Consider the following 67,195-nt stretch of genomic DNA (forward strand, 5'->3'; position numbering starts at 1 on the left):
CTACCTTCCCGTCGCCGTTCACTCCGATAGTGGACAATCCGGACTTTGGCCCCGGCATGGAGCCTGGCGCATTTGCGCGCTGGCGCGCAGCCCGTTGCTCGGCATTGTTCCACATGTATGGCCCGGAAGGGGCCACCCCCTTCCAAGACCTCCGGCGGGAATATGCGCTGCCCGAAACGGAACGCTTGCGGTACATGCAGGTGCGCCATTGGGCGCTCCACCCACAGGTGCGGGACTCGGCCGATCGGACTCTCACGTCCTACGAACACTGGTTGGTGTCACGATCCTCGGATGCCAAGCTCATCTCGGACCTGTATAAATTCCTGCAACCCCCCTCGACACACATCTATAATCCTGGTCGTGAACGCTGGGAACGAGAACTTGGTAGACAACTGGGACACACTGACTGGGAACGCATCTCATACCGAGCACGACACTCCGCATACCACACAGGGCTCACCGAAACTTTCACGAAACTTTCCACTTACTGGTACTACACTCCCGCCCGACTCCACGAGATGAACCGTAATATCCCTCAGACTTGTTGGAGAGATTGTGGTCAGATCGGGACACTCACACATGTACTCTGGGAATGCCCCTTATTGAGCCCCTACTGGGAGGAGGTGTTAGAGGAGGTTGACCGATGTTTTGAGATTGAGCTTCCCCGATTCCCCGCTTATGTCCTGTTGGGTCTGCCTAACGACCTGATGTACCCGTTGAAATCTAAAAAGGGTAGGCAAATTGCGATTGCATTGGGCTCGGCAGTCCAGAATATTCTTATTCATTGGCGCACTACCACCCTTCCTACTGTAGTTGGCTGGTTACACAGGTTGTGGCATGTCTTGGGGATGGAGAAGATGTCCCTGGTGGCAACCGGGGAGATTGACACCTTTGAAGAGTTATGGCTCCCCTTTCATACTCTGCTGCAGTCGGAATTCAGAGAGATCACTTGCCCAAGGTACCTCAGACTGCTGCGTCTGACGTCCCCGTCAACCCCGACCACCTGATCTGCCACTGACTGTGGAAAGGCTGGGGGCTCGGACACTCTTTTACTTTACTGATACAGGACACGTTCAGCACAGTACGGGGGGTGGAGGGTGGGGGTTGGACTGGGGGGGGGGGGGGAGTTGGGTGTGGGGAGTTGAGTTTTGGCTATGTCTCAAACGATGGTGCACCTGTCATACCACCTAAAGTATCGTTGCCCCCCTTTTTTTGTTGTAGCCACAAGCCGCATTTCTATCCCTTATTGCTCGCACCATTCTTGTTGAGACACCTGTCTTGGTTGATTTGTTTGGTATTGTATTTACCCTTTTCGAAACTGCAATAAAATACTTTAAACCTAAGATAGGGGGAACCCCGAAGTTATTGTGGAGTTGAAGACATTCATGAGTATCTTAGTCCAAAACTCCAGGGGGGTCCTATAAAGGTCTGCGGGCACACCATCTGGCCCCGGGGCCTTATTTTTCGCCATCTCTACAATGGCCTTTTGTACCTCCATCTCCTCGAATCGCAAAAGGGATTCTACACCATTTTCTATAGGGTCCATCATTAATGTGTACTCTTCTGAACTGTTATATATTTTACTAAAGTGAGCGACCCATGTCTCATCGGCGATCACAGAGTCCATCACCAAATTATTTGTACCAGAAAAGTAAGGGTGGTTTATTACAGCCCAAAATTTGGAACTATCTTTCAACACATCTGTTGACATAAGATTATCCCAAGCCTCCTCCTTTATACATTTCTTACGGTTAGCCATAGCAAGTTTATAATATTTTCTAAGTGCGGCCACCTTTTCCTTGTTTCTTGGTTTTTGTTTTAAAGCATACAATAGTTCTTTATGGGCTTTTGAGCATGACTCGTCAAACCACCTGGGCTGATCTGGCCAATCTTTCTTCTTGTTACATTTCAGGTCAAGTCTCACTTGGGTGTAAATAGTGGTAAAAGAATTTATGACCTCTTTCCCATCTGCCGAATTATCTAGGCATATAGCCATGTCCTCTTTTACTTTATGCTCTAGGTCCTTAATAAAAGTATCTGGTATCACCTTGGTCCAATTTAGCCTCCTCCCCTGGTCTTTGGGAATGAATTTGTCAGGATTACAATCTTCGTTTGCCTTCTGGTTGTCTGTGTACTCCCCCCTATATATAGACATAATTAAGGGATTATGGCCACTGAAGGTCGAAATTGTGACCTCTATGGAGGAGCATACCTGTACCACACAAGGGGAAACGAAAATGTAATCGATTACAGTTTCTGCTTCTCTGCCTACAAAGTTCGGGCCCCTTTCCTTCCCTCCACTTCCCACAGCTTCATAAAGATTAGTATTTGCAAGAAGATCTTCTAGCAACTCACCTTGGGGCGAGTGCTCGAAGTGTGTGGGGATTGAGCCAGGTGGGTCTATGTTATGTTTAGCCAGACAATTCCAAACGCAGGGGTGGATATTAAAATCTCCCATTAAGATTATATCGAATATAGCAGTTTGTGTAGACTTGTAATATTCTAAGTAAGAAGCCAGTGTATTTAGGTGCAAATTTTGTGTGTCCTACTCTGGCGCATTGTAAAAATTCAAAATTAAAATTTTAGGGTATTTGGGGTGACTCCATTCTAATCCTTGTATGGTTGCTGACAGAAACCCCAAGTTTCTAAATGAGCCTGGAAGTCTGAGTGAAGTTAGAACGCATAGACCCCCTTTGGGTCTTCCTCCCTGTCCTGGGGTGGCCTTGACATGAAAGCTACAGTAACCATCTAGATGAAAAAGATCACTTGTGTCCCAAGTCTCTTGTAGAGCAATAATCTCGGAGTCATCGTTTTTCATCAGAAAATGAATTTTTCGGACTGTACCAAAAATGATTGAAAATGTCAAATGGATCGTGCCTCATGTTGAAGAACCACTTTTTAACCCCTCAGAGTGACCAAAATTGCCATTTTTACAGAGTTTTGCTTACTCAAAAGCTACAATTTTGACCAATTTCAGGCACATAAATGACTTTAAACACACTTATTTTAGTTGAAAAAGTCTTAATTCACATCCAACAGTCGTTTGGGGCGTTTCCCTGCAACCATGACGTGAGATTTTTTGTTATTTACCTTTAGGTCCAGGGAGGACATAAATACCCCAAAATCGTTCAAGAGTCTCTGCAGCCCTATCCCAGTGCGGGCAAGCAGTACCGCGTCGTCCGCGTAGAGGAGTACAGGCACCTTATACTCCCCCACACGTGAGACGTCAGAAGTGGACCCTTTTAAGGTTGATTCGAGGGAGTTTATATATAGGGTGAATAGGAGGGGTGCCAAAATGCACCCCTGCCTTACTCCTTGTTTAGATTTAAATGAACTCGTTGTTCTACCCTCACTATTGGTTCTAATAGTGGCCCGCAGATCTTGATGCAGAGCCGCTAGGTAGTTTACCAGTGGAGGATCAATCCCTATGTTAATCAAAATTGCCCAAAGTTTACCCCGATTGACTAAATCAAAGGCCGATGATAGGTCCATAAAGGCCATATATAACAGACCCTCCTTGGCAAAGGTGTATTTACTAATTAGCATGTGAAGGTTAAGGCATTGGTCGAGGGTACCCCTTTTGGCCCTGAATCCGTATTGCAATTCGGAAAGGATCCTCCTCTCTTCCCGGTGTTCGCCTAATCTCTGCAGAATGACTCTGCCGTAAAAATCTTGGGCAGAGTCAATCAGCGAGATCGGCCTATAACAGGCAGGGTCAGATCTTAAACCTTTTTTAAAAACGGGTATTATAGATGATGTAGCCCAAGATAGGGGGAACCCCGAAGTTATTGTGGAGTTGAAGACATTCATGAGTATCTTAGTCCAAAACTCCAGGGGGGTCCTATAAAGGTCTGCGGGCACACCATCTGGCCCCGGGGCCTTATTTTTCGCCATCTCTACAATGGCCTTTTGTACCTCCATCTCCTCGAATCGCAAAAGGGATTCTACACCATTTTCTATAGGGTCCATCATTAATGTGTACTCTTCTGAACTGTTATATATTTTACTAAAGTGAGCGACCCATGTCTCATCGGCGATCACAGAGTCCATCACCAAATTATTTGTACCAGAAAAGTAAGGGTGGTTTATTACAGCCCAAAATTTTGAACTATCTTTCAACACATCTGTTGACATAAGATTATCCCAAGCCTCCTCCTTTATACATTTCTTACGGTTAGCCATAGCAAGTTTATAATATTTTCTAAGTGCGGCCACCTTTTCCTTGTTTCTTGGTTTTTGTTTTAAAGCATACAATAGTTCTTTATGGGCTTTTGAGCATGACTCGTCAAACCACCTGGGCTGATCTGGCCAATCTTTCTTCTTGTTACATTTCAGGTCAAGTCTCACTTGGGTGTAAATAGTGGTAAAAGAATTTATGACCTCTTTCCCATCTGCCGAATTATCTAGGCATATAGCCATGTCCTCTTTTACTTTATGCTCTAGGTCCTTAATAAAAGTATCTGGTATCACCTTGGTCCAATTTAGCCTCCTCCCCTGGTCTTTGGGAATGAATTTGTCAGGATTACAATCTTCGTTTGCCTTCTGGTTGTCTGTGTACTCCCCCTATATATAGACATAATTAAGGGATTATGGCCACTGAAGGTCGAAATTGTGACCTCTATGGAGGAGCATACCTGTACCACACAAGGGGAAACGAAAATGTAATCGATTACAGTTTCTGCTTCTCTGCCTACAAAGTTCGGGCCCCTTTCCTTCCCTCCACTTCCCACAGCTTCATAAAGATTAGTATTTGCAAGAAGATCTTCTAGCAACTCACCTTGGGGCGAGTGCTCGAAGTGTGTGGGGATTGAGCCAGGTGGGTCTATGTTATGTTTAGCCAGACAATTCCAAACGCAGGGGTGGATATTAAAATCTCCCATTAAGATTATATCGAATATAGCAGTTTGTGTAGACTTGTAATATTCTAAGTAAGAAGCCAGTGTATTTAGGTGCAAATTTTGTGTGTCCTACTCTGGCGCATTGTAAAAATTCAAAATTAAAATTTTAGGGTATTTGGGGTGACTCCATTCTAATCCTTGTATGGTTGCTGACAGAAACCCCAAGTTTCTAAATGAGCCTGGAAGTCTGAGTGAAGTTAGAACGCATAGACCCCCTTTGGGTCTTCCTCCCTGTCCTGGGGTGGCCTTGACATGAAAGCTACAGTAACCATCTAGATGAAAAAGATCACTTGTGTCCCAAGTCTCTTGTAGAGCAATAATCTCATGTTGTACCACTAACTGTATCCATATGTGATCTTTTAATTTTTTACCAAGCCCCGCCACATTCCAACTGAAATCATTGTGTAAATGTTAGCATTTTTAGTGCATGGGATGTCCTGAGCAAACAATTTTAAGTATTTATGTGCCATATAGCCGTGTTTTTATTGTTACTATTTATTGGCTATTTTTTCCTAAAAACACTTTCTGAACATTGCATTTATTAATACATAACGAGGTTTATCCACTAGGAACTGGGGGAAATGTGAAAAATTCATGCAAAAATAAGATAATTTGAGGGATAAATTTTATAGTCAGAGTAACATCGGTAACTAAATTGTAGTGCGTGAGGTTGCTGGAGCGAAGTTTTACGATTGCATTTTATTGTTTTATTTATTATATATATTCATGTATCAAGTTGACTGAATTAAGCAAATTGTTATATGTATTATATGGATGTTTTGTACTTTTGATGCTTATGAAACTTAGGAAAGAATCTTGACTGGACTGAATTGGTGGATTAATCAATAAACCTGTGGCTATGTTATTCCATACAATATTTACAGAAATGTGATGTTTAAAGATAAAGCGGTTCCTGGCCTGAGTGGCCTAACTGCGTGGGTTCATGCAGAGGCCTGGTCCATGAAGCAAGCCTTGGAGGCCCAAACCAATGCAAGGAACAGAAGCCCCTAGGAAAAAAGCTCCTGGAAAAAGGATAGAGGAATACCTCCCTTTCTGCCTCGAATAAAGGTGTGAAGGAGATCTTGAAAAGTTCACACCACCCAACAATTATTGCCCCCTTCACTCCCAACACCCACGGGTGGTAGAGAGCAGGGGCAAAGTGATGCTGCTCAGTAGGGGGTGGGGAGCAATGGTCTACCTAGGGATTGGCCTAAGAGACAGGCAGTGTTTAAAATTGGATCACCCTCAGGACAGGGGAACCAAAAGTGTACCTGGTACACCAGATGATCAGGAGCTGTACCCTTTGCCCTGTCCTGCAGGATGGTTTTGTGTCCCGCCAAACTAGCCCAGAAAGGAGGGCAGAGGCCAGACCGCCACTGGCATGGGCGGCAATACAGGGAAGTTACGGATACATGGCGTTGGAACAGACAAACATACCAGTTCCCAAACAATTGCCTGAGAGGCCAACTTAAACTCAGCAGGGCTTGGGATGCCAGCTGGCGGCAGAGGAGACTGGGGTGAAGGCAGACTCAGCAATTGCAGCTCAGGCTTGCTACAATCCGGTCACCATGGTCCTGTTTTTTTAAGAGAAAAACTCAGAAGGCATGCTCCTGAGAGGACTCTTCCGTCCAGTTCGAACCGAAATCTGGTGGTGCCCTCGCATAAAGTCTCCTCCTGGTGGCACGAGCTTTCTGCCACTCTGAATTAGAAAGTGCTTGCTTTGTAAATTAAAAGTACTTTTTCTCTTCTGTGTTTCTGGAAGTCTTTAAGAACATGGCTTTTTAATAAATAGTGTGTGTGGTCTCTTGTACCGTGTTACTTAGCACCAAGACGCCGCAGGGTATTTTTTTTAGCACTTTGCAAAAATTCAAATCCAATCAAACCATGGACTATCAAGTTATTCAAGGGGGGAAGAGGTTTATCACGAAAATACCTAAAGGCGGCTTCAAGCAAAGCAGAATTTGGAGAGGCAAAAAGCTAAGATGGGTGGAATAGTAAAACTTGTACCAAACGTTCAATTTATGATACATAAAGTTTGATAACTGCCGGCCTGCGAGTGGGGTTTAGTGGGTGTGTTCAATCAATAGATTTGCATCCATGTTATATGATACAATGTTTACAACAGAGTGTGCTTTAAGGAGGAAGCGGTTCATGGGTTAAGTATGTTCATGGCCGGTCTGCATGGGTTAAGTATGTTCATGGTGTGACTGCATGGGTAAAGTATGTGAAAGATCGGACTACAGAGCATCACATATTGTGTTGTTTCATTAAGCACTATATGTAGCTGTTTGGTTACTATAATGAAGAGTTTATGGATTAATGTATCCGGAGGGAAGGATGCTTCAGGAGGGTTTGATGGATGTGCCAGGAGGGAGACTCGCACCAGGAGGGTTTGGCTCTCGAAGAAAATGCAAAGCAAACACTCAAACCAGCTGCAGTGTGACTCCCCCAGTTTTTTTAAGGCAGTGATTGACCCCTTGGTGTGGCCAGGTATGGTCTAATGCTTAAAATCCAGAGTTGGGAGGTAGGGTAAGTTTAGCCACAGTCTCCAGTTCTTGGTAAAACAACATTAGAGGAAGGGAACTATTCAGTATCTGGAGCCACCCTGGCCAGAGCTCCTCGTGTGCACAGCTCCACAGACCACCTTTATCCTTCGGCATCAAAGGCGAGTTGTTGCACAACACAATCACGAGGGCTGACCTGAAAGGTTGGGTTTGTGAAGGCTGTTCGTAAACCTTTGTTACTGGGCACCGCGCCAGCTGAAAGGCATTCTCTAGCTGCATATTCTGCCAGCAGACAGGCTTACGCCTTTGAAGGCTTATGACCGGTATGCAAGCTGGGACCTGGGAGCTGCCTTGTCCTGCTCTGTGGCTGCTTTGAGCGATCTGCGCTCTCAGAATCCAGGTATGGGTGACCGGCCAATCACCCCATATCTGGTTACTTATTGGGATGGAGAACCTGTAGCTTGTCCAGCGGCGTGGAGAGGCCCGCAGACTCACAGGTGATACCTGCAGCTCAGTCTGGAAGATGCCATGCTCAGGTAGGTGGGTCATGTGTCATCAGTAGCTTGTTACCATTGGTGTCCCCGTAACCCCTGGAATAAATAGCTAAGATGACACTGAACTAAATGGTTACTTACCAGTAGCAGTAGTTTTGCAGCTTGAAGAGTTTTTTGGATTCACATGCTGTACATTATTCCGCCATCTAGTGGTTGGGTCCGTAATGGTCTCTGCTACCTTTTTTTCGCGGTCGTCGTCAACCACCATTTGGTGATTGGTCCAACCCTTGTGTGATGTCACAAGGGATGGGACGTCAGATGATCACGTGACAACAGCGTTGTTTTATCATTGGTGCCCTGGTAACCACTGGAATAAATTACTAAAATGCCAAAGAAGTAAAATTCTGGCTCCTGGGCAGTATGTGTGCAGTGGCCCCATCTTGCTTCAATCCCTAACACACATCATCGTTTTACCTTTTACCATTCCCTCTAGAAAGAGGTGCTCCTGTTTTCAACTCAACCTTCAGTTTTATTTTCAGCTGGTACATGGAATGATTTTGGAGCAAAGCATGTAAACTAAACGTGGTGTGCATTTTATAGAAAATTAATTTAAAAAACAGGACTCCTCAGAGCAACAGGTCAATGTGCGGCAGAGTGCCAGCTTCATCCCGCATCTCTTCTTCCTCGGACTGAGGAGAAGCACAACTTGAAACATAACTAAAACAAGCATTGGCAAGTTTGTGATACATTAATTTATATTTATGTTTGAAATTGTCATGCCTATTGCATATATTTGCTAAGTAATGAAGAAAGCTAGTGACAGAAGTGGACAGGCCCATAGCACCACACATTTTGCTATTGGTGCAGAAGAAAAATGTGAATGATGCCTGAACACACCAGTGCATGAAGAGCGCAGACCAAAAGCCCTGTGTATCTATTCACGTAAGCATGTGTTTTTATTGTTTATTTATTTTTATTTTTTTTAGAAAAAACGAGGCTACTGAAATTTTAAAGCAGTCTCTAAGCTAGAACAAAAAAAGTGTGGCTAGTAAATGCATTTAATTTTTCCAAGAAAAAGGAATTTCCTCATTTTGAAAATTCACTAAAATTGAGTTTTAAGAGTCCGAGGTAGTCAAGCTGAAGCTCTTCTTTTGACATTTTCCCGGAAATTAATAATTACGGAGGAGAATGTACACAGTGTCTGAAGAAAGCTAGACATGGCTATAGCTGTTGTACACACCCACCATATCCCTCCAATGAAATCCAAGAAGCTGAACAGTAATGGCCTCCAATTAACAAAGATTTCCACTGCCAATATAATTTTGTGAGCTATTTTTGCCGTTTTGTTGCTCAATCCAGAAGACCAAGAATTATTATGCATGTGCGTTCGATTTTCTCTCTTCTTGGCTGTGAAGAACCCACATAAAATGATCTCAAAAGAAAGGCACAACTCACAATGGAAACATTTTTTTTTCTTTACAATAAACATCCATTACTGTGATAAGTTTTGCAGAAAAACACCACACTTGTGTTTATTTTGTTTGTTGTTTTTTTTAATTTGGCATTTGTTATTTGCATTTATATTAAGCAAAGTGCATCTTTCTTTTTTCTCGTTTATACACATTGCACAATACATAAATAATGATGCTTATAAAACGTCTTTATATTTACAAGTAATAATATATTTATATATAACATAAAATACAATTTTTTCTTTAATAAATCTTTCATTTTTAAGGAGTCCTTTTTTTCTCTCTCTGAAAGCACTACAATGCTCAAGTTCCGGTGAGTGCTTGATTCTGTTGTTCATTTAAACTTTAATATTTAGAAAAATAGCTTATGTTAAGGTCCTAGCATGCTCACTGAGCTATGAAAAATGTTGCCGTGAGTATCACGCGCACACGTATGATGTCAAGCAGAAACGAAAGAACATACATCTATATTTCAGGGCATGAGCAGTACCGTATCTTAGGATTCTCGAAAAGTTAGCATGCCCCCAAATATTGCATGACTAACGTCTTTCAGGCATCTGCAAAGTCTCTCTGTGCCCTTTTGGGGCTCTTGTTCAAGGTGCAAGTGTCATGTCTGAATGCAGCGTTAGAACGTGTGACACAAACAGGTGATTTCTCAGTGAAACCACAAAAATCAAAGGTGAATAAGTCCCTTCAAATACAAGGCTGTCTCACACAACCACAGACAATGTAGCCAAAAGCACCTTGGTAGTAACAGACTCCATCCAATGGCTGTGGATGTATGTGACACAGTACAGACATCCTCAACCATTGGTTGACAAGAGTCAGATGGTCGCTGGGTCGGTCTACTAAATCGACCTTGCGCCTACCTGCTAGCCCTGCCCAGGACAGGCAGACTTGCAGTGAGCTCCTGCAACAAGTTTCATGGTTCTTTAACAAAAATATGGATAGTGCTTTTCCGAAATAAACTTTTTTTTTGTGACCCCCCCCCCCCCAACTCAATGTTGATCAGTTAAAGGACAGCAAAGCATCTCCCTTCACATACGTGTGGTGGGCACATGAGATGAGTAGCTGCTACAGCCTTAAACAACAAGACGTAACTCCGGTGCATGCACACACCACACCTAAGGGAAAGGAGAACTAATCGCAGCCAAACTCCAAACACTCGGGAAAGTCTTCTGGCAATCCCAATAGGCTTTGTGTTGACACAAACTGACAAATAACACCAATGCTATGAATTAAGTGGGATTCAAATAAAAGCAAAGAGGTACCTGTAGTTTTCCTAATGTCCTTCCTTCAGGGACCTTTGTTACTCCCTTTCCAACCGAATGACTGGCCATTCATACTCAAGGAAAAACTTAGATTTTTTTTAAATAGGTAAGGCAAATCTTCCCATAAGCTATTTCTCAAAACAGAAATGAGAACAAACCCAACAAACAAACCAACAAACAAACAAACAAACAGAAAGTTTGCATGAAAAAAACAAGCACTCGGAAGGAAATATTTAGCAGCAAAGTAGTTGCAGGTCCTTAGTCCGCTATCGGTTATTGAAGATGACCTCCAGCCAGCAGGGGCAGCTGCTGATGAACTGTCTCGTGTAGCACTGGCCCCAGCCCTTGACAAAGCTGATCTGCACCGTGAAGCCCGTCCAGGGCTGCTGCGTGAACTCGTGGTCGTTGGGCCTCTGCAGGCTGTAGGCCTTCTCATAGTCAAAGGCCTTGATGGAAAAGCCCGGGAACACCTTGTGGACCAGCAACGTCCTAGAGTCGGGGTTGTCCAGTGTGGCAGACTTGATGAAGATGGGGTAGCTGCTGCGGTTGTACACCCACACGCCGTCCACCTCCTTGGTCAGCTGGATGCCGTAGCCGATCTTGCTGCGGACCTTCTGCACCAGCTGGCTTTTGTTGTCCGAGTTCAGCTGTCCGAGGCAGAAGCCGTTCCCCTGAGGTAGGTCGTAGAAAATGTCCAGGGAGGGCTCGTGGACAGAGTACAGCCGGCCCACGCGCGTCTTCTCTTCCCAGTAGGCCACCACGCACCAGTGTGACCGATCCCCCGTCTCCTGGAGAAGCTGGGAATCTGTGGAGAAACAAGAAGCACGTTAGAAGTGGATCCAACTCGATCACATTGGAACAGAAGGTACAAGCAGACTCAGTAGATCACACCAGCGCGCGCTAATCTCTTCCATGTGCCAGGCCCCCTGGGGACATGGCTGAGTAATCACCGACACGTCTCACTCACACACATCATTCGTCTATGCACTTCAAACACTCCGCGCTTGAACCAGCCTCGTTTATTGGTGCATTCTCGAAGGAAATCGTAAATGAAGCTCGCCCGGCTGAGGCGAAGGCGCAGCCCGCCATGTGCTATCGTTACAGATCCGTTCCGGCCTTGTAATGAAAACTGAGGTGCTCCAGTGAGGGAGCCAGAGTTCAGAGGTGCGGCTCGCGTTCTGATAACAAAAACAAGGGGTCCCGGATGTAAGCACAACACACGCACGTCAGAGTCTAGCAGACACAGAACTCTGCACTCCCGATAGTCCATGAACCACATTGAAACCTAATCGATTCTAGCTAGGCCTATAAGCACTGGGGATAAAAACACCGCCCACCTCAAAGGTACTTGTGAACTTCAGAAAGGCGCGAGGTTAGGTGGGCCCCTTCAAACGTTCTGGTTACGCACCATCTTTAGGAGTGGACCTTCACGCGTGGGGAGGGGGACGGGGTTAAGTGTGGTGCACATAACCGACTGAGCTATGGTACAGACTAGTAACTTGGCTCCAACTCTTTCACTCGTTCTTTGGCGGGTACAGCGCTACTATAGGGCCCAGTATGTATAAAGAAGATATGCAAAGCTTTCCAACATGGAAGGCAATCTATTTTACAGCGCCTTCAGCAGCCCTATTCTGAGCCTCCGCCTACAGGCATGCACTCGCCACTTCCGGTGGTTTACGCACCCCTTTTCCACCTTGGAAGGCACACATCACGTTTTAATTAGCTCTAAAAAAACCCAAAGTTTACAGGCAAGCCAATCTACTACAGTGCAGTGAAACTCAACCCGGGCTCTCCTTCCTTTTCATTAACTTTATTAACATGCTTATTTCATCACCGTGCACACTTGAGAGTAATGCTCCCCCCAAATCATGTATGTAAAGTTTAATGTCAGCATATCAATGTCTTCCATGGAAAAGGCACGCTTCCTGCAAGCCGAGCTAGCCTTAACTTTCTTAAGCTGGGCCTGAGGGCACTACATAGAGCCACAAGGAGATGAACAGTTTATGGCGGGAGCCCCAATCCCACCCCAAAAAAATCTCGCAAAAGAGCAAGGGGGAGCACAAGTTTGAGCCCCAGCGGGCTGCTATTTTGCCCACTTCCCCAATTTCCCAGTGCATCGGTCTTCCCCCTTTTCTGTGCCTCCCAAGACTGTGTTTCATAGAATCTCATATCCCACGTGAAACCTGGCACCAGGCACGCAGCCAGGAGGGGCGTGGAGGGAGCAGGAGGCAGCCTGGGAGATCGGGTTCCCTTAACCTAACATTCGCAAACAGACGCGGCCTCCGCCAATCACTATTTAATAAGGAAACGGCGGGGCGTTCCGTCAACTTCGTTCGCTTAATTTTCACCGTAAAAAGAAACAGGAAAGAGGGCTAGGAGGAGAAGACACACATATGTATGTATGTATGTATGTATGTATGTATGTATGTATATATATTTCATACAAAAACAATATGTCACCTCTTGTAGTCCAAGGCAAGTGTGTATTTGTAAATCTCTATATATGTGCACAAACAAGCATGAGGGTGCCAAAAATGCCAGCGCGCACCAAGCGGCCCTGGCTGCAGCCACCACTTTGCGTGAAAGACAATCCCTCCGACTGCATTTCTCTCTTTCATCTTGGCTGCCCCGACAATCCCGCCCAGTAATTTTCAGACAGACGTCAGAAGGAGAAGTTTTGAGATTACGGTAATTGCCAGGCGCAGATGAATCGCAGACGGCTTGTGTTTATGCGCGCGCGTCTGTGCAGGGCCCTTAAAGGCGCATGCCTTCTTTAAACACGAGCCTGCAGCCTGACATTTCTCTCTCAATGAGACTGGGATCAAAGCTGCATTGGAGAAGCGTACCAGATCCTGCCCTGTTTTTTTTCTCCTTTGCATTCTGCTCCCTGCAAGTTGGCTTTTCCTTACCATAAATACACGGCTTTCACGTGGGCCACCTTGACCCATGGACGTTAGCCAACCGCGGTGAGGTGCTTGCAGTTGTACTGACGCCTCTGCAAGTATAGGTACAAGAGTTGCACCTGTGCTGTTTATTAATATTTTTAATAGTGTCATCTTCACATTTGATTTTTTTAGATTTCACCCAAGATCCTACACTACCTGCATACCGAACAGGATACTTCTTTTACTTGCTATTTATTTGGAAATGTATGTGGCTCAACACAGCACAGAAGCCTTAAGCCCCCGGGCAAGGATGCTGGGCGTCATCAAGTCACAATTGCGCATAAGAGATGACTGGAAACCGAAATATGCAAAAGCACATCAAGTCAATCTTTCTCAACACACCAAGGATGCAGAATAACACACCTCCCATGCGATCAGGCCTGCGCCGTGGGCATGGCGATTCAGCATGGCCTCGCCTCTCTAAAAAGCACGATCTCAAATAAAAACTACCTTCGGGGCTCTTCAGCCTCCAAACTGGCTACATAAATCCCGCCTCCCTCCCCAGGCTCACTGCTGGCCACTATCTACTTGAATTGTTCAATGGACAACCACCCACCTCCTTTTAGTTATGTGGTATTATGTGGATTCTGTTAGGAGGGCTCAAGTATTACAACGCCTCCAAGAGGTGAAATTACCAAGTAATCAACGCGAGCTGCACATTTTAAAAGTGCTGTACACAAATATTATTGAATCAACAGCAGGTGGAGCCCTGGGGGAGACCAATACACTGACTGGAACAGCAAAAGGGCAGCGCTGGTGTAGTAGCTGGACTCAAGAAGGTTGGGAAAGGCCACATTTAACACAAACAATAAGGGGCCTACTCACAAAAACATGTTGGAATACGTAAAGTACTAGTCCCACAAATACGTTTACATATTCTTACATGGCTCCAAAACATCAGAAATGGGAATAAAATAGAAAGGTTCAGGGAATATTTTAATACAATTAGCATACAAACAGAACAGACTGTGCCCTCTTTGAGGTCTTACTAATACTAATAGGGAGTTGGGATTTTAAGGGTTGATCTCAGATGGTGTAATGGTACGTAAATGAGTTCTCCTGTAGTATTACGTTGTGTACTCATAAATGCCTTTATGAACTGGCCCTAATATCTTTGCATTAGTCCACTCTTCACACCACAACTTCCATACCTGAGAGCTGCCCTTTCCGGGGCAGAGAGGCCAGCATATTTCAAGCTCTGTTTGCACTTGCATTAGTGGAGAGCGTAGCTGCTCACAAAGAGGTATTTAATTGGCCGGAGGCATCAAAAGAGTGAGTCTTGGCTGTGAATGAACAGTCCTTTTATGCAGAAGTGCACGTTTATGAATGGAGCCGTATCCCACCAGGCTCTTCAATGGCAGCCTGGGCGCCTTTTTGGGCAACCGTGATTTCTGTTCCCTCACCCCACCCCTAAACATTGTTGTGCCAAAATATACGCTAAACATGTTGAGCACCTTCCGCCGGCCTATTGACAGACTGTCTAGTCACAAAAGCCTATCAGAATGCGGTAGAACAACTTTGGCCACTCGTGTACAGGATGGCAAGGTTCACCATCTTATGTCCGACTCACAGGATGTCACAGTAGAAAAGTCTGAAATATGCCCAGAAGGATTACTCTGACCTATGCAGCAAATGTCTGACTTTTCAGGGATTCAAGAAGGATCCTGTGACCATTCCACGAAACCTACCTCACTCTGAGATGCTTAAGTTGAGCTATCTATACCATTTTACTCAAGCAGATTGCCAGCTGCCTAAATATGACAAACGTGGTTCCACACGTGACATTCTGCTTTCAGCTTCCTGTGGCTAAACCGATTCCCTTACTTCTTAAATACATATAGGGGCTCCCCATTTCCATCTATGAAATGCACTTATGCTAGTTTCTGTGCCAGAAACTACCACAAAGGGTATTTAAATAACAATCTGCAGGATGGCCCTCAAACCAGAAACCCCCGTCTTATCCATAACTCAAAATATTCCTATGCAACAATTCGCCACACAAGATACTTTTGTGATTTTAGCAGGGCCTGCGGATTTTCATTCTGTAAAGAACCAGAACTCTTGTAGCTCTTACAATAGAAAGCAACCTAAAGCAACCAGCTGATATGTGCGATTACACCCCGGCTCACCCACAGTGGAAATTCCAGTTGACCAGTCACATGTATAATACAGTAACTGCATGAATTTTCAATCAGTTTCTGTAAACCCAATTGTGCTTGAACCCAAAAACAGGATGTCACACTACTAACGGGAAGCTTGGTCTACAACAGGAGAAGCCGGCGTGTGGTTAACCCACCCAAGGGACAGAACATTCCGAGTAATACATTCAACATTCAAGGCACTGCCAGTGTGCGTCCTCTGCCACAGCGCATGCACTTTATTTGGAGCCTCAGTTTTGAAGAGCATGAACCAAAAGCAGGACTGAGGAAGGAAGTTCACGACCCCCAGGACTTGTAGGCAAAACATATACTCAAACCAGGGCCATGGGGGAGGGCAATCGTGAGGTCGAAACAAGCCCTTGGGTCGGACTGGGACATTCCAACATAAGAATCAAACAAAAACACCCTAGGAGACTACCTTAAAAAGACTACATCGACCCAAGCAGTCAGGAGACACGACCTGCAGTCATTGGGGAGGGTCAGAGCCACTGACCGCGCGCACGTTGCTCCAGTCCTCACAAGGCGGCAGAACACACGAGCCTCCCACATAAAACCCAGAAGGAAAAAACCTGCCCAGCTCGTAGCCACCAAGAACAAGGGAACACACTGCACTGAGGGCCTCGGAAGCGGGAAGAGCGCTACACAAATACCAAGAAATGCTATCTGCAAGTGGAAGATATTCACAATGGAGTGCACTCTAAGTAGTGTGCATTTGGGGAGCTGACGGTGCTTTCCAAGAGAGGGGATGGTAGCAGCGGACTTTTTGTCCCGCCATTGTTATCCAGCACCAGTTCCACACCTCCAGTCGCCATCCCTTTTAAAATAAACCACCAAGAGCGAGTATGTAGTGTCGCAAGACAACAACCTGACGGCAATACTCCGATAGGCCGATATACAACATAGCTAAGCAAACAGTGATTTTTTCACACTGTTCTACACCTGTTTTTAATCTGACGTCCAGGTGAATATTAATAAAGAAATTTTTTTTGCCTGGAACGCCATTTTAAACATCACTCACTCACTTTTTCGTTTGCACTGCACATGACCAGCACCATTCAGTGGCATGGACACTTTCACCATTTGAACCAGAACTGTGGGCTGTATGGCCAATTCATCTAGGCCTTGACGCACCACCCTGGTTCCAGGTGTCCTTTATGACGAGGCTCCGCCAAATGGGTGGTCGGATAGGATATTGATTACGCACTCAGTGTCGCGTGACCACTTGGGCTGGTTTTGTGCAGTCCAATAGTGTGATATCTTAATAGGGATCTTACAGGCTCAGCGTCTTGTCTCCCAGACCCTCCAATTCTTCTTGTTTGTTCGTTGGCAATACTCAGCAGCCTATGTCATATTTGATTCACGAAAAAAGGCGAAAATAAAACATGTAAAAAAAAACGGCTAAAGCTCACAAGTGTACCTAGGGGCAAACATCGTGATAGCGCTGCCTTGACGCTGCGGCGAGGCCAGGCCCCGAGGTGGGTCACCCGCGTGAGAGGCCCTTGCCCTCGCGCGAGCCCGCCTCGCGCCTGCAAACAAGCACGCGCTGAGCTCACAAAAGAGCGCGAGAGAGGAGGCGGTCAGAGCCGGGCCAGCTGACTGAAGCTTCCTCTGTCCCCGGGCACGGGCTCATCAGCCATGCAAACTACAGCCTGCACGCTGTCTGAAGGCCCCGGCTCGGAGAGAGCCTCAAGGAAGGGCGGGGTCCGGCCGGGTACCGACACCGAGCTCCCTTCACCCGAGGGCCCTGCGCCCAGCGCACTATGTCCAGCTCTGACGAGGACAAACAAAGACACTCCCGGACAGGGATGAATGGAGAGCACGAGGCCGCCGGCCGCCCCCGCACCCCCCTCAGAAGCAGACTGCCCCGGGGTTGTCAAGAGGCTAGTGGGTAAGGGTCACACGCGTCCCGCCGGAAGTGAAGGGAGTCTTATTAAAAACGCGCCTATGTAGTTCACAGAATGTAGTTTAGAAAAAAAATACTAATTCTCCGCCATCCCTCAGGAAATACCACAGTAGAGTGGTGCGTAACTTACTTGACATTAACAACACTGAATGCACTCTACATTACAAAAACAATAAACACTTAGTACGACTATAAAACTAAATTAAAACAGTCATGGTTAGACCGGGTAATAAAATTGTGCGGCTTAGGTTCACACGACTAGTGACCCAGTAGCGAACACCACCTGTGCATGGATGCTCAAGAAAGCCCACCAAGCACGGTTACTTGATGCACCTTGGCAAAAGGAGGTGGTGTGATGGGGTCCCGAGCCACCAGTGGTTTTGCTGCATGATGGTAGTGGATACTGAATCTGCCTAAGGTTGGACACTTGACACTGGCCTGAGCACCCGTGTGCCGTCCAACCAGGGGCACTGTCAAACACCTTTGTCCACAAACATGGAGTGATAAACACACTCGTGCCCCGATGCAACAGGAGCCACCACGTCTCGTTGTGGTAGGGTTCTTGGGGGTCACAGTAAGAACTGCCTCATAGGGATGGATGGAGTTAAAGCGTAACTAAGTCCAAATGAAATCAATGTGCAGGCCAAAAAAAACCTTGACGTTTTGAGAATTCCAGCTGGCCAATCAGTTTAGTCGCAGGTATTATTGTTTCGAGACCTTGAACTACTACATACGCTCAGCAAGAAAACATGCCATATTCCATAGTTAATTAAAAAAAAGACAATTGGAACCACTACACATCATTAGCATCATATGGACGTTTTTTGACAGAAGTTGAGTTGACAGCCAATAACTCGCACAACAGCCTAACAGAAGCCACCATCATTTGCAAGTTGCTACCAGGAAGACGAATTGGGAAAAGGCTTAATACTGCCCTGTTAAATGGGTCTGCTTTAAGGAAAAGGCAGCATGCCTTGAACGAGAAAAGGCTTGCTTCATAATTCTGGAAACTGTATTTTACATATACAGGACATCAATTAGTCCACCATAACCACTGGTCAATAAGGAGGGTGATAAAAGGTCTGTATCCAGCGAGTATAACAACATACCATCTCCAGGACAAATTTCCCAAGACAGATCCCTACATTATTCTTCGGCCGTGCCCCTCCTCATCACCAGAAGGAGGAAGCGTTATGTTGAAGGTCACTGGAATTATGAGATTTTGCAGCTGCAGCATTTCCATAGTTATGGGTTGGCTGCTTTTGTATCATAATCCATCAACTGCTGCATTATCTCCTGATTTTAACCCAAACATTTCTTCTGGCTCAAACAGATAAAAATGTAGTAAAAATGTGTCGTGAATTGAAAGACCATTCACAAGGGTTAACTGGTCAATTTTCTGCTGCTTACTGCTGTATTTGAATGTTAAACTGGAATAAATGTAAATGTAAATGTAAATGTGTTGTATTTGTATAGCGCGAACAGTCACCCGTAAGTATCCCGGCGCTTGTACTCCTACCACAAGGGAACCCCTCCTGGCTTTTCCTTGTGAGGTGTCCACTCCTGGGCATCCCATGGTGAAACCAGGCATCCCTTGTGTATCGGGGGCCGTTGTGGAGACTAAGCAAGCTATTGCCCAGAGTTGCAGCGTGGGGCCCATGCTTAGATTCAGCACTGAGGCGAGAATATCCAGTCAGAGGAATTTAAGCCCGATCCCGCCGAGGCGGGAATCGAACCCTGGTCCCTGGCCAGCACTCTGCATCAAGGTCTGCCGCTCTAACCATTGAGCCACACTTCTCCAAAGTGAGTGAAACTCTTGCCCAGACAAGGTTAGCATGTGTAAAAATGACGAAATAATATAATGAATACTGTCACACAATGGCCATACGACACCACATAATTCCCCTTTCTTTGTTGCGTAATGTAGTCAACCCAGTCACACACATTTTGGCCCTCCGATGCCACATAATTTCAGTGACTCATAATTCACTTGCTTAAAATCCTTAGCCTAAATTAGGCTAAGAAATTCACAGGAGGGTCACAAGTGTATTTTGTGAGGTTTACACTATCATGAATAGAAGTCATATAATTAGCAATTATCTGAGAGCATATCACGCTGGTTTAATTAGATTTTATATTCTCTAGGTTACCAAAGTGAAGGATGGAATTGCCGTCTGTGTATGTGTAAACACACCAATCTGTCCAGGGTGGGATGAGGTGGCTCATGATGAAGCATGCCACAACACTTTGATGAGGCTTCCCCATCCAGCAGCATTGGCTTACTAGCAGATTCTAGGGTTCAGATGGAGTGGTGAACAAGATAATTTCCCAATTTCCACCCTACCTTTTGTGTTGTGTTACTGTTGCATAATTTCAGAGGCCCTGTGTATATTTCATAAAAAAGCATGGCAGTGGTGTGGAAGTCCACAGATCGCGCACACAGATCAGATCAAGTGTGATAATCACTGATCCTCTAATACAGCGTTTCCCAAACTGTGGTCCGCGGACCCCCAGGGGTCCGTGAGACATTCCCAGGGGGTCCGCAGGACTCGGGTGCCTGCCGTCATAGTGAAAATCTAAACACTCATGCTGGGAATGTTGGCGCAGGGGCGGGGGAGGGAGGGCTCTTCTCTGCTGCATGTGATTGCTTTACAAGTGTACCTATGCATTTACAGTAACAGCGTGCGTATGTTTTAAAAACATCTTTCCTTTTCATGTCAGCCTCATGTAATATAGTTGCTTAGATCAGCCAGCACTTACCACAAAGTGCTGTCGAGAGGCGACATTACCTGTTACATAAAGCCCCTCGAAAATCCTTCATCCGTTCAGAAACAAAGTGACAAGCTGGGATTCGAACCTCTGACCTCCGGATTACCTGGGATGCATTAGTCTGCAAGCCATCAGACCTGGGTCAGTCGACTAATCATCTTTAAACAGATACAAAATGGCAGGGAACCGTTTAAAAAAGATTGCGGCGCCTGCTCTCTGATTTTGCACTAGTGAAATAGCACATACATCACCTCCAAGACGCTAACATTTGGGCCAGAACCTTCCGAAACATTGCTAGACAGCTAGAGTGAAAGGAACAAGTTAACTTCCCACAATGCTAGAGTTTTATAACACCACAAAAATCCGAATCATACTAGGCCTGCTAATATCTAGAGGGGATGTCATTTGGAAATTGCATCGTTTGGCACAACGCAATAACATGGAATGCTGCGTGAGTCTGAGGCCTGTAATTATGCGCTGTGCATAACGGTCCCAGTATTAAACTCCGCGATGGCACCCAAGTGCCCCACCATAGTAATGCATGCCAGGGGGTTCTGGAAAGCTGCGGGGCAAGGGCATTAGGAGGGGCACTGCAAAGGCAAACAATTCCAGTGGCAATGCACAGGAAGTAAATCACTCCCACAACGGATATATTGCATCCTGAAGCAGAAAAACATCCTCTGCATTTCACCATGTCCCTAGGAACAAACTAAACAGCGCCCATGGGCCCCCAGGATCATACCAACATTGGCTGTCCAGTCAAACCGGTGTGATCACAAGACTATATTCTGATCGTGTGCCATAGTCCTGAAGTCAGCTGCGGAACTCCCGGGTTCCAGGATAATCGTCCACAGTGTGCTGCTACATACAATGGACCCGAATCCAATGGGGGACTCCTGATTTTCGAAGCCATAAATGGCTTTCTTTTGACTGTCCCCCTCCTGTAATTGCCTCTGCTTGAATAGAAGTCAACGGGGTGATACACTCTCCTGATTATTTCTGTGAAATCTTCAATTTTCTTCTTCGAAACATTTTGGAATGTATGCTTCTAGTCTAAATCTATCCTGTTTGGCAGCATATATACATTTACACATTACCAATAATAGGGCAGAGAAAACCCTTCTTGTGAATTGTTTAGATCTCACACCGGGTACGTTTAGTAAGTGAATTGAAATACATATTTGGTGCGCATTAGCAGCATATGTCTAAAGACCATCTTTAAAAATTAAATGTTATTCCTGCGGATCCCAGTGAAAGGTTTTGCAGAGATTTACAAATGCCAACCTCATGCGAGGAAGCTCTGCCTCTTTCCTCATTTATCTCATGTTTGAGAAGCACTGACAAAGCAAACAGCAGTTAGGATTGTGGACACCACAAGCTCCCCAAACACTCCTTTCATCCCCACACAGAACAGATAATAAATCACATTGATTTAGGCCCAGATCTCTGTACTGGGGTGAATGTATGACATTGTTCTGCATTCTGTCCATCAATTGTTCTTTTTAGATAAAAAAATCACAGGCAGCAGCAGAGCAAGCTTCCTCTGCGCGCGCACAAATGCAGTGCAAGCTTCCACCAACAGAAGTGAATTAGTTGAAAGGTACATGTGTATAGGTTACCATTACCTGGCAGGCAGGTAAAAATAGATGCAGCCAGGATCAGCAGTAGGATGTTCGCGTTGCTGTCTGATTGCTCACTTTTCTACAAGATCTTGGGTGAATTATGTGTGCTGTCAAGCTTTCATATTCAGACATTTCAAGCTCTTATTCTGTGTAGCCTTTGCAGTTGGCAGGGGACGGGGCAGCGGGCATCCTAACAGGAGAGGGTCATGTCAGGTGCCACGCGAGGCCTCTCTGAAATATGCCTTAACTGCATTGCTCACCCCTTGGTGGTAAAATGGTGTTCTGCTGTCCGTGACTAAAGATAATGTCTAACAGGGGTTTATGGTAATTGGCGTAGCATTGTTCCATGATCTCGCTGAAACAATATGCCTCCTGTGCCGATACCTTCCTGCCATCTCTTGCACTCCCATGATGAACTCCTAATATAGACCTTGAATTTGCTCTGTACACTGGACTCATCGCTTTTGTGCACTATCTTGTTAGAATTTTCACAATATCTGTTGCTCCTTGGGGCATGTCTTTATTATCAAAAGCTTCATAATTGTATAATATTTTAGACCTTCTTAAACTGTGAATAGGTAAACATGATGATAATTCACAATCATTCAACCTGTTTCTGTAATTAAGGGTCACCACTCCGAGGCTCTGGAATGAGAATTTAGAGGTGCTGCTATGGTTGAGAGCAGGAGCCTTGTACAACTAAATAATACACTGCTGTATGCATACATGTCCATGCCAATAGACCCAATTCAGGCTGTCTCCCTCCTGAAATTGCCTCTGCTACAAAAGACGTTTTTAAAAATAAATTTAAATTATGCAAATTGCTTGGGGGTCCCCGGCTTCCAGTAATGATTCAGTGGGGGTCCTCAGGAGTCAAAAGTTTGGGAACCACTGCTCTAATATATGTAGGTTCATATTTGTACAGCGCTATTACCGTAGACATGGCACCCTGTCACGATACACAGAAACTAAAAAGCACAGACACAAGAGGGTTGTTACTTCTGGAAAACCAAAGTCTTCAATCTTTTTTGAAAAGAGAGAAGTCTGACAACTGAACATGGGACAATGGATAAGGCAAAATAGTCTAATTATTGGCAACTAAAAGAGAAAATAAGCATCCCGGATCGAAAAGGTAAAAATGTGGAGGACCCATGGCCTAGCTGGCTCACTGACAGCATGTTTCAGATTTTGGATGTGTGCCCGCGATCACATGAATTTATGCCCCTTAAAGCTGGGAGTTTTTGATTAAGTGTTTTTTAGTTGAATATTTGTTTTAGTTACGTAAAATGTGGTTGCAAAATGTTTTGGAAAGGCAAGTGGACTTGTCTATGTCAGGTATAACCGTATAGATCTTCATCATATGCAAGTGTGTTCAAACTGGGGTGGGGAAGGGGTTGGAGAAAGGTTTCAAAGTTGCATATACTTTTTGAATTAATATTGAATGCAAATGTTTCCCCTACTGTTAAAAGATGGACGAGCTAGCAGTAGCAAAGCACCCTTAATCCCCACAAGGCAATTCCATGTAGCAAATATTTCATGTGTAACAAATGCAGGCGTTTCATACCCCTCAGAGGGGCTATGTGAATGACACGCTTCTGCTTCCAGGGCTCCTCTGCCTTTTCATGTACCGCCCTGCTTCCAAACTCTGTGATAAATGGCCCCTTTTGGAGACATGCTTTATTCGCGTTTGCTTTTTTTCCATCTCACGGTGCATTACTGCACGACCAAAAAACTGACATCCATCCACAAGAATGAAAAAAAAAGTTCTTTAAAACTCCCCTTGCCTCCCTGCTATGAAATCCTACTTCCACTGTGGCCCATCCATTCCAAGACAACTAATGACATGTTCTGGACAGATATCTTATAATCCAGAGAAGCAAACCGCTGCTGGGGTGTTCGAGCACGCCCATTTCACAGGGTTAAGGCAACATCCGCTCTTCATCCTTCCAGGGATGACAAAGTAAGTACACAAGTCTGTTTGTCTGTTCATACACCAACCCCCCCCCCCGCCCCCCCCCCTTCTGAGCTCGGTAAACCGAGACCCATTGGCCAGGGTTACGAGGACGTGTGTTATTTACAGTTTACAGCGCATAGAAGCAACAAAATTGCAGCGTGATGCGTTAATTTAACAGGCTAATAGCATAAATGTACGTCCTTCAGTGCCCCCTCCTTGTCGCTGAACGGTCCTCTACCAACAAAGGCCCTCATTTTAGTCCAAAAAGCAAATACATGGGGAGGAAGCTCGCGCTCAATTACATACGACGGTGGTCGTCTGTGCGTGAGAATCCGCGACTATTGGGTGTGTTTCCCTGGAACACTTAAAGCTGCCTTTAATGAAACAAAATCATAGACTGAAGGGAAAAAAAGAAGAAAAAACGGCGCCCGTTCCCATCTCCCTATCATTTTCTGTCACGCAAAGACACCCACACCCCCCTCCTCTCTCCCGCCGTGTTACCACCATTGCTGGATATTTTCCAGAACAACCTGGTCGGTGAAGGAGAAAACAGAAAAACTTGTAACTTGCAAACAAAAGTTCTTTTCAGCCCTTTACTTCCTCCATCACAATTATGAAAACTGTTTGGACGGGGCGGCATTTCCAACATTTGCTGCATTCTTTGCCAATAAATTCCAAAGGCTGGGTCTGATGGAAAAAAAACCGCCCCCTCCGCAGGCCCCCGCCGCCCTCCCTCGCTCCGCTTTCATTCCTTCTGTCTTTCTTTACAACCTAATACCCAGCCGACTCGGGGCCAGGGCCTGCTTAGGGGAAAAACAACAGCCAGCGCCAGACTGGAGACAGTGTGCAGACGCGAAAAGTTAATCATTACTTGTGTCTGCCGGCATAATCTAATGACTTGTATTCCTAAGCACATCCACACACACCACACGCACGTCCCTGCCCTCGGAAATATTTCCCCTCTGTCGCCACAGTGCCCACCGCGCCAGCCTCGTGATGACCCCCGCCCCCACCACGGCACAAAGGCGGCAGGAATTCCACACGCGGGAAGGCCATTTTAGCGGGCAAACCCTCCCCCATTCTTAAAAAAAAACCTCAAAAGAGTTGTGTAGTGGTGTAGTCCCTTAGCAAACCCCCCACACACCCACCCACCCACCACCAAGAGGTGTGGGTGAAGCCCGCTCCGAGCGGTACAGGTATGGGGCGGGTCTGCATTTAAAACGGGTGACCCCCGTGCACCTCTGGGGGAACTTAGCAGCTATTTCGCCCCCACGCCCCTTTCTGAAAGTTCAAGCTGGGCAGGGAGGGGGCGCATTGTACTCCCCCTCCCCCCGCCACCTCCTGCCTTTGTCTGGCGGCGCAGGGGGGCTCCCCTGCCATTCATAGGCCGCTGAGGACCCGTAGACCAACTGTTGTCTTCACACCATGGAGGAAGGGAATAAGGTGTTCATACACTCACCCTCTAACAAAGTCATTGTCATGTCTCCGCCCCCGCCCACAATCAGTATCATTAGTATGTCAAAGGGGAAGCAGTTAACCAACTTCTGCTAAGCGCCCGCCTAGATAAATACACGCCTGATTCCAAGTTCCATTCCGGCCCCAAATCCTTTCCTACCAGCTGGTTGCCATAGATGCCCCCTCTCACCTTTCATACAAAACGCTCATTATTTATTAGGTAGCACGTTGCTCAAGAGCACACTGCGAGCCTCAGAAATCAATGGGCTGCGACTTGGAACAGATGCTACACCGAGGTGAAATCACCAATTGAGGAAGCCTCTGCCGCCGGTTAACCCCAGCAGAGAAGCACTGCCATCTTGTATCCATCAATGAGGTGTGCAGACACACAGTGTGCTACAATGTTTAATTCCCACCAGTTGTGTTCCACAATGTTACCTTTTCGCGGTCAAGCAACGGAGAAGTGCGAAAATGCAACACAAACGCCAACAAATGCCAAGAGGCATTTAACATGGGATGGGGACTGTTCCACAGCCTGCTTAACACTCCACGCACTAAGGCTTCACAAAGCCCTAACAGCCACCAAGTGAGCTAAGCATGCACACCTAGCAGCTAGTGAATGCACAGGCGAGGGGGCCAGCCTTCGCATAGCCAGTAAATGCTGCACAACCTAATGCCCCGTACAGACCTCAACAGCCAGTGAACGTATCCGGCCTGGAAACCTTAACCATCAGTGAATGTACAGTTATCTACACCCAGACATCAGCGAGTTCACAGGCCATGTACACAGTCACCACCAGTAAGTGATGGATGGAATGGAATGCACGAATTAGACCCAGTCACTGGTAATTATTGGGGGTCCAATCTCAATCCATTGTTATTTTGCACACCACATTACCTCAGTTTGGACCCAGTCATAGGCATGTCAGTCAATCTTGGCCTAATGGGAATAGTCCAGACCGAACTACCAGGCATGGTCCTTCCTGAACTGGAACGGAAGCAACACAGGACTGGTTCACCCTAGTTATGGGCTCACCAATCGCGTCAGATTGGTTCCAGTGCGCACGCATACCCGTTATACTTAGGGCGTTACATTACAACATACAAAATGTGTTGGCTGCAATGCTTGAATTAACCTCCTTCTTAACACCAGAGAGTGCACATGCTATGTACACCCTAAACATCAGTGGATGTACAGGCACCACACAACCTAACCGCCTGTGGGTGTAGTCACTGCAAAGCGCACGGCCTATGACACAGTGAATGCACACACTAACCACCAGTGGCTGTACAGGCACTACACACACCCTGACAGCCATGACGGCTTAGGCCTCAGTGTACAGCCTCTCAGCCAGAACATGCAGAGCCCTACACACCCTAGCCGCCAGCGGGCGCACAGGCACTACCTCACCCTGACAGCCAGCCAATGAAGGCTCAGGCCTCACCAGCCTGGGAGGCAGGAGCCTCGCGCCGCTTCCTGCAGAAAGGAGGCTTTTTATCCGTGGGGCTCCCAGTCCCCTCGCCGCCTCGCGGGCTCAGATTCCTCGGCCCCTCCCACTAGCAGCCGTGATGAAGAACAGAGGAAAAGAAAATGACAGTCTGGTTTGAGTTAAGATTTGCGAATAAAAAGTCTCCGGCTGCTTCATAACTCTACAGTAATTCAATAATTCAAAAGTGGCTTTGTAAGTTCAAACACTGGGTTACTTTTCCAAACAAGCCTGCCAGGACTTTATTTTCACTTCTCTCTCCCTTTTCCATATATGAGGCGTTTTATGCTCTGCCCAGGAGCAAGGAACCAGCACATGCCATCATCGCGCAGAAATGCAAGGCGGAAAAAGAATGGCGGCCTCGGAAAGTTGGGAGCACTGCTCTGCAGCAGAAACAGCATCGCCTCCTCTGCCCAACCAGGCTTCACAGCCCTAACATTTACATTTGCCAACTCCAAGGAAATTCCAATTGCAAAAAAATACATTTTCTGCATCTCCTTGGAAAACAAGTAACATTTATAAAACCTCACTCTTGAAGATGGCTCAGAGCACTTTCAGGATGATCAATGGTGTGGCTATACGTAGTTTGCAGTGCATGGTTGGTAGAGCAAGGGTTTATGAAATATGCAGTGTGTAAAAAGTTGGGTATCACGCTCAAGTTTCGGAGCAGTGCTCCAACTGTGTCATAGCTGGCTAGTAATAAGATTTATATAGCGCTTACTACCCCCGACGAGGCATCGAACCGCTTTTCGGAGAGTAGCACGCTACTCCAGAACCCCAAAAGGACAGAGGTGGATTAGTATAGTGAAATTCATGGTAATTTGAGCAGTGGGCATGTGAGTCTGTCAGTTGGATTTAAAAGGATAATGGGGGGATAGAAGAGGGAAGAGTCTAGAACGTGTTTATTGGGAGATCATAGTAAGTTGAGGTTTGGGAGGAGTATAAGGAGAGATGGGGGAGAGAAGCATCTCTAGAAATGGATGAGGGGGATCATAGTAGTAATACGAGCTTTGGGATGCGTCAAAGGAAGGATATGTGAGGGAAGAATTTAGAAGTTGTTTAGGATATCATAGTATTAAAAATGAGGTTTTGGGGTGATCCAAGGAGGGAAAGAGGGGGGGGGGGAATAGTCTAAAAAGGGTTATTTTGGAGATCATAGTAGTAGAATGAGGTTTGAGACGAGTCAGAGATTGGAGGTAGAGGATATATTGAGAGAGATTTAGGGTGAAATACACGGTAGTGCATTGGAGAGAGTCAAAGTTTTTTGCTGTTGCTTTTTTCTTTACAGTAGGATTAAAGTAATGAATATAAAGATACATAAGTACATATACACATTTATATCAAGACATAAATTTATCTAAATACATACATTTAATCATGTCAAATGTGTATATGCACACAGGGGTATGCTGTACACTTGTGTTGGAGTATGGTGGTTCTATAGGAACGAGCCAACTCTTGAGGGTGGGATTTTTAGGCGAGGTGCCAATCTTGAGCAGTGGTTCCTTTGTTGAATGTATTTGGTGATTTTATTTCTGATGAAAAGCTAAACAGAACAAAACAACCAGCAGCGTTCTCCAACCCACGCATCCATGCTCACAACAATCCAGATCGATCCATAATATGCGATAGCTGTCCACTAATATAATCCATCATTAGAAAGTATACCAGTGTGTTCTAACCTCTTGAGCCACTGCCTAGTATCAACCTGCTGTAAATTTAACCGATAATGATGGAGAAAGCTGCCACCTCTCCATGTCGATCCCACCTCGAGTGTAGCATACTGGACTCCAATCAATCCAGCTTCCATCCCAAACACAGGACTGAAACAGCTCATTTAAATTAAAAAAAACAGATATCGCTAACCAGGCATTACTTTGTAGGGTTATCCTCCTCAAACAGAAACCTGGCTGAGTCAGAACAGCCTAAATCTCAGCAGTGCCAAGACGGTGAGCCTACTATATTCTCCCCATCTTCGAAAGAGAATTGACACAATCTACCAATCAAAACTAAGGCTAATAAGGTATGGACACTCTGTGACACTGACCTAAGCTTTTATTCCCGAATCTAGGCAGTAGTCAAAACCTTAATCAACTAACTTAAATGTGCCACAAAAAACTTACCCTTCATACCCCTTGATAGTAGGAGCTCTAGTAAACTCCAGAGTAACGTACTGCAACTCCTTATTCATTGATCTGCCTGTCTACCAAATGCAGACTTCAAAAGCCCACAATACTGCTGTATTCCTACTCTAAGGTCTGTAGGAGGGAGAGGAGCAGCATTTTACCCAGCAACGTAGAAATCTCCATTGGATGTGGGTACAGCACCTAAGAAGCTACAGAATCAAATTAATAAATAGACCTAAATCAGACCACAACTTCAACCTCTTAGTGGTACTTAAAACAATTTGTAACTAGAGGAAGCAGGTGCGTCTCAAGAGCTGGACATAGTCTACGAACCAACTTGCGTCAACGTTTAAGTCAGTGAAACAACCTCTGGGCATTCAGAAAACTGATGGCCTTTCTGTTCCGATCTCAGACTCCTTATGCCCCAATCTAATTCTTGGTGTCTCACCAGTGCCTATTAGCAACTGAGGTGTGCAGAGAGGGCCATCCAAAATGAGTAAGTAAATACAATTAATAACACCAGAAACAACAACTTGTTACAAGTTCTGCTGCGTTTTATTCCAGTCAATGAGTATCGCAGAACGATAAATGGAATCAGGTTCCGACAGTGCTATGGAACCATACAAATAACATAACTTGTGCGCAAGAACGAGTGGCTTGTGAGGCAGCCATTTTAGAGCCTGACAAGGTACTTGCGCCTAGGCTATTCCGACTGCTTGACCAAGGCCAGTTGCAGTGATGCACAGAACTGTCATTACCAACGGAAGTTAAAAAGGAATAACTACCTGGGCATTTCTATCTTGGCAATACCTATACCCCTCAAAATCTCTCCGATGAATATAAGTTTACTGAAACAGGACTGACAGCCCATCTTACAAAAGAGCCAAATTAACGAAAATGAGCAGACAAAAAGTGGTGAAGCAGAACATTAGTCAAGTTGTGAAGTGGAAATTGGGAGCTCTGTTGTTGTCTATCACAAAGAGGAGCTCAGAGGGAAAGAAAAGGGCAGGGTTGCCCTCCACTCAAAAACCAATACCAATCAATAAACACAGTCCTTTGGGCGTAAAAAATGTGTCAGTATATTTTGTAACAGACCAGACACATATTCATGATCCCTGTCCTCTCACACTGTCCTCTCTCTGGGGGTATTTACTGCAGTACCTCCAATCTTTTCTACAAAATTTAAAAGAAAGAAACCTTATTGGCCAACAACTCCTGACAATCACATAGAACAAAACTGTCTGATATCTTAATCAATACAGAAAATCCATCACATAGGATTAACAGCAGACAGATTTCTGCAAAAAATGTGTGAAGAAAAGAATGACACCTCACGGGAACAACACCCTCAGGGCAACTGGCAAGAAATCACCAGACTGGGCCCTTTATCATCACTGGTCGTCATTTAGTTCAAAAGAAAGAATGTGTCCAAACAAAAACCAAATAATGAAAAAGAAGAAAGGGGTGGTAGCAGATACAATGTTGGCCAATATGGTTTCTTTCTTTTACATTTTGTAGAAAAGATTGGACGTACTGCAGTAAGTACCCCCGGAGAGGGCGGTGGATAGGGGAGTATAACAAGGATCATGAACATGTGTCTGGTCTGTTACAAAATATACTGACACATTTTTTACGCCCAAAGGACAGTGTTTATTGATTGGTATTAGCTCTGTTATTGTACCTGTGGCGATCGAAAAAGTTTCTGTGCAGGGTCAAAAGTAATACATAGTGCAATAGAAAATATGCATTGGCAAAGACGCTGGATGGTGATTGGGGTGGGGGGGGGGGGGGGGGGTTACATAAGCTTATGTTGTTTGTGAATGTGTTTTGTATGAAGGCCTGCATTCCATGAAAACAAGCGTTGTCCCAATGCCAAAATATATACACACTTTTTATCGTAGAAGCACACATTGCATTAGTTGCCCGTGGGGCTGAAACGCGCCACTTGTGTGGATGTGTACATGTGCAAGAGCAAAATGCCGGCGCTCACAGTCAGAGCCACAATGGTTGAAGTGGGCTGATTCTGTGCCTTGTGTACTATGCAGTAGTGAACAGAAGCAAAATGTAAATTACACTACAGCAGACCAATGGATGAAGAGACTGGAATTAAAAAACCCTGCAAGTATGCATGGATGGAAGATATATTTGGTATTAGAAACAAAAGATCTCGGCTAACGTCGAAACTAAATTCTATAAAACTGGATTATGCAATAACCTTCATGTGAGTGGAGTCTGAGGTGAATTAGTGGGGCAACAATCTGAAGTGCTTAGCTTTTATTCCAAATAGCACGAACTGACATAAGAAGCGTGAATAAAAGGCAAAGAACCAGTCAAAAAGGAATCTGCAGCCCGGACATTCTTTAATCTACACGGATTGCTTCATAACACATCTGCACCACTGCAGGCACCGCTTGGCTAAAACGAGTGCAGTTGCCCCCCTGTTTATAGCAGTGATGTCAAGGCAGGCTAGAAAGGTCTCCTGCTTCTTGCTGCACAATGTCGCTGCGATGGGTGGGGTCCGCTGAGTAGGTGCTGGGAAGGAATTCATGTCCCAAAGGCGGCATCACCAGTTTGGACCATACACTGAGCCAAGGCAGCGCATTCCACCCTGCATTCACACCCCTCAGAAGACTTTTACAACAAAAAAAAAAACTTTCCTGGACATCGGAGGCACATGCCAGCCATCCCTTTAGTCTATAAGATATTTTTTCCGTTTTAGTTCTTGGAATTTTTTTAAGCCTTCACGCTTTCCTGACCAGTGCTTTCGTTCCTGAAATCGCAGGAATGTGGCATAACAAAGTTGTCTCGTCTCGATTTTTCAAAACAAAAGCCGGAGGTCGGAAGACAAAACAGGCAGTTTTAATTTCTAAACATCATTTGGGTTTGACATCCGGTTCACAGATTTGTGTGCTTACCCAGAGGACGCCTCATATTGTTCCGCCTTTGGGCCGGACCAATATAAAGCATAGGGTATACAACGTTTACAACAAAGTTTTTACCACGCACTACTACTACAACGCAGGCATTACCACGCATACCATTACAACGCATTGCGCTGGGGGGGGCGCTCTAGGATAGGGAATAAGAATAATTTTATATCCAACAACTTCCCTAGTGTCCACGGGGACTGGAGTTGGAATATAAAATTATACTTACCACTATCCAGCACCTCTAAGCGCTATGCGTTGTAACGGTATGCGTTGTAAATACCGCGTTGTAATGGTATGCGTGGTAAAAGTATGCGTTGTAACGTCATACATCCAAAGCATAGGTGACCACAGAGGACATTTCAGCCATCCAAGGGACTCGAGATCCCGCTGGAAGCATATCCGACTGGCCTCCTGACAAGCCTCCTCTGTTCCATTGGCAGGCTGACCTGCTTGAAGTCTGTTGGCCTTCTTAGTTGCTACAGTTGGAAGCGAGCCCAGGGCTGTTGTATTGTTGCGTTGGACTCATCAAGAGTTGGGTACTCAGGACTTTCTTGGAGGTTCAGGTGGTGACCATCGCTCAAATGGTGAACTGCAGTTGATACCAGGGTCCTGGAGTCTTCACTGATAAAGAAGACGAGGAGCCTCTGGCCTTTCTTCCACCAAGTTCCTCAGTTATCTTTGTAAACAGAGTTGATGGCCTCAGCCCACTCCATTGGCATCGCCCATCAACACAGGCGCAGTGACATCCCTTGGTACACTCCAAGGGGCCTTGCCCAAAGACTCGCTTAACAGGGGGCTACTGAGAGCTGCTCTGCAATGTGGGTCCTTAACCAACGAGCACCGAGAGCCTATATAACCCATACAAAAATACAACAACAATTCACAATCCTCTGGTGCACCACAAAACTCCCAGAGCGGCAACAGTGAGCTTACTTCCCATCACGCTACTCAACATGCGCGCTTTGCTAACACGCCAAGTTCATCATAAGGTAGGCACACCTTGGATTCAAGATGTCTTTCACATACAAACTTTAAAAGGCGGATGGACAGAGCAACCCACTGAACCCCTCCCCCCCCCCCATTGTTCCAAAACTGATCACCCCTGCATCAATGCCGGAAGACTATTTAACGCACCATGGCACAAGCAAGGCACTCTGCCATTACACACTGGAGACAAGAGGGCAAGCCAAAGCATCTTAAACAAATGATGAAGATTGAATAAACTAAATGGCACAATAAAATACCAGGTACGGCTGAACAGAGCGAATCAACGGGATATGCCAAGTTTGCTAATTTTTCATGCGTTTTTACTTCAAGTTTAGTACTGACAACTGAAAGTCTTCTGCATTTTACATACAATCCACGTTTACATTCTGCCTGCTGGAAATTTCAGTAACGTACACAATGAACTCCACTGTCCGGGCTAAATTCACATACTGGTACGGTACAAACACGTTTGAAAAGACAAATGTAAAGTAAAAAAAAAGAAACAACGCCTCCCACCTGAAAGGCGGGGAGCTCTCTTCCTCTGTTTACTGAAGCAGGACTGCCTGGTAAATTGGTCACCGAAAGTGCCACGGAGTCTGATCCAGGCGCCGAGGGTTGCTGAAACATGGGCGGTGTCTGTGCTGCTGCTGCCGTCAAATGAAGTCACCGAGTTAATTATTTGGAAGCTAAACCTGAATGAACGTTCCTGAGCAGTGGGCGCAGCCCATGCCCCTCTGGGCGGAGCAGGGCCTGCCCACACCCGGTGCCTCTGTGTTATGACAAGTCGCCCACACCAGGCTGCCACCGACCCACAATTACAGCCTGCCCTTTTCATGGTGTCATGAAAATGGGAGTAACAGAGCTCCCGGCTGGCTCCAACAATGCCCTCGCTTTGAGTAATGATGCGGGAGCCGCGGATTTTGAGGCATGCAAGGGCAGGGTGGCGGTGAAGTCACCAGGAGCCGGGCTGGGAAGGAGGAAGCGGCGCGGCCATGGAAGAGGTGCCTGCGCATTCTAATTATATGTGGAGCCTTAATAGGGTTTCCCATCACGGGCAGGCACCTCCCTGGTGCCTGCAAGGGGCAGACAGGCGTTGGCCGTCTGCGTCACTTATGTACACTGCTTGTAGGAAGGAATAGTGCCGCGTCCTCTGTGGGCGCCTTCACCACTGGTGAAGACGAAGCGAGGCAAAGGCTGTCCACTTCGTTTCTGGAACCAGCCAGAGGGATCAGCATGCGCACACAAGAACCCACATCTACCTGAAAACTAGTTAAAGAGAGCTCGGGACCAAATCCAGTAGATCCTTCTTGGAGCGCACAGGCATGAGGAAGACACTCAACAGCAAGAGACCAAGTAGGGTATGTGTTGTCGGTGGTAGACAGCAGATCAACTGACCCCGTCGGTTAAAATTGTAAATTTGAGGATTGCACCTTCTATGCACAATCCAATCCTCAACTGGGTTCAGTGCACGCTTCACTAGTGGTCACAGATGTCAAGGTTGTAGATGACAGTGAAGCCAGGAAAAAGATGACCCCCCACAATGCAACTCTAGAAACATCTCAGCAGCTGGAAGTTCCACTTGAACATTTTGAAGAAAGATAGATGGTCAAAGGCTCTCCAACTGGTGTTATGTAGAACAGAAAACGGTGAGCAGATCTTTAACTGATAGCCCTAGTAAGACTAAACACAAAGAACAGTTCAGCCCTCGGGAAGCTGGGCCTTGCACAGCGCCATCCGCTGCACATGGCTGAGCAACTCACACTAGTCTGAACCTAACTCTTCACAGGTAACCACTCAGCAGACCACTCAAAAATGCCAGCACCCCAACTGGTCTTTGTTCTTTTGGACAATCAAGACAATTTCCTCCTGATTTTATCAAGCAACAGGACATAGTTATTCTTTGCATGCCTACTGTCTCCAGCATGGTCCTTCACCTCCTGTGAGCAGAGAAGCAGCATATGCATGGTTGACATTTTTTAATGTAATTCTTAAATCAGCACATAGTATATCTGTTTCACAATTCAGTCTAAATGCGTGGGCCTTTCTCAGGCGGAACCTGCCGGAGAAAACATTCACTTTGTCTCTCCAAGTTCCCTTACAAGTACTGTCCCGTCCAATGACAACGGTGGGACTGCACCTTTCCTCCCAGGTGACAGACCACTATCAATGGAGGCTCACAATGGCCGACTGCAATCCAACATAGCTGATGTGGGTTATGAGGAGGGCAGAGAAGACCCAAGTGAACGCACTTCACTGGAAAGTTCAAGATCTGCCCAGAACTCCTAACACTACAATAAGAAGAACTACCACCAAGCACCTCGTCTACTGTCACCCACCAGGAATGACGGTCTAAACCCTTCCCCGTGAGGTCCTCCGATGGACATCACACAATCGCAGACAGCAATGGGTTGTTCCTCAGCCCCTAGCAGCTACGAGACGAACACACAAAATGGCCTGCACCGTGTTTCACCGCTGTACACATTTCCAATGCACCCCGCTGGACACATCAGAAACACATGCTAGCCCTTGACTGGAATTTCCACTCTTCAATACAACAGCAGAAATGTACCCACCCAGCCAAATCAGTACAGTTTAAAAAACATGACACGGTGGGGTTTGCTGAACGTTTTATATTATTTAGAACAAAACCAGTAAACGCAGGATTTTGTAAGAGATAAACTTGTGAAAATCTTCTTGCTGTCCGAGATCTAAAAAGCTGTGTCCCGAGCCAAAGAAACACCCCAAAAAAACAGTAGGTATATATTCTTATTTGTTGCAAGTTTAAACCTAGGTAATGGCACTGGGCGGGGAGCGGCTCGAACGCCAAGAAGCCAAACCATAGTGTGCTCGCAGCCAAGACCTTCTTTGGCACCGCAGCCTGGGAAGCGAATTAAAACAGCAAGCAAAAGTTCCCGCAGTTAATTGAGAAGCGAGGCCGCAACAGCAAGAAACCGGAGCCGGGCCTAGCGAATGAAGGGATCCTGGAATATTAAAGGCCGAGCAGAGCACCGACCTCCGGGCGCAGATCTCTCCACAAGGCGAGGCCGCCTCTCCATGCGGCCTCGGAGGCCCCTGTGCTCCCTCCTCTCACTCCGGTGTACAAAGGGACTGATGCAATTTCCTGCCCACGCTCAATTATTTCCTGTTAACTAACAAGGTGAAAGCAATCGGTGCCAATTACTCCTACTGCAAATGCTCGAACATGAACCACTTTCCAAAAGCTGGAAAAAGTTTTTACCACTGGAATATAACTATTGCGGTTTTGAGCTGACAATTTGACGATGTAGGTCTCTGGCCTACATGGCTCCACAAATATATATATATATACATATACACACACACAGAGATAAGAGTACAAGTACAATAAGCTATTACTGTTGCATTCATTTCACTGCACTGATGTATAATAATTTTACACGCAAGAAAATGTTCGCGATTTCCAGGAAGCATTCAGGGTTCTACAATACTACTGATGGGAAACTTGAACTTTACATTCCCTTTTAGCTTGTGCCTCCTGCTGCAAAGCTGGTGCGGCAATAAACAGTAAAGAGTATCAGGGAGCTGAAAATAAACTGGAAAGGAAGCAACTCTGTGACAGTAGGAAGGCAGCCAGACGGGTTACCCCTCCACTCCTTTAATATGGCTGAAGATGGCCTGGCTGGCAGTCGCCTGAGTGTGGCCCTTGCCGTATTCGTCTGCCCGGCTCTCGCAGAGGTCACTAGAAGCTGGCACCAGCAAGAATGTCCAACACATGGCAGCCACGTGGCCGATGAGGGCAAACATGGCTCCTCCGGGGTAACTGTGAAATGCTAGCGAGACTAGAGCACCATCAATGAATGCTACTAACCTGGACCCTCAGGTAGATTGACCAGATCAAGCTCACCATACCTTCCAGTCTTTTCCAGCCACCATAAAAATTGATTAGACCATGGAGAAGATGAGGGTTGTAATAATTACCATGCAGAAGTAGAACCAATCAAGCCCTACTAACAGACAGGTCTGATTTATATTTTATTTCTTATTTGAGAGGTCTATATAGCACGAAAATGACCCTTGCAGGTATCAGAGCGCTTTACGATTATTTTAAGAGCAGAGACAATAAAGCAATAACAGTAATAATATCATATTCAAGAAAATTATAGGATACCGTATTACCCAGAAAAGGGATATTACGCTTTATAATTGGTCAGAAAGCAGAGGCAAATAAACCAAAAAAGCAATAATATCATAGTCGATAAAAATACAGGACAGGCAGTATTCAGAAAAGGGAGGGTATGACATAATGTTGGGACGGATAAGTCGGAAACAATCAAAATAGCAGACGAGCAGTCGTCTGGCCACACTGGAAGGCCATTATCAGCCTCTTGCCCTCTCACCATGAAAATGTGCCAGGAGACTGTATTTGGTGGTTACCAAAGTTATGTTTAGTCTTCACATGTAAGCAACAACGTGAAAAGTGATGCATGCAAAGTAGCAGGAAACAGGAGGTCTGTCTGGCCAGTTTCCAGATAGTGTCTCCCCTATCCTTTTCTGAGAGACATCACCCTCAACCCCAACAAGAAAACACTTCCTACGAGAAACATCTACTGGACATGGCCCATACGAAATGATGTTAACGATAGACAGTGCTCGCGGACATAACATTGGATTATTGTGAAATACCAAATATTGAGCTCTTGGCACGTTTGGACTAATCTGCATCCAGAGCTTGCAAATGTCAACACGAGGGAAAAGAGCAGTTGCCAAAACGCTCTTTTTACGAATCAAGTCTTTGAATCAGCGACTAAAGTATTGACACACTTGCATCCGAGGCCAATTTATTTGACGAGGGAGTCTACTAGGCTTCCAGTTCTTTAAAACTGACTGGCAATAGCCTCGAAAAGGCAAAGAAGGAAGTCAAGTGTGCCCTAAAAGAGCTTCACTTATCCTCAACTGTGATAGACGCACTGAACGTGTATATCATTATCAATGTAACATCTTTTCCATGTCCCTTTTGGTGTCTCAGCTTTAGCCATCCTGTGGCATCAGATTCAACAGTTCTGCAACCCAATTTATTTAGGTCGCCGCCCAACTAGGCAAGAGACACTGTCTTGGGCGACATCAACGGTACCATATTGATTTGATATGATTCTGAACAATGGTGGCAGCCAAGATGCAACGATTTGGCAGGTCCTAAGAGTCAATATTCTACCTTGGTTGGGAACAAGAGCGCAGATCATAAAAGCAACAAATTCTCATAATATCTGGCCCATATTTGAGACCATTCGACAAAATGTAGTTATTCTATCATGTATTTGAGGATTCAACATGCCCGAATTCCAAGATCTCGAAGTACGTTAACCACAAGTGTGCCACCAATCATCTAAGAATAATTAGGAGAACTAATCTACATAACAAGTTTTCTGGAATCCGCCTAACAGTGCTGATACATTGACTGACCCAGTATGCTTTGCCTCTCCAAACAAAAGACGGCTGCCCACCTCCCTAACCACTGTGATCCTAGTTCATAAATAACAGGAACATTCTCAAAAAGGGAGAAGGACAAATATTATGCATCTCCTAGATTATCTTCTTAGGATCCTCAACGAAAACTTTAGCCATAGCGGAGCTATTGCCATTCTTATGGTTTCACTTGTGGCTAGGAACTGGACAATGGGTAAATATCAGCAATCAAAGTAGGCCTAGAAAAAATTATATTTTTGTAAAGTGATGAAACCCCAGAAATAAATGATTCCTGCAAGTCAGAAGGGACAGACTTACATATGAAACAAAAGGGGCGAGCGTGCTGGACCGTTGCTCAAATCACTTTTTGGGTGGACGACTACTTGTTTATCTGAGGTCGCCCCAAACCATTTGTTCAATACGGAATATCTTAATACATACAAAAGCTTGGAGGAGCAATGGGATCAAAACTAGGCTTCTAAAGGGAATGATGGTGGGGGGTCGCTCGAGCAAATATGGAATGCCCAGGGAGGGACTGAGAAGACACTGGTGTGCTAGAGGAAGGACACGGGCCTTCCTCAGACTCTATAGTACAAGTGACATAACATGGCAGGACTTCCAGGAGGCAGTGGTTTGTATCAGCACAAGGCCATCTACAGCTTGTTCTGGAGTGCTTAAGACCAGTAAGAATGTAGCATCTTTTCCGTTACACCAGTTACATTTTACATAGGTCCGAGCACAGGTTTGCTTTATGTATTAGTAATCTGTATTTACAGGTATACGGTTGGCTGTCTCCATTAAGAATATATCATTAGTTTCAGGCAGCAGCATGTTTGATGCTTGGAGACATGGTTTAATAACAAAAGGGTGGAGCTCTGACCTGGAGTACCCACAACACATGGAATAAAAAGAAATACTAGGAGGCCTGGTGAGATAAACCCCCTGCTTAACCCCAAAGAGTTATGCCAATAAAATAAGTGAAAACTATTAAGTAGAATCCTATCCCTTGGAAGCCCCAACAAGCAACATGTTCAACCTAAGATTCCCAAGAACAGCGTACAACCCCATCATTCTTCATTTAGGGCGGCAGCTCCTTGCAACACTTAGGGACTTAGATCTGATTTGCCAGGAAATGCAACTCTTCCTCCCCCCCGCCCCCTATTTGTTGCCTTGTCACACATTCTTCCTAACACTTTAAAAAAAGTGCCTTGAAAAATACACTCAGTCTGTAAAGGGGGTGACTGCCAGAGAATGGCCTGATATACACAACTTTAAACCATCATCAAAATTAGAAACTCAAGAGGCTGCCCCTTTATCGAGTTGCGGTTAGTACCTTGAAACAGGTGTCCAAAGTAAAAACATCACCCAACCTCATAGTCTACACAGAGTTGTAAAACCAATTTATTTATTTATTTTCTGTGAAGTGTGACAATTAAGCAGACGGCTCCCTGGAACTGACCAAGCAACCAACAGAATGAAGACAAATGTACATTTAATAACTACTAAACAGATTAGTTTTCAGATGTTTCCAAAATGATACAAGATGAATAATCGAACTGTGATCTTGTGGTAATGAGTTTCATTTCCTTGAGGTAATGACAAGATCTATCAAATAGTGATCCAACAAAAAGTAAGCAAGGATAGAGGTGATCAATCCAAAGAGCGGCTGACAGAGCACAAACCACAGGAATTCTAAGATTAAGATGTTGTTCATGCTTATAGGCAGCTCAGAGTTCACCGTGCTCATCCCCACTCAGATGGATTGAAGCTTGAATCCCATCCTGAGTGAAGCCTGGCAATCTGTTGCAAAGGTCTGTCCAGCAGGGGTCTAGGGTTCTGAGGCAGCGTTTTTAGGATATCCTCTGGCTGTGAAGATTGGTTCCAATGAGTGTTACTGTATGCAAATCTAATTCCTATGGCTTTCTCGAAAATTTGCCATGGATCCAAACCTTCTAAACCTACATTAATAGCAACTCAGGAACAATATCCAAACTTAACTAGAAATACAAAAAATACAACGTGAATGTAGTAAACACGCATAAATGTTGTTAATGCAAACATCACCAATAGCAGAGGGGACTAGTCTTCCCCTATAGCAAGCAATTCAGCAGACGGCTATTTCCTAATTGTTTTTTTGGATTATGTTTACTCAGGGTATTGTTTTCCGAGCTCTACAGACAGACTTTTTTGTACAGAGGAAAGGAAAAAAAAAAAACGTCCCTCCTCGACAGAGCCGGTGATGGGTATCAAATTGCACCCAAGCAAAATGGAGTTTCTCCCACCAGGCGTTAGCTTAAGAAGATGCTTCTTTGTGGCTGGCACAGATACCAGCCCGGATCAAAGGCAGGGGAAGCATTCCAAGCCGGTGCTGAGACGTCAATCCGCCGGACTTCGAGGCTTTGTACCGAAGATGGCTCCAACGTGAATTAACATGTTTGTTTGTGAGAGGCAAATACTGTACTCCAGCACAAAATGCATGCAGCGTGGGGGCCGGGGTTCTTCACCTGAGACCTATGGGTAACCTGCAGATGTTATGGTATGCTTTTAACTATGGGAACAGAAGGGCAGAATATGTGTGCACAGTTTAGCATCTTTTTTGTCCTTGTTTGAGGAGTCACCATGCTGCGTGAACAATAAAAATTAAGACCATAGAGCCATTTTCTCATTGAATTAGTCTCCTGGTTGGTGTCTGCAACTTCTGTAGGCGAGGTCGTACCCTAGCGTTCAGTTTTTTACAGAGCATGCTTGTTGAAAAAGATAAACATCTCACCCCTCCCCTATTGTTGCTCAATATTTATGAAGTGCAGTCTACACCTGATAGTAACGTGGTTAGAGCCCGGCATGCGACTGACACTGCCCCAGTCCCGTCGGTCCCAGAAACATGTCACCAAAATTTCTCCCTGCCGGACAGACCAGACCACCCCTAGTTCTGGTTGAGCCGAGGGGTACATTGGCAACAGTCTGGTCTCTCACCCCCCCCCCCCCTTCTATAAAAGGCCCCACACACGACATGAAAGGGCAGCGCGGCTGAATGGAAGGTCACCTCTGTGCATTTCAGGAGGAACCAGTTCTTTTGTGAGGGGCCTCCCGAGGGATTAAGTATTCACATTTTTTCTCTTCCATTGCCAAAGGAATCAAGCCCTGGCTCCAGCCTCCCGACCTTCCTGCCACCCTGAACTGAGCCCCATTCATGAAGCTGGCTCACTGCAGCGCGCCGGGGCCAGGAAGGAAAACAAGCGGAGGCGGGCAAGGGGGAGGCTGCGCAGTGCGAGGGCACCCCGGGATCTGGAGGCTGCGGGGCACCCCGGTATGTGCAGGCTGGGAGGGGCAGGCTAGAGGAGCTCGGTGCGAGGAACACCGGAATCTGAAAGCTGCTCACTACCCTGGGATGTGAAGGATGCTGGATGGCGGGAGCCCAGTGCAGTGCACACCGGTATTTCACAGGACACACTTCTCTTGCACAACTGTCATTCAGTAAGACACTGCCACAAACAACCAGAGGGAGGGCTTCTGGTACACAACCTCTCGCGTATTTAGTGCCTGCAGCAAAAATGACGGTGCTGTACAACAAATATCACACAGTGAGCGGTACTGTTGACACACACGGTGGGGGCTGCTGTCACAACACATCGAGGCTACTACCTGCGCGGTTATCAAACCGGTCTTGTCCACGCACACTGCCTCAAACCACTCTATTACTAGACACAGAAAGAGCAGCTGGCTCTTATCACACCGCTGTCTGCTATATATACCGACGGCGCAGGTGGCGCCCTGCTGAAGCCATGATGCTCTATACACAGTAGCAGCTGCTGGCTTTATCAGACCTCTATATTGTATACACCGAAGGGGCTGTTGGGTGTTCTCAAACCTGTATGTACTAGACACAGACGGTGCTACTAGCTCTTATCGAGCCATACTTGTACTATATACATAGGGGCTGCCGGTTCGGCTATCAAACCATTCTTTAAGCAGAAGATGTTGCTGGCTCTGTTATCAAACCTATGCACTGTATACACTGAAGGCGCCGCTGGCACGGGTATTGAACCATTGGAAATTATAAGCAGAATGCGCTACTAGCTGTGCTATCAAACCACCGTACACCAGACCCAGAAGGAGGTGCTTGCACTGATATCAAACCCCTGTATAATGGAAGCAGGAGCTGTGGATGCCACTTATCAAGCCACTGGATACTAGACACAGATGGTGGTGCTGCTCTGTTATCAAACCTCTATATGAAGGACAAACGGTGCTGCTGGCACTTTATCAAACCACTGCATGCCACACAGAGGAGGTAGCCGAGAATGTGATAAAACCACGCGGCATCATACATAAGAGGCTGCTGACACTATAGTTCAATGCCTCTTTCACCATAGGAGGGGTCTGTTGGCACTCAAATTAACCCCATCCTTCCCCACACCCGATATCCAAAAACGTAGGGATAGGGAACAATGTAAAATAAAAACACTCTACCAAACATGCACAACAAGCCACAGCCGCTTGGCCAATCATCTCTCTGGGCCTGGAAAGGGTATAAAAGCGCTATATAGATAGAGGCTCTCATGCAGTGTGCGGCTTCTGTGTTGCCACTAGAATACTTCCACCTCCCAGATGCTACACCTACGACAGAGGCCCCTGCTCCGAGTACTAATTTAAAGCCAGAAAATGCCTTTTGGGGTGCTAGAATATACTGGGCTTTAAGAGTAGCCATAATCCAAGCCCATGGCCATCTGGTCTCCTCCCCTTGCGGAAACAGTACCGGACAGCCCTAAGCAAAACACTCCTCTAACAGCAAAGTCACACAGCTCCCCTCGCCGTCACTGCTGCTAGTTATAGGAAGCATCGTACAAACAAGAGGCCTATCTGTGGAAATACATCAATGGAAACATCAGCTACAATCGAGGCCTGCTTATATCTACAATGTCCGCCTCAACACCTTTCGATGTCCAAAATGAAGCATAAATTCAGTGGTCCAAATGTGTAAAAATTGAATGGTAACTAAAGAGGAAACAGTCATAGCACATACTCCCATAAATCACACAAAGGTATCTGAGAAGAGAGTCCCATACAATGTTTAGGGGGTTCTGCTGGCATCCAAAAACACTGCTGCTCAGATTTCCAACCGAGTTTTAACCACTTTGTTATCTCACTCTGGTGGACAGGATTCCCTGATCACAACCTCCTCAAATCACGGAAAGGGCAGCCTCTTCCTGGACTACATCAGGCCATGACCCTTTACCTGACTGGGACATCCCTAATACCAGTCTGTGGCATACCATGTCCATGCCTCGCCTGGCTGCAGTACCAGGCTTAGGGTTACCACCTTCCCGGGAGAAAAATGCTGGCAATGTGTTCACTTTTAAGATTCTGCGAAGAACAGGACATCTGTATGTATTTTTGACATGGACTTTCTATCTGTTTACTTTAATTGTCAGCCTGAGTTCATCAACTCAGCTCTAGAACACGTTGTAAGGGCTTCCTTCTTACATTAACAGTTTCAAAGGTTGTAAAGATGGGGGAGAAACAGCGGCTTTGGGTGATTCTCCCATTATGTGCACTGGCATGGACAATAAAATACTGGTCAGGTAGGTAAAAAGGGCAATGTGGCAACTCTGGCCACGCCCCTTCACCCTCCGGAGCATCGTGGGGTGGAGTCACCACTATTTTAGTCTCATGTATTATATACACAGTAACGTGTTCTTGAATGTTTGCATCCACTTGATCAACACAAAAAGAATAAGCGAAAACTTAAATGTATTTTTTTTGTATTTCAATACTTTATACATTTTAACAATGCTAAGCAAACAATGAGCAATTAATCCCCTATGAGTTCATATTTTCACAAAACACTACGCTTCAGGCCGGTCTAATTCAACAAAACCAGGACTACTGTATCGCCAGTAATAAGTCATACGTTCTAGAAATGCATAGTTCTAGCCTGAAAAAACCACCAGCCCCTAGTTTTTTCAATCTTTCTCCAGTGCTGCAGACTTGGAGGCAGCCCAACACGGGCCCTCAGTGAGAAAGCATTCACAGGGCGGCCCGTGTTATTTCCTGCCGCCAGGCCCTCACCCCCCCCCCCCCCCCTTCCTCCGCTGGCAGACCCAGACAGGCGAGATGTTATCAATAATATGGACCCTCCGAGAAAAAAAATACCCTTTCAAATGCAAGTACTTCCTTGGCTCATTTAATGTGGTATTCCTTTAACTCCACCCTGCAAATCCTTGAACTAAAAACCATAACGCTTGCGCACCTCCACCCCCCCCCCCCCCCTCCTCACCCCCCTCCCTGCACGACCCCCATCCACCCACTTGCAGAGCTCCGAGGACTCCGTGTTGATCCCCTCACCCCTCCCCGCTCAGACCCACGGCCTCGGAGTGCCAAGGGGGAAGAGAGCCCCCGAGCTGGCCTTATTTTCATGCTTAAAATTCTCATTAGGGTCGTTAAACAAACACCGTACTCCCCTCTCAAGTAACAGGCAGGGCATAAATTGTGTGCAAGAATAACAAACAATGCTCGCTCGACGACACCCGCACCGCAGACACTCCCCTGAGCGGGAGAGCGGGGCATGGGGTGGGAACCAAGGGGAAAACGGGGCCAGGAGCCCCGCAGCACCACCACACGGTAGAAAAGACTGCTTCCTAACACAGCTCAACTCGAAAAAAGTACATGCGGGTCGCAGGTTTTTCTATAAAAAAATAAAAATAATAAACTCGCCAAATACTATGGCTGTCTTGTTTTTCACCACTTCCAGTCTCCTTTTCTCGCTTTCTCATCTTTCCCATACCAATTATTTTCACCTTTCAGCATCTCGTTCGCTGAGGGTCAAAGTCTGATGGCGAAGCTAAGTCTTGGGCAATTACCAGCACACAAGAAGCACTGGTCAAGTAACAAGCCAACACCGAACATCAATTCCTACAAACTGAGCCATAACAGCACATAGGCTCAAACGAATCCATGCCGCTACTCCGGAAATGGAAAATAACAACCTCGCGGTTCAGAACACTGAAGAAGCAACTGGATCCTGAGAAACTCCTGGAGGCTCCCGAGGACCTGGCTTTTTAACACTGTCACTTCCTCGTTCTTCTCCTTGCTTCTATTCTTCTGAGCAACCTACAATTACTACAATCTACTAGGCAGAGGAGTAAAATCTGATCCAATGAGGACTGCCGGATCTCATTATGCAGAGTCCACAGAAGGGACCATACCTTTTATCAAAATAATTCTACTGATCAATTACATGCTAGCACCATGTGTGTATACATGTTTGAGACTTCAAAAGCCTCTGCCTTATGAACTAAAGTAGCAAAACTTGTATTACCTATAGCCCTTCTTTTCACGAACAAAAGGCACATTTCGAAAAACTCAGGTGTGCCAACTAGGGAATGAGCCAGAACTTCGCTGTTTACAGTACAGCTTGCTGCTCATCACCTCTGACAGCTGCCTGCTTGCAGAGGAACCAGTACAACCGATAAAACTCAACACAATCATGGTGATGCATTTAAAATGACAGCAGAAAAAAACAACAGGGTTGAGAATGGATTTTTTTTCTGTATTCTGTCCATCAACTGTTGTTTTTCCATTTGTCACCCTGGGACGGGTATGCTCAGATGTGAGTCTTGTGCTCTCCATGCCACTGGAGTCAAGCTATCCTGACTGAAGAGGGGTGAAACCCTGAAGCAGGTCCTAGGATGCTTGTTTCCAGTCCAGGGAGCCTGGCAGTTCGGGCTGGACTGTTCCCATGAGGCACAGGGTCAAGACTGATTTGCATATGACTGGGTTCAAACTGGAATGGCATGGTGAGCAAAAAAACTATGGATTTAGGCCCAGATCTCTGTACTGGGGTGAATGTATGACATTGTTCTGCATTCTGTCCATTAACTGTTGTTTTTGCATGTTTGAGACCTCAAAAGCCTCTGCCTTATGAAGTAATGAACTAAACTAGCAAAACCTTTATTACTTATAGCCCCCCTTTTCACTAACAAAAACCACATTTCGAAACACTCAGGTGTGCAAACTAGGGTAGGAGCCAGAACTTCGCTGTTTACAGTACAGCTTGCTGCTCATCACCTCTGACAGCTGCCTGCTCGCCTGCTTGCAGAGGAATCCGTACAACCGACAAAACTAAACACAATCATGGTGCTGCATTTAAAATGGCAGCAACAAAAAACATCAGGGTTGAGAATGGAAATTTTGGTTTTGTCAATGTTTATTGGGTTAGTGAATATTTTTTGTACGAAAGCACACACCGTAGCAGACCAACCACTGTCTAAGAGCCACAAGCATGATATCTATTAATATAAAAGAACACACTGCACTAGTACTTAAGGGGACGACTCCTTGAGTGGATACGCACACTATGCAATAGGAGAATGCCTTCACCACTCAGGTAAAAGTCTTGGCTGAAGTGGGCTGACCCCTCAACCCATGCTCTTGTGGGAGAAGCAAAATGTGAGTGACACCACAGCTGACCAGTGGATGAAGAGTGCTGGATGAAACCCCGAGGTCAATCTCCCATCTCGCACTCAAAAGCCACGGCGTGGGCATGTTACTGTTCTAGACCATGAACTTGTAGGACTACAGCGCTCGCATCCACCACATTATCTCACGCCATTTCATTTTCACAAGCAACACAGAGGAACTGTGAACTAAAATTAGATTTTTCATCGTACCTGAAAGCCCCTCAGGGGCCAGATAATTTGTTCCTCCTGTTTCAGTGGAGGAAGGCACACAGTCGGGAGGGTCTGCAACAGGAAAAAGTAAGAGATGCAGTTTAAACCAAGGCATAACAATGTTAACAATGTTTTATGCACAAAAAATAAACTTGTATGCAGGATTGCAGGCTACCTGCGCATGCAAGCTGTACCTCTGTACCCACTATTCATTTTACATTCAATCGATTAACCGGGTTGCAAAGAATCATAAGATAACAGTCATCTAGAATCACTCAATTCAATTATTATCTGAAACCTTTCAAATCAATATTTCTCTGGCACCTTTCAAATCAATGCTGTTTTCAGCTGTTAAAGTGTGTAACAAGCGATCAATAATTAAAACTGTGTTACAAACTATCTCTCAGAAATAGTGCTGGCGGCTTTTTGCAACAGGTAAAAGAAAGCTCCGCAAGAACAAGAGGTACAGAATTCCTACTATGCGGCCATTTCTAAAGAGAAAATGTGCGGGTCTATTTAATGCCATTGAAGATAAAGCACAGCCTGGGCTATTAAAACACTCGCCATACCACCAAGGCCATTCCTAATATAAGGCCACCCTTTAACATGAAAGAGTTATTAAAGCGGGTTTCCAACTCAGCAGTACTTCTGTGAGTTAAAAATTAAAGTAGAGGCCATTTATACAGCACGTGCTCCATTTGGACCAATTGCCTTGCTCATAGGTTTAAAGCCAAGAAATGCTGGCTACACAAATCTTCGAGATTCCAGTTTAGTGAGATATGTATTTGGATGTTTTAAGAGGCCTGTCTATCGCCTTTTCGTTACTTCGGATTACCGAGGATAATGGTAGAAATCTAGACAGACGAGGGGGTAGGGCACAGTCCAATTGAATTGGGTAACTAGCGCAGATATTCTTCAGTTGTAACCTCTCAATTAGTTTGAAGCACCTGAAGCACCCTTGAAAGTCTAAATAGTTCAGTTTGAAGAAGTTTCGTTTTCTCAGTGCATGTGAGTGGGTTCAGATCTCAGAAACAGATCCACCTGAAAACACACATTGATAAATACATACATCATTTTGCCCAAAAAAGTGAGTTGTTTGTGGGGCACGTGTACGGAATTACATTTACATTACCCAACCCTATTTAGTGAGGAACGGCATAATCCGCATTAGGCGGGGTGCTGGGAGACTATGGTGTTAACGTACATTAAGTGGGAGTTACACAATTACATTTCACATGTTTTAGGCACAGAATGATGAAGTAATTTGCCCAGAACCTCACAATATAAAGCCATGAACCGAGGATAGGGTTTAAACCTAGGTTCTACAACAGTACTAGCCAAAGCTACTGAGTATTTCCAACACATTTTATATGGCACTACACCTAATCCACGTATGAGCTAATTATCTTCACTGTTTTAAGGCTTTGATATATACAGTTACAAACAGTATTCAGGAGTTGATGATTGTGTCCTGCGTATTTTTATATTTATAATTGTTAAATCATCGAACAGTAAATGATTGCTAAAATATGTTTAAATGTCTGCTAACGACCTGGTATAAATAAACAAACAAACAACACACATAGGGCTCAGTTAAAATTACAAGATTGCCTACATGGCCTGGGGGCAGAGAAGCCAGAGGTACTCGAATACCTGAAGCTCAGAACCTGCCTGCATATTGGCTTGTGTTTAAATTATAAGACTGTAGACATGGCCTGGGGGCGGATACGGCAGAGGTACTCGAGTAACTGAGGCCCAGTCTGTCTGAGCCCTGCCATTGCAGCCCCCGGTGCCCCCCTCTCCCTGTAATCTCTTTCATCGGGGGCGAGCAGGCTAACTCAAAGCAGGAATATACAGTCGGGCAGGATGCACTTTATCAAGCCGCAAACAATAGGGGAGACAGGAAGCAGAGTTACTTGAGAAATACTGTACGCAGCCCACTTTCGGAGATGCCTTGCAGCGCTCGCGCTGTCCAAGGAATGCGTTTGTTTAACCCTTGGCTGCGTCTGACGTGGGTGCGTCACCGAGCGTTCTAATTACGTGGACGACTTCCTACTCGCGATTGGCTGGACCATTGTTTCCACCCTGTAACGGTCTCCGTCCAGAACGGGCCTCTTCCTCTTCCCACCCTCGCCTTCCTCCTTGGGTCCCTGACAGCGCGAGCGTGCGTGCGTGCCGGTGCGTGCGTGCGCGCCTCTCGCTTTCTTAGAAAGGACCCTCGCTCGCACGCCCCCGCTAAAGAAGGCAGAACAGCTCCATCTATAAATAGTAGTACACCATTAAAAAAACATGTCACCGAGAAATCCAGAATCTCAAACGGAGGTCTTGTTCAAGCGTGTAAAACCTCTACAATTCTCGAGGTGTCATTGCGAACACTCACAACCTGTTTACTCACATCATACCCTTATACAAATTGATAGTTCCTAGTGTTTTCACGTGGCTTCTACTCAATCTAGATGCTGGCATGTGGGTTCTTGGATACACAAACCCATGGAAAACTCAACAGCTTCATGTCAGTTATTTTTTGGGGGCGGCGGGGAGGGGGGGGGAAGGGGGGAGTCAAAGTAGGTATTTCAGTATTTTTTAATAAGGGAGAATAGGTTAGTGGTCAATATCAAAATCCATCTACAGCCATTTTGTGACTTTTCGAGTCTATATTGGCCAACTACAGCAAGAACTTTTCTTTTTTCTAAAAAAAAAAAGCAAGTGGTCAAATTAGAGATTAAAAAAAGGTTTCGTACGGCAAGGTACATGGAACTCAGCATCACCACTATACCAATGAAGAAAAAAAACGTCTAGTCTGACCTGCAGTTGTTTGAATAAACTACGCTGGTATTTCCAGGGCCTTTCTGCCTTAAAACTCTCCGCTGTAGAAATCCTGCAGCAAAGTTTTGCTTGGCCTCCTGCCAGGTCGAACTTTCAATTTCCAGCCTGTCGCTACTAAAAATGCGTTTTCACTCCGAAAATATACCACAAAGCCTATTATTCTATAAAGTAATCATGGTCAACGCTCTGGATGGAAGATATTTTTTGGGGGGTGGGGAGGAGGTCAGGTCTGGATCTCGACAACTGACATCCCAAGAGATTTTTGTAAAAATAAAATGTGTCAAATTTATGACAAAGTAAGTATTTCCATGGCGACAGAGAATCAACACGTGAACTAATTCCCTCAAATAGAAGGCTCAGTTACCAAATTCTGCTGCACCAGTGACGGGCAGGGGTGTGATGCCAGGAGCAGGATTTGCAGGGTATGCCAGCAGAAAGTGTATAGGTTGGATGTTTCACGGGTGAGGGAAACTCAGTGACACCTCTGACCAGTGGGAGGCAACACACCTTTGGCAGAGGAAACAGCCCTGAACCATAGACCAGAAGGGGCTGGCCGAACGGGGAGATGAGCTGTACTGCATGTCTAGGAGGAATATGATGATAGGCCATGGGGAATGGCTCTGTTGTGCCAAGTAGGGAGGGTGAAAAGGCTAGACCATAGAAATGGAATGCAGGCAACGATTCTGCAAGTTTTTCTTAAGTTTCCTATAGCACGGACCCAACTGTGTTGGAAACAGATCGATTTACAGCAAAGATTGTGTACACACATAACCCTAAAACAGATGCTATGCTTATACAAATGTAGATATGAAAATATGCAAGTTTTGCAACATTTGAATGAACCGTGAGTTTGTTTTAAAGAGATTTCAGAGTTTTGGACACTCATCAAAATATGACGCGCAATGCTCTCTGCTCAGCAATATATACGTACATGTTATGTCTACAGCGCAAACCTAGCCAAAAGGCATCCACCGCACCATCCCATCCCCCCTTGATGTTTGGGTCCGTAGAACCCAAGGCAGACTCTTGCAAGGCATGGCAAGGTCACGCCAGACCACCTATTTCGGCTGTGGGATCAGCAACCCCAGCATAAGGTGCTTTAAAGGCTGTGCCTACAACCACCTGCTGAACAGGTTATCGTTTTCTACTTTACATTGTAAATTGGCCTGCCTGGCTCTCACCTAGTAACACTGGGTAAACAAAGCCAACACAATGTGAATTAAAGTCCAATGGGAAAGCCGTGAGAATGAAAGGCATGGCTGTGGGACCGCAACCAAGGCCCAGAGAGGCTGATCCCACGTGCCCAGCATTGCATCACAAGACACCGAGCTGGCTGGGAATGCATGCACAGGGCGAACTTTACTCTGGCTGAGCAACAGGCATACTCCTTTCACACTCACAGTCCACCCTGCAAACTCTCTAGTACCCCATGCAACCAACTACTGACAAAACAACAAATACTAGCAAAAGAAGTCTTCCTTCAAGTTCGACTGAAGGTCTTTTATAACATTAACGTGTATTTTTTAGGTAGTCCTCAAAATGCCTTGCCACGTGGGTCCAAGATGACCAGATATAGGTCATATATGGAGGATACCCACATAAGATACAATTGCATGCAATTAAGGTAAATTTAAGTCATTTACTTAGTAGTTAGGTTGGAAACCTGGCATGGTTCCGCCAGCATGAATCACTAAATAAAAAGGTTTTTTATGCCTTCCTCTGAGATCAAGAGCAGACACACTGCTTAACTACAGCTACGTGTCCCCTCTGTGCATTGCAAGCCCTTTGAGGTCGTCCCAATCATTAGCAAGGCCTTTTCTTATCCTAGAGCCAGCAGCCAGTTGTGTTCGAGTTTCCGATTGGCCGCATTAACCACATCCCATTGGCTGATCCAAAGCACTCTTCCTTTCAAAATGGCTAAGTCATGTTTTGTGGCTTCGTTGTTGACACACATTTTCGCCGCCTTCTGTCAACACCGGCTAATGAATAAATGCATCCCTTCATCTTCCAAGGCGGCCAATGCAGACCTATGGATATTGCGGCGAGGTAGCTCAGTGGGTTCAAGGCACTGCTGCAGCGACATATGCAGAACAATGACATCCTCCCAGTGCGGACATAATTAGTAACCCCTGCGTTTGGAAATATATTTCATTCAACACTAAACGCCAATGTGAAGTTCGACATTGGCTTGGGAAACAGTGGTTTTCTAGACATCTAAATTGTAATTGGTGAAGTAAAACGAATGTTAAACTTTGGCATGGAGCAATTGTACACACGAGCAGCAGTCTGCGCTGGCTCCATCGATCAGACGCTAAAGCCACTTCCTGGCACAAAGCGCCCAGGTTCACTTTGCAGAAAGCGGCAGCCAGGGGCAGAGGCCGGTCTGCTCGAAGAGCGGCGGTAGCCGCCGGCCGCGCATCCTTATCTACAGCAGGCATTTCTCGGCTCCAGGGAAAAGGTTGGACAGGAAGAAAATGCGTGTAGTTATACAGCACTCCCTGTGGAGGGTGGGGAGTAAAACTACCTCAGCTATAGGTTTGAGCCCCATCTGAACGTGCACGACTTTTTATTTCTTTCATTTAACAAAGAAGGGAAACATTTTAGGCCACCAGACTTTTTTTATTTCATAATTCCAGGCCATAGATTCGGTTAAATGACTGGTTGACTGGAGTTAAAACTCAATCACAGAAGAGACCTCTGACACGGTCGATACCCCGATCAATTTATCTTCAGACAGGGATATGGAGTAACTCACAGCAGTCTCGCTGCCTCCCGGAGCCCGGGTATCCAGCCAGGCTTCCACCGGGCCACTGCTGCCCTGCCCGACCAGGGGCACGCTGGCTGCCGGCCAGGAGTTTATATACACAGACAACTGCAGAAGAGCCGGTGCCAGCCGCCCATGGGCTCCTGCCCTGGCAGCCCTCCAAGCAATTACAAGCCGGGAGGGAACGGGGAGGGGGCGACATTGTACAGGGAAAGTGCCGAAACTCGGGTCAGAACTTTATAGTGACTTTATGGAGGCGAAAAGCCTGATTCACACAGTGTGAATAGCATTATTGTCTCATCCATTCATATAGATCTAATCAGAGTGACTTCCTGGGACCTTTAACCGGCGTAGAGGACAGGACGCCTCGCAGCACTACCCCGGAACAAAAAAACATTAATGTATGCAATAACGTCACACGTTTACAAAGCAAACTCCTTGAGTATTTTTTTGGGGGGTGGGCAGTTTGCAGACCCCCTTAAGGTGTTTCATACCAGGCGTACACAGTTCCGTACCCTTTGTTTTGATCGCTGGCATACAATCCATAATGTGAAATTAAAACTACAAGTCCCAGAATGCAACGGGAAAATCTAAACAGCACTGATTGAGAGATCCTCTCAAGAGAACGGGTGCTGTCTGAACTGGAGAGGCTCTTTTTAGTCAAGAAGAGGAGCATTTGCTGTACAGAACTTGCCTCTTCAGAAATACGCATGACCTAAAATGTTTATTCTGGTGCTTAGTGTTCTAAGAAAAGATGTCAGAAACCTGAATAGGCGAGACAGCACACAGAGTAAATTCGGCACCTCCACCAAAAGCCGCTTAATGAATGAAACAGATGGCCACAATATACTGCTAAACAGAGCTACAACATAAACGCCTAAAGCCGCATGCATTATCAGTGTCATCGAAGAGGCATCAATCGCCACAAAACCACAGCCAAGTATGAACAAGACCCTTTAAAGAAAATAAAAAAACTGTAGAGAAAAAAAGTTAACAGCCACAATTATTTCTTCCACAGGGACTTCCGAACTAAGGCAAACATGACTGAAAAGATAAGTCAAACCGAATAAAAATGAAAATAAAGTGCACTCACCAGTTGGTTTTAAAAAGTCCATGGGGTATCTGGAGTAGGGAGGAGGAGGTGACTCTGGAACGAGAGAAAAAGAGGGAGAGAGGTTGAGGCCGAGCCATGGGAGCGCGCGATAGGAGGCTGTGATAACAGGGGCATTCTTTGGAGGCGAGCTGTTTGTCTTAGCGCTGGGGGTTGGAGGCCGGGCAGCCAGGCGGCGATCGCCTTGATAAGTCGCAGTCAGATAAACAAAGGGGGCCGCCTGGCGCCAGGCTCTCTGCTATCTGCTGCCGAGCGGGCCTCCTTGGCGCGGCTCACACACACTCCAGCCCTGGAAAGCACCCCCGATGCAGACAGGCTGATAATAGTCCTGTGCGAGCCGAGCGCACAGAGGGGGCCCAGCAGGGCGGGCGGGGAGAGGCGCTAGCCCCCTGCCCGAGAGAGGGCGCTGCTGGTGCCCGCGACCACCTAAAGACCCCTGCCCCCCCCCCCCCCCCACCACCACCACCACCACCACCACCACCACCACCCAAAGGAAGCGCTTTTAGGGACGGAGATAGTGTATAGCTACATTTAAAGGTAAAGTGATGATAAAATGTATAGGCCCTCAACACCAAACATGTTAGTCACACCGAGTTCCATTTCTGCTAGACAGTGTGTACGTCAAAATGCCTCCATATAAGCAAATTACACATTGTGAATTAAGATTTTCATTTTGGAGGTACGAATATGAGTGTTTAGGACTCTGAACTTGCACCCTGCGAAATTATACACAGTTCTTATGCATTAAAAAACAGAAATGCCAGCTCTAAACAATACACACCGCTAGCCGATGCAAATAAGCAACTGTTAAGAGTCACAATTTTTAACATGCAGTTGGGTAGATGTTCATAAGGGGAGCTATCGGACTCAGTTGAAACCATTTGTAACTGGTCAACAGGGAACGCAGTACATAGTTACATGCGCTTTAGAAAAGACAACTTAATTACAGATACTAACTCTCCAACTTTAGGACATAGGTCGCAATTCTTTTCAAGTACTATAATGTCGATATTCCAATTTCCTTGTTTTCTTTCTTCTAACCCCCCTGCCCAATGGAAACGAGCTGACACTACAGCCTGCACAGAGCTCTGCTATTTCTCTCAGATGTTCCCAATGGCGACATCTCTGCACTGTCTGCAAACTAAGAGGGGTCAGCCCGAGGCTGCTAAAGAATGAAAGGAGCTGTGTATTGACATTGCACCATTGGAATAGATCACAAGCGTGTGCACACATGCGAAAATTAACAGGAGCGGGCAGTTACCGGAGGTTAGTGCCCGCATGGCATGCAATGGGTTTTTACGTGAGTATGGTGCGGCAACCAATGCGATCACACATGCAGTGGTGCTGCCCAGTGTCACGTGAAGTCCGACTGTCTTTGTTTGCAAGTCAGATCGTAACCTTGGTTACCAGCATTCCGTTTCAGGGGGTGCGGGTGTTTATGAAAGCGATGCAGTACGGATATGGGTGAACCGACTGCTAGAAAGATGTGTTTAACTAAAGGCACCATTTAAGTGGCTGCAAAGGCAATGTATGTGCGTTTAAATGGTGGGTACACCCAACGTCACTTCCGCTGTGCAGGAGGCCTTCTACCAAGCAAGCCAACTGGTACGTAAACACACTAGTGCAAGAGATGTGACTATACTGACCAGTGCCGGAGATGTGACCAATGACCATACAGACAAGTAAAGAAGATGTGCTTATGCATGCTAGTGCAATAGATGAGCTCGTGCATGCCAGTGCAATAGATGTGAGGTTGCAGAGCACTGCCTCAACACACATAGGAGCATGCTGGATCCGTGTGTGCATAGGTGAACGGAGCAGTGTTCTGTGCCCAGGTCAACCTGTGAGAAAGCAAGGCGCCCCTGGAGCATGGGAGGCGTCCGGGCCCATCATGCTTTAGGTAGGGCGAATAATGCGCCACTTAGCACCCCGGTGTCTCGTGGCAGTTACATGTTACTGTGGAGCGAGGGTGCCAAGAGCCTCCTCGGCGCTTTAAACGGAAGTGAACATGGCGTCAAATGGCACTTGGCCTTTCAAGGAATCAAGGGTTAAATTGCAACGCTGGCAGTGTGCCGATGTCTTCTATATGCATAGAACATCCTTGTGCTGTCTGGAAGGTAAGGAGGGCATGCCAGTCTGCACGTGCCTTGTGTTCTATGGAGTGTAGACAAGTCCAAGGTGGTAGATAGCCCCCTGTGTTACCTGGAATGTATGGAAGTCTCGGATAGCAGATGGCCCCCTACATCACCTGGAATATAAGGAAGCCCTAGGTGGTAGATGGCCCCCTTGTTTTAACTGGAATGGAAGAAAGTCTCAGAGGACCCCTTGTGTTAGCAGGAATGCATGGGAGTCTCAGGTGGTAGATGCCCCCCGTGTGTTACCTGGAATGCATGGGAGTCTAAGGTGGTAGTTGCACCCCAGTGTTACCTGGAATGCATGGGAGTCTCAGGTGGTAGTTGCACCCCAGTGTTACCTGGAATGCATGGGAGTCTCAGGTGGTAGTTGCACCCCTGTGTTACCTGGAATGCATGGGAGTCTCAGGTGGTAGTTGCACCCCAGTGTTACCTGGAATGCATGGGAGTCTCAGGTGGTAGTTGCACCCCAGTGTTACCTGGAATGCATGGGAGTCTCAGGTGGTAGTTGCACCCCAGTGTTACCTGGAATGCATGGGAGTCTAAGGTGGTAGTTGCACCCCAGTGTTACCTGGAATGCATGGGAGTCTCAGGTGGTAGTTGCACCCCTGTGTTACCTGGAATGCATGGGAGTCTCAGGTGGTAGTTGCACCCCTGTGTTACCTGGAATGCATGGGGGTCTCAGGTGGTAGTTGCACCCCTGTGTTACCTGGAATGTAAGGAAATGTCAGATTGTAGATGGCCCGGTACAAAATCTGAAATGTAAGAAGCCCATGGTGGTGGAGGGAGTGTAGGCGAAGAGCCCTGGCACCATATACGCCTTTGGCAGGGAATAGGAGCTTTAGTTTCAGGGAGGTAGGGTGTCCCCTTTGAACAATGTTTCTAGTGCTGCCAATGATGCAAGGAAGCACAGGACAGTATTTAGGCGCTTTGAGTGAAACCCCAGATAGCATAGGCTAACTGGAATGTTAGTGTAGTCTTGCAAAGTACGTGGCTTCCATGTAGTAAGTACACTGAATGCAGGAGAAGACCCCAGACTCTATACAGGGCCCCTGTATTTGTCTTTACCTGTAGCTAGGCCCCTTGTGTTACATGGCATGCACGGAATTCCCAGACAGTAGCTACTCGGAAATGCATGGGAGTCGAAGGTAGTAAGCAGGTCCCTTGCATCAACTGGAATGTATGCAATGCCTGGGGTAGGGGGGTTTGTGCGGGGAAGGCCAGCTCGGTGGGTAGGGGGGGCGGATGCTAGGCACTATGGTCGTGTACTTCGTTCTAGCTGAAGAGACACCGAGTGATGGGCAACACTGTTAAGCCTGAGAATTGGGAACAGCTGGGGTGACAGGAGGGGACACTTATTGGACGTTTGCACACATAGTGGACGTGTGCACACATGATGGAAAGCGTCGGGTGGCGGTGTGCACGGTCAAATCCTTCCATGTTGGACCTGTCCAGAGAGGATGACGGTTTGTGTAAAGGACTACAACCTGCACGTGCACACGTGCATGGTTTAACTGCCCCGCATAGACAGCTGTAGTATTGTTGAGGGATGACTAGTGTTTAGTGTGCTACGAGGCTGGAATCTGGCATGACATACCAGGTGGACACACACAGTGTGCAAGCCCTCACCTACTTCGCAGAACCAGTTGCAGGCGCCTCTCGTTAGAATGTAAGTATGCACATGTACACACCGTGTGTGAAATACTTAAAGTGTGCAGGGAGTGACTGGGATGATACATGCTGTTGGTGTTCCTGGTGCAGGAGGTTAGTGAGTACCACGGCATGCCACATGTACACACGCCGCGCGTTGCCCCTTACCTAACTCGCAGGACTAGTGGCAGGGGTGTGCAGGGGGCGGCTGAGGTGCTGCATGCAGAAGGCGAGTGTGTTGCATACGCCGCGCGCTGCTCCTTACCTAGCTCGCAGGACTAGTGGCAATGTGCAGGGGGGCGGCGTATGCCGCTGGCGTAGGTGCCCCGTGTGCAAGAGGAGAGTGTGATGTACACGCCGCGCGCAGCCCCTCGCCTAGCTCGCAGGATTAGTGGTACAGGGGGCGGCGGAGGTGGTGCACGCCGCTGGTGTTAGTGCCCAGTGTGATGTACACGCCGCGCGCAGCCCCTCGCCTAGCTCGCAGGATTAGTGGCATGGCGCAGAGGGTACAGGGGGCGGCGGAGGTGGTGCACGCCGCTGGTGTTAGTGCCCAGGGTTCCTTAGGGTACAGGGGGCGGCTGAGGTGGTGCACGCCGCTGGTGTTAGTGCCCAGGGTTCCTTACCTAGCTCGCAGAGCCGGCTGAGGTGGTGCGGGTTGCAGCACACCAGCTCGGGCTCAGCCTTGCCGTGGCTCTCGCAGCCGCTGAGCCGCTTCAGCTCGCAGGAATGCCTGAGGTCGGGCCATCGGAAGAGGCGGCAGAGCAGGAGCGGCAGGGCGGCCTGCGGCCGGGCCTCGGCGGGCAGCAGGAGGCAGGCGGTCCGGGCGCCCCCGCGGGACTCCACGGCCTGCAACAGCGCCTCCAGCTGCCGCTCCTTCAGCCTCTTCAGCGCCTTCAGCTCCGCCTCCGGGGGGCCCGGCGCGGCCCGGGCGATCTTGGCCGCCTTGCCCATGCAGCAGCCCCCGGTGCTGGCGCCGGTGCCGCCGCCGGTGTGTGTGTCCCGGGCCTCGGCCTCCGCACCCTCCCCGCAGCCGGGCGCTCGGCTCTTCCAGAGACGCCGGACCAGCACCGATCGTTTGGTCCTGAACATGCGGGACGGCAAGCTGAGGCTTCCCCGGCGGCTACCAGGCGAGCATGCCGTCCGCAAACCATGAAGGATCCGGGCACCGAGGCCTGCGGGGCACAGCCAACAGCAGCCGCCCCCCGAGAGGGCGCCGAGCGGGGGGCGATCCGGGCGGCCCAGGCGCTCTCCGACATGCGCCAGTCTCCGGGCGCGCAGGGGCCCCCGGGGATCCGGTCACCTCCAGCGGGGCTCCTCCGGCGGCCACCTCCACGCGGGGCTCCTCGGGGACGTTCACCCTCCGCGGGAGGGCAGGGGGTCCCCCTGGATCCAGCCTCTACCGCCTGCCTCCGGGCGGGCAGGGCATCCCTGTGCGCCCCACGGGGCTGAGGCTGCGTCCACCTCTCTCGGCTGCTAGTCACAGAAAACGCACGACACCAAATAGCACAAATAAAAAGCCACCTAAGTCCGGAGTGCAGGCCCGCGCTGTGTACAAATCCTCAGGGCAGAAGCAGGCAGCATCCCACGAAAAATCCCCGGCTGGGAGTCCAGAAGGGCGCAGGGTTCAACATGGGGCCAGAGGGGGGCACCCAGGGGAAGAAGCAATGTTGCAAAGAAAATAAAAGTGGCTGCACGGCAATCCGGGGCGTCACATGCCCCCCGCGGTCGGGTTCCCTGTGCACATGATCCTGGCGTGGACGTGTGGTGAGGGAGGGCCTTCCAAGAGCTGTACTGGTGCTGCTGCTGGAACACGCGGGCCCTGGCACTGCTCTCTCTGCCGTCCACTCGCGCTTCTCGTCGGCTCAGAGCTGTGCCTCCAGTGAGGTGGATGTTACCTAGTGCGCTCCGCTCCGCGCCTCCTCGCTCCTTCTGACTCTCCTCCCCCTGCCAGCTCTCGGCCCTCCCTCCTCCTCCTCCCGTCTCTCCCGCCCCCCTGGCCTCTCTGTCTCCACGCTCCCCCAGCCCTGTCCCTGGCTGGCAGCCCCCGGCTCTGCTCTCAGTCTCCAGTGCGCAGTGGCGCGGCCCGGTCACATGGCCGTCTAGACACCCTGTCGCTTTAGAAAAAAAAAGGGATTGTGTTGCGCAAACAGCGGCTCGGGTTTCCGAGAGCTCTGCTTGCAGAGTAGCCTGAGACTGCGTGCTCGCGAGGGGGAGGGCGCCACGGGGCTCCGACTGCTGCCAGTCTGTGTACATGTGCCCTGGGAGGGTGCCCCAAGTCCCTGATCCCACACACTGTGTGTCAGCAAACGGGAATGGGGACGCCACGGGGCTCTGCTGCCAGTCTGTCTTTACGTTCCTTGGGAGGGTGCCCCAAGTCCCCGATCCCAGGCCCTGTGTGCGTGCCAATCTGCGTGCACGGGGCTCTGATGCAAGTCAGTGTACATGTATTCTACTGTGCACATACAAAGGTCTCATTGGGTCCTGATTCTACAGTGTGTATGCACGGGGTGCTTTGCCGGGCAACATTTGGCCTAATAGGATGCTCAAGTCTTTGCTCCATATCCGGTGTGCATGCAAACTTGGGTGGGCCCGCAGAGGGGCGCTATTGTTGTGGGTTTATGGTGCCAGTCTGCGTGCTTGTATCAGAGGAGAGTGCCAGACGGGGACCTGGTCCCACAGCATCTGTGCATGTAAGGGGAAGGCGACAGGGGTCACTGTCCCCAGACACTGTCCCCAGATATGCACCATTGGACTGCTACAGTACTCCAGCCCCACAGCTCGTGCACGTGCCAAGGAGCTCCGCAGCTCTCTGCGCAAGCACCAAGTATTGCAGGGACTGCCTGCAAAGTGCAACGAGTGTGAGTGCCCATCGGCTCTTCTCCAGTGCCCTGCGTGTGCATGCAGCGCGGAGTGGGTGCCAATGGGTGGGTTCTGCCCCCCACTGCATGTGCGCGCGCACAAGCTGCAAGCGAGAGTGCCACGAGCCTTGGCTCCCCAGATCTGTTTATCGGAGCCACAGGAGAGAGCATCGGGGCTTCTGCACACTCGTCGTGCCGAGGAAAGTGCTACAGGGCTGTGCTGATGAAACCTGTGTTCCTGCGCCGAGTAGAGGGCGTTACTTAGGTCTTCGTGCCAGCCTTTGCACGAGCAGCCAGCACACGCCCCGGTGCCAGTGGGGGAGGTGCGTGCAAAGGGGCGGGGCTGGTGCTATAGAAGTTTGCTTCTAAGGAGGCTTCACAGGCTTCCTACACTTTCCCCACGCTGCTGCTTTATACTCTGGCCATCGCCTCTCCTTCTTCGCGACTCTTTCGCGGTGCTTCTGTGAGTCCAGGAAACGGTCCACCAAAGTTGAGAGTCAGCCACATGAGTCCCAGCGCGAGTGACCGAAACCATACATTTTTTTCACTACACAGGGCTCTCCACAAGTTGAAGCGCTCGAGATTTTAGTGAATGGGAGGCCTGTATCGCCCCCTACTGACGATTTGCGGAATTTTCTCATAGAAATGGAAATAGTGTCAGTGTCTGTTCGCGTGCCCCTGGCAACGTAATTTTTAAAATAAAAAAAAATACCTTAGGGTAAACTGAGGGGCATGAGAGTCCGTCAACTGTATGGTCAGGACTGATCTCTTTCTGCGGTGCCAATAACTGTTCTGAGGGTAATCCGAGCTCACAGTATCCATTCTGTGTGCTCCCAAGACATGCAGACACCTTTCCATTAATACAGAAACGTTTTCTAATTTCCGAGATCTTTTATTGTATTTACTCATGTTATTTGTAGTTTTTTATGCTGCAGTTTTCGTGGCCATTAGGACTTTGTAGTGTCGGCGAGGACTACACCGATAAACGCAGTTTTAAAAAACAAATTGTACATATTTTATTTCCCAAACTGCGTCCACTTTTTTTTTCAGATTTATATAGCACGAACGCGACCCGAAGGTATTGGAGCGCTTTACATGAGCACCAGTTACGTTACACAAAGACAATTTTCATTTTTTTTGGGTGGGCACAGAGAGATTAAGTGATTTGCCCAGAACCACAGGATGATGAATGGACCCCAAGTCTAGAACCTTGGTTTCCCAGCTCCAAAGTCGGCAGTCTAGCCTTGAGACCACATTCTCTTGAAGAGAAGAAATACATTCTGTGTCACTGCATCATTTTCCCTCTCAGTTCAGATCGGTCTGCCCTTCATGTCCTAGTTCATGGCTCGCATTCAAAAGGCATATTGCATTTTCCTCCAGGGTGACGAATTTTAACCTGCACCTTTTCCCCTGGCTCTATGTCACTTTTGTAGTGTAGCGGTCTAGTCCTTCACGGGCACGTGATGACGCGGCACGTAAGGACGAGATCGCGAACGAGTGGTGCGCATGCGCGAGCAGCGAGGCGCGCACTTGGAGCGATCGGAGCGTGCTTTGTAAGACGCCCAGCGCTCTTCCTGTGATCTACATAACGTGAATAAATATAAACCTTCCCCAAGGACCCCCAGAGTCTACCTCTTCATTCAGGTGATCCACCAACATCACAGTGGCGACAAGGAGTGGGATTTCCCACAAGAAGCCCTAACTGCTTCATAGGAGACTAAAGGCACACAGAGGAGCAACAGACATTGGGGGACAACTGCATTGTACCAGTCAGGGGAATGAAAGGAAAGAAGCACAAGGGCAGAGAGTCACAGGAGGAGCATGGCAGAGGCGCAAGGAGACGAGACGCTCCCACCACGTGCACCAGGGCCAGGAACTGAGGCGAACAAGGAAAGGAAGCACAGTAGGAGGGTAGATACACCACCACTAAGGCCCTGGCGGAACGGGGAGAGAGAAGAGAAGGGGGAGAAGGAGAACCCTGACTCAACACGGAACGCAAGCGCGTCTGGTAGCCCTAGAAGTCAAGGAGGGGAACCGGAAGAACAGGCCAGGATGAGCACACAAGCATCTTCCCTTACGGCGCAGATTCCGTTTCTGCCCAAACCAGGTGAACCCTAGATGAAATGGGAAGACTGGAGGGAATATTTCAAGAACTATTTAAAAGCTTTGGAAGACGAAAATGGACAACCCTTCCCCAGTGCGAGGAGAAGAAGGATACCCCTACATAATCTAGGTCCGGAAGGGATAAGAGTGTTCACAAACTTAGTGCCCACACCTAGACCAGCGGCTGATGATGATATCTTCCGGCATGCCTTAGAAGCTCTAGATTATCATTACCGGCCTGCGGTGTGCGTCTCCATTTATCGTTTTAACTTCCAGCAGAGGAGGCAAGAAGCGGGAGAATCCATTGACGACTACATTGCGGCTTTGAGATGGTTGGCGATTACATGCAAGTATGGGACACTACAAGACGACTTCATAAAGGACCAAATCGTGATGCACACCACCAATAAGACGGTGCAGGATAAGTTTTGGGCGCATGGAGAGGCGACGCTAAAAGAAGTAATAGCAATGGTAAAGAAAGAGGAACTATCGAAGCGATGCGCTGAGGCAGCGAAACGGTAGAACACCCAGAGAACCATGGTGAACAAGGTGGACGATGCAGAGCAGTCAGGACGAAAGAGAATGATGCACGGGAAAAATAAAGGAACCAACAGATGGTTGGGAAAGTCAAGTCAAACATGGAAACAGTCCATGGATAGCAAAGCCACGTGTTACAGGTGCGGAAGTGCGAACCACGCGGCCCAAGATAAAAGTTGCCTAGCATTTCGGGCGAAATGCATGTTCTGTGGCCTAATAGGTCATTATGAGAAGGTATGTTGCAGGAAGGGGAAGAAGACGGTCGTGAAGTACCTGGCAAAGGACCGGCTAGAAGGAGAAGATGAGGAACAGGAAGAAGAAGACCTGGTGTTGTACATCGAGGAGCAGGTGCTGGGAATAGAAAACAAGCGCTCGAGTAAACCACGGGCCAACATGCTGATAGGAGGAGTGAAGATCAGGATTGCAATAGACTCAGGATCCCCACACCATAGTCCAAAGATCGGTATGGGAGGAAGAGTTCAGTCCAAGCCTAGGCCCCAAGTTGGACCGCCAGAAATTCGTCCGGTATCGTATACAGACACCCCGATTCCCATGGTGGGCTACCGCATCCTGAAGTTTGAATTTAGGGGTAGAACGGCGGACTGTAAATTGTATGTGGCAGAGAAGGGCCCATCGGTGTTGGGGTGGAGAGATCAAGGAGATCTAGGGATCAAACTGGACCCAGGAGGCAGTGAGCAAGTGTTGCTGACGGATTGTGAGTGCTGGCCGAATCCGGAGAAAGTGAAGAGAGAATTTCCATAGGAGGGAAAGTCGGCAAGCTAGAGAAATTCACGCACAAAATCTTGCTCAAAGAGAACTCCCGCCCAGTGTCCCACAAGGTCCGGAACGTGCCCATCGCGGCGAGGGAAGCGGTGCAACAAGAACTACGCAGACTTGAAGAACAAGGAATAATTGAGCCCATAGACAGTTCGGAATGGCTATCTCCCGTAGTCGTAGCACGAAAACCCAACGGCAAGGTGCGTTTGTGTGTGGACCTGCGAGAACTAAATAAATGCCTGATAGTGAAGAAATTCCCGTTGCCGAGGATTGAAGAATTCCTAGCTAGCCAGAACAAGGGGAGTGAAGTGGTTCTCCACCATTGACCTCGCATCCGCCTATCATCAGATAGACTTGCATCCATCTAGCAGAAAATTAACGTCCTTCATAACACCGTTTGGTTGTTATCAATTTCGCAGAATGCCCTTCGGGTTGGCATCAGCCGCAGCGGTGTTCCAAAAGCTGATGCACCGCCTGTTTAAGGACGTAGATGGCATCCAATATTTCCAAGACGACATCTTGGTGATGGGAATGGATCGAGAAGACCACGACAAGAAACTGAACAAAGTACTGAGCGTGCTGCAGGAGAAGGGACTGACAGCTGAATGGAACAAATGTCGACTGGGAATGACGTTTGTCACCTACCTATTGCATGAAATTGAAGGAAATGGGATCACCCCTAAGAGGGAGAACGTGAAGGCGATTTGTGATGCCAGAGCCCCCGTCAGCAAGGAGGAAGTGAGATCCTTCTTATGGATGGCCGAATACTATAGTAAATTCGTTCAGCACTTCGCGACCAAAACACATCAATTGAGACAGCTCATAAGAAACAAGACAGCGTTCCATTGGGATGAAGAAGCACAGAGGGAATACGAAGGGTTGAAGATGGACATAAGCCAGGCGGTACCCTTGCATGGACATGACCCTCTTGGACAGACCATACTGACCACAGATGCCAGCGAAAAGGAGCTAGGGGCAGTTCTCGCACAAGAGAGTGAAGATGGCACTGTGGAAACCCTCAGCTTCGCATCCAGAGCGTTATCCCCCACAGAACAAAAGTTCAGTGTAATTGAGAAGGAAATGCTGGCGGTGGTATGGGCCATGGGGAAGTTCAGGCAGTTCCTGTGGGGCACGAGATTTCATCTGCAAACGGACCACAAAACGCTGGTTAAGGTACTCACCTCAAGTGGACATGCAACTGCAACCCCACGCATAGCCAAGATGACGCTGAGGCTGCTGGAGAATAGGTATGATGTGGAGTACATACCGGGGACACGCAACAAAGTGGCTGACTACCTTAGTCGAGCTTCGGCCATGGAGGAGGCGCCAAATTCGTCGTTGGAGAATGAAGAGATGATAGCTGTGATGGAGGATTCAGAAAAAGTAATCAGCAAGCAAGAATGGGCGCAGGCGTATGAGGAGGACGAAGACATGAAGGAGGTCAAAGAATGTGTGCTCGGTGGCTGGCCAGAGAAAAGGAGGTTAAAAGAAGTTCTCCGAAAATTCTACGAAGTAAGGGAAGAACTATCAGTGAGTGACTCCGGAATCTTCTTATATCGAGGTGATAAAGTGGTGCCCCCCATGAGACTAATCCCGCTCCTACTGCGCCAGCTACATGAAGGACATCTCGGCATCGTGCAAACTAAACTGAGAGTGAAGCAAATATATTGGTGGCCGGGACTAGACAATCAAGTAGAAAGGCATGTGAGGGACTGTGACCAGTGCCAAGGAGCCGACAAAATATTGAAACCATTGAGACCTGCGTTGGGAAGGTTCGACCAACCGCACAACCCGTGGGAGGATGTATCGGTTGACATTCTGGGACCAGTGCTGGATAACCAAGGTATGCCGAAATACTTATGTGTTTTGGTGGACAAGTATTCCAAGTGGCCAGAAATACATGTGCAGGATGAGATGGACACTGACACAATCATCAAGTTTCTCACCTCAGTGTTCCTGAGAGAAGGGATCCCGAGGACGGTCCTCAGTGACAATGGTCTACAGTTCACGTCTGAGAAGTGGTACAAGTACGCAGAAAGGAATGGAATCAAAGTGAAACACACCTCAGTGTACCACCCTTCGAGCAATGGACAGGTGGAGAGATTTAATCATGTCCTCATGGGATCCATACAAGCTGCCATCATGAAGGGCAAAGATTGGGAGAAGGAGGTCCAAAGCATGTTGTGGGTGTACAGGATTACCCCACCTCTACAGGGTACAGCCCCTTCAGATCCTAAGGGGCAGGCACCCGTTCACGAAGGACAATGTGGTCTGGAGGGAAAAGACAGTCACCAGCAAATGGTCACCTGCCGTAGTCCAGCACAATCTCGAAAGGGCCCAAAATGTATATTCTGAGCACTATAACAGGAGAAGAAATGTGAAAGAAGCAACTTCGGAAAAAGGGGAATGGGTGAGAGTCAAGTTGGCCGTGCTGAAAAGGAAAGGAGAAGCAAGTACAGCCCACCCATGCAAGTGGAGGAAGTATACAACAGAGCTGCATTGCTTAGTGATGGAAATGTGTGGTCCCAAGACCGCATGGCTAAAATTAACAAGATTCTACAGTCGCCTGAAGAAAAAGAGAAAGGCCAACAAGATCAAGAACTGAGTGGTAGAGAAGAGAGAATAACGGAAGAAGGTGACAGCCAAGCGTAAGGACATTCGCATTTAGAGGGAGAAGAGCTGGAAGCCCCGAAGGTAGAGGAAGAGAGGGTCGAAAAGAACATGACACCCCAGAGAAATGAACTGAGTAAGATGAGGAGCGAAATGTTGAGCCCTGTGGGAGATGGTGTCCGAGAAGCTTCTACCCCGGTATGGCGTACACGTGCAGGGAGAGCGGTGGTCATACCCGCTTGCTTCAGAGAGTTTGAATTGGGGGGATGTTGAAATAGTGGACTCTTAGCATCTCCTTGTGTGTGTATAAAAAGGGGAGATATGTAGTGTAGCGGTCTAGTCCTTTGCGGGCGCGTGACGACGCAGCACTCAAGGACGAGATTGCGAACGAGTGGTGCGCATGCGCGAGCAGCGAGGCGCGCATTTGGAGCGATCGGAGCGCAATTTGTAAGACGCCCGGCGCTCTTCCTGTGATCTGTATAACTTGAATAAATATAAACCTTCCCCAAGGACACCCAGAGTCTGCCTCTTCATTCACGTGATCCACCAACATTACAACTTTATCTGGCTCTCCTTGATCAACTGGCTGTCTCGTTGTATTCTCTGCCTTTTGACTGAAAGGGCGTCACTCTGCCAGGGAACAATCTGATTCGTTCACCAAAGAAGACTGGAAGGTGCACTCATTGCAGAGTTCCCCACTCCTGCAATTAGAGCCCGCCCTGCAGAGTCGGTGGCCCCCA

At 47.3% G+C, this 67,195-nt stretch overlaps 1 protein-coding gene across 1 annotated transcript; it reads right to left on the reverse strand.

Annotated features, from left to right (window-relative positions):
• Window positions 1–9,427: 9,427 nt before the first annotated feature.
• On the reverse strand, window positions 9,428–59,490 carry SMAD7 (SMAD family member 7). Its single transcript, XM_086960368.1, has 4 exons — window positions 58,194–59,490; window positions 53,771–53,824; window positions 47,088–47,159; window positions 9,428–11,444 (listed from the first exon to the last, which is right to left on the reverse strand). Exons 1-4 carry the CDS (start codon window positions 58,657–58,659, stop codon window positions 10,906–10,908), a joined length of 1,131 nt encoding a protein of 376 aa, XP_086816494.1. The 5' UTR covers window positions 58,660–59,490; the 3' UTR covers window positions 9,428–10,905.
• Window positions 59,491–67,195: the final 7,705 nt, after the last annotated feature.

The sequence above is a fragment of the Lissotriton vulgaris genome, chromosome 3_1 (assembly GCF_964263255.1).
Source record: "Lissotriton vulgaris chromosome 3_1, aLisVul1.2, whole genome shotgun sequence".
Lineage (NCBI taxonomy): Eukaryota > Metazoa > Chordata > Amphibia > Caudata > Salamandridae > Lissotriton > Lissotriton vulgaris.

Bases quoted from the DNA above. Each gene is read 5' to 3' on its own strand.
- SMAD7 (XM_086960368.1), bottom strand. From the start codon at position 58,659: ATGTTCAGGACCAAACGATCGGTGCTGGTCCGGCGTCTCTGGAAGAGC. The intron at 53,825-58,193 runs GTAAGGAACCCT...CTCTCGTTCCAG, and splicing joins CAGCCGGCTCTGCGAGCTAG to AGTCACCTCCTCCTCCCTAC. The intron at 11,445-47,087 runs GTACGATGAAAA...GTTTCTCCACAG, and splicing joins GGCCCCTGAGGGGCTTTCAG to ATTCCCAGCTTCTCCAGGAG.